At 35.7% G+C, this 72,089-nt stretch overlaps 2 protein-coding genes, 1 long non-coding RNA gene and 1 other non-coding gene across 4 annotated transcripts; 1 reads left to right on the top strand and 3 right to left on the bottom strand.

The window, feature by feature from the left end:
- Positions 1–37,043: 37,043 nt before the first annotated feature.
- Positions 37,044–37,470, bottom strand: LOC107621577 (uncharacterized). Its single transcript, XR_001615852.3, has 2 exons — positions 37,331–37,470; positions 37,044–37,256 (listed from the first exon to the last, which is right to left on the bottom strand). It is a non-coding gene; the product is annotated as an uncharacterized LOC107621577 (long non-coding RNA).
- Positions 37,471–40,224: 2,754 nt separating this feature from the next.
- On the bottom strand, positions 40,225–44,852 carry LOC107623428 (Noc2p family). Its single transcript, XM_016325678.3, has 12 exons — positions 44,618–44,852; positions 44,473–44,512; positions 44,262–44,371; positions 43,800–43,871; positions 43,120–43,665; positions 42,444–42,746; positions 41,849–42,178; positions 41,565–41,771; positions 41,379–41,465; positions 41,008–41,102; positions 40,785–40,919; positions 40,225–40,674 (listed from the first exon to the last, which is right to left on the bottom strand). The coding sequence occupies exons 2-12, from the start codon at positions 44,498–44,500 to the stop codon at positions 40,446–40,448; spliced, it is 2,142 nt and encodes a 713-aa protein (XP_016181164.1). The 5' UTR covers positions 44,501–44,512; positions 44,618–44,852; the 3' UTR covers positions 40,225–40,445.
- A 9,774-nt stretch (positions 44,853–54,626) lies between these two features.
- On the top strand, positions 54,627–54,733 carry LOC148579579 (small nucleolar RNA R71). Its single transcript, XR_015896628.1, has one exon. It is a non-coding gene; the product is annotated as a small nucleolar RNA R71 (small nucleolar RNA).
- Positions 54,734–55,085: 352 nt separating this feature from the next.
- On the bottom strand, positions 55,086–65,073 carry LOC148579578 (uncharacterized). Its single transcript, XM_088490685.1, has 6 exons — positions 64,929–65,073; positions 63,971–64,224; positions 63,471–63,900; positions 62,989–63,346; positions 62,727–62,939; positions 55,086–55,245 (listed from the first exon to the last, which is right to left on the bottom strand). Exons 1-6 carry the CDS (start codon positions 65,071–65,073, stop codon positions 55,086–55,088), a joined length of 1,560 nt encoding a protein of 519 aa, XP_088346811.1.
- Positions 65,074–72,089: the final 7,016 nt, after the last annotated feature.

Below are 72,089 nucleotides of genomic sequence, written 5' to 3'. Positions count from 1 at the left end.
AACAGTAAGTAAATCGCATTTGCTTAGCTCCATTTTCTGCTGGTATATGAATTTCGGGTTTAAGGTTTGAGGAACTTAATTCCTTGATGATTTTCATGTTTTAGGGGTCTACTAAACTTGATTTCTTGTGGGTATTGCTCAAGGATCAGTGGGTAAAGGTAAGAGATCTCAAACCCTAATGAAATTTCTGAATTTAGGCATTTGGGTATTGATTTGTTATGTTTGGATGTGGTAATTGTGGCTTAGGTAGTGTGTATGTGAATGTTGATGCTTGTTGAAGCTTGTTGGTGATTTTGGGAAGCTTGGAAGTGGAGTTGTGAGGTTGGAAATCTGAGCTTGGTAGGGTTGGAATCCCAAGGGCTTGAAGAAAAATGAAATTAAAAGTGTTCCGGGTTGAGCGGGGAATCGGCCAAGGTATGGTTTAGGTTTCGCGCGTTTAATATTTAAGGTGTTGTGAAAACTTAGGCTAGAGAACAATAGGTTAAGTTGAAAAAGTTGGATGCACTAAATGATTAGTTTCATGATGACATTGGATAGATTTATGATTGAGTTTGAATTAGGAATTATGAGCATGAATGGTTGGTATTGTTGAGTATGTGTTCTTGGACTTATTAATGATGGCTTGATGTTGGTATATGTTAATGGAATTGATGGTTATGGTATGTTTAATTGGTTGAAGTTGATTTATGATTGGCTATGTATGAATGAAGGGAATGGGTTAATGAATTTTTGAAATAGAAGATTATAGTTGAAAGAGGTGGATTGTTGAATAATATATGAGTTTTATGAAGTGATGTGGATATTTAAGTGTTGGAAGATAGTCTCAATGAGATGGAGTTTGTTGTATGCTAAATGTGCAAGTTATATTGGTAAAGAATGTAGTTTTGGTAAGAAAATGAGATTTGGCAAAATTTGGTAAAAAGTGATTTTTAATGAACTTTGACAGTCCATAACTTGCTCTTTAAATTTTGAATACAAATGAGGTTTGTTCTAAATTAAAGTGTGTTTAATAAGCTTGAGATTGATATAAAATTTGAGAAAAATGAAATTTTGTAGAGAAAGTTATGGACAACAGAAATTTGGTATATTAAACTGTGATGCAGGTGTTGAAAACTGGTTTATAGCAGCTTTCTGGGCATTCTGCCCATTTTTTTTTGAAAAACGCCCACCCACGCGTACGCATGGCTCACGCGTACGCGTGGCGTGGAATTTTGGCAATGCATGCGCGAGAGGCATGCGTACGCGTGTGTGCAAATTCACGCGTATGCATGACTCACGCATACGCGTCACTTGATGTATGCTCCACGCGTGCGTGTGGCCTACGCGGACGCGTAGATGCTGCCTGCTGCAAAAATTGGTTTTGACTATTTTAAGCCAAATTTTCACTTCTAAACCTCGATTTTCTTCCTTTTTAGGCTTAAAGTGTAGTTCTAAGTCTAGTGGATAAGCGAAGTTAGGAAAATAGGATAACTTGAGGATGAAGTAAGAGGTAAATGATGGCGTATCTGAAGAAGATAAGAGTATTTAAGGAGTTTAATGCCAAGACTTGATAAATGATGATATATTGATTATAAATATGAAATGGCTTATGAATGATATCTGAGATACGAGTTTCCCTGGGTAACAGAACCGTGGCTCGCCACCACGTATTCCAGGTTGAATCTCGACACTCTGTTGACCCTACATCGTAAGAGTGACCGGACACGTATAAATTCTCGGGTATGAATAACCCCAATTGAGTGATTATATGATAAATGAATGTGAACTCTATGCATAGACTCTTGGGATGCGCGACGGGGAACAGTCTAAGGTTTTCGGACTTGTCGGGTTGGCTAGATAACCGACAGATGGGCCCCATCAGCCACAGGACAGGCATGCATCATGTGCATTTGTTTGTTTTGATTGCTATGCATTTCCTGAGTTTGCCTAACTGTATGTATACATCCTGCTACCTGCTATACTTGCTACTTGCACTATCTGCCTATTACTTGTGCGTGAATTTGTCTGGTTGCTTATCTTTGCTGAATTTTGGATGACAGAGGAACGGAGGAAGGGTGAAATAGTTTGATATTAGGTTAGGTTTAGGATTGAGTGAGTTTAGACAAATTTAGTATACCTACCCCTATTTATGGCTTCTGTTTTAGAAAGTAAGTTTTATAATTGTATGACGGAGTTCTAGGATTGCCTCTGGCATTTTCAGGACCTTATTTATTATAGTGTGGCACATTTACCATGCTGAGAACCTTCGGTTCTCATTCCATACTGTGTTGCTATTTTCAGATGCAGGTCGAAACACTCCTCGCTAGGCATCTGGATTCCTGAAGCGGAGTAATTCCTGGAATATTTATATTTTGGTTTATCAGCTTATGTATATATATACTTAGTAACTTAGCTTTCTTTCCAAGAAACTTGATTATTTTGTTCCTCATAGAGGTTATAGGAGAGTTAGGATTTGTTATTATGTATTTTGGGTATTTGGGGTTGCTCATATATGTATATATATATATATTCTCCGGCCCGCTTTGACTTCGCGAGCTGAGTCAGGAGCTTGTTATTCTATATTATTGACCCTTTACTCATGTTATTTGTTATTAAGCTTTAGTTTTCTTCTGACGCAAGTAATCCTATTTCTTGAGCATTGCGCTTTTCGTTTTGCGATTTTTGTTTACCGTTTTTCAGGACTCCTAGTTTATTATATCCTTTCTATTAATATATGTATGCATTTTATTTTTAGAGGTCGTAATACCTTTCTATCTCAGTCTTATGACTTAAGCATAAGATTAAGTATGGTGGGGTGTTACAGTATTAATATAAAGTGTTATATTATGCCATTTCAAATCGTATGACATCTCCATTAAAATGACGTGTCTAAGATTTTATTATAATTAAATAGGTATTTCAAATTAATTAAGGGTAATATTAGAGAAACAAAAAAAATAGAAAAAAATTTACTTAATTTAATATTTATTATTTTAGTCTCTAATTAATAAAAAAACTAATTAAGCAAAATAAATATAATTAACTAATTTAAGGCATTAATTTGATCATATTAAAATATTAATCATATCATCTTTTTGTTTGCAAATGTCATGCTGACATTTTAACATTTTATATTAGCATTAGTGATGAGTTGAGATTCACAATTTATGAATTTAGGAATTAATTTAATCATTTTTAAAAGTCAACAAATTTTTATGAACGTTCACAATTTTAGAAACTAAACTTTGCATTATTTCTTTAATTACATATATCACATAACTTTTTTTATGTTATAATCTCACCATCTTTCTTACAGAAAAAAAAGGGATAAAAGCGGTCAGGGACGGACCTACATATAAGGAAGAGGGGGCATTTGCCCCCACAAAATTTAAAAAAAAAATATTAATACTTAGAGTAAAGTATCATTTTTGTCTCCAACGTTTGGGGTAAATTCTATTTGTGTCCCTAACGTTTAAATCGTTCTATTTGTATCCTTAACGTTTATAAAAATGATTCAATGTTATCCTACTATCAATTATACTAACAAATCAGATTATATATTTCAATTATTCTCACTTGGATGTATTCATTCTCAATTAGGTCTCACTTGGATGTGTTCGATTTTAATATTATACCCACTATTTGTGTTTAGATTCAATTATGTCCCTAAAAAAGTGAATTATGTAAATATTGTAGGAATTAGTTTCAACATTTGATGAGCTATTTTTCGGAGTAGATCATCGATTCTATCCCAGACATTTGTATTCTAACTTCGATAAGAGATTTTTAAAATTCAAACTAAAGCGCTCATGATGTGTAACTGACAGCAGGATAACATTGAATCACTTTTACAAACGTTAGGGATACAAATAGGACGATTTAAATGTTAGGGACACAAATAGGATTTACCCCAAACGTTGGGGACAAAAACGATACTTTACTCTAATACTTATATATATGTCTCTTCTTATATTACTTCAAAGTAATAAATATAAATGATTTTTTTTGTGTTTTATGTTAAATTTTTTTGTTAAACTTAACATATAATAATAATAATAATAATAATAATAATAATAATAATAATAATAATAATAATATTATTATTATTATTATTATTATTATTATTATTAAATTTGGGTTAGTATAATAATAAATACATAAATAAACTCAAAATTAGTGATAATTAATTTTATTATATTAATTAATTAGTTGATAATTAAATTAAAACTTAATTTTTTAATTAAATACAACTTAAATTATTAGTGATTTTTTAAAAAATTATTTAAGATAAAAAATATTATTTATATATTAATATATTGTATTAATATTTATTATTAAAATAGTCTTGATTATAGTAATTATTTTGGTTAAAAAATTTATTTATACATAAAGACTATAATAAATAGATTTAACAATTAAATATAAAATAATAAAAAATAAAATAATTTTTTAAGAACATATATAAAAAAATACTATTATTATGTTAAAAATAAAAAGAAAGCCAATATAAATTATTGTTTTTATTATTTTGAATATTATATTGTGTGTAAAATTATCTTTTTATTATTTAAAAATATTATAATAAGTGATTGTGTGTATATTTTTAGTCTTTATCAATACGTATAGATAGTTATAATTTAAAATTTTAAATATATCTAAATCAATTTGGGTTGGCCGAGTGATCAGATTAGTCGTTGTCCGCTTAAGCAAGTGTTGAGAGTTCGAATTTTATCTCGTATGTGTAGCAACTCATTGGCTAATTGCATACTCTTAAATGAAATTCATATTCATAACGGATTAGTTCTTAACTTGTTGGGTATTGTGAAAATCCAAAAAAATATATCCATTTATCTAAATTTTATTATATTTTTGCCCCTATTGCAAAATTTTTCTGGGTCCGTCACTGAAAGCGGTTAAACTTGTTCAAATAATGGTTGTTAAGAAGACCCTAGTTGTTGTTATTGTTATAAGATATTTCAACTAAAAATAAACAAAAAGAAAAATCTTGTGAATTTGGGATATGAAGATCTATGCCTGTAGAGAAAAGACGGATTACTGTAGAGAAGAGAATGATGATTAAATTTGGGGATTAAAATTTTTAATTTTGATTTAGGGACCAAATTGCACCATAAAAGTTTACTAATCCACGTCAGCTAGCCGTTACCTGGCCAGCGTGTCACGGAGGAGTCCAGATCAGCTTTCCAGTGGTGCCAGGTGGACGGAATATGCCGGAAGAATGAATCTGAGTCCCAGAATGCAACTTCAGGGATGAATATGGATAACTTTTAAGTTTAGGGAATATTATGAAGTTCTAGTGCAATTTCAGGGACCACTTTGAGACTTATCTCGAAGAAAAAGTGGTTCATTTTTTGTTGACACCAAAATATTTTCATCAAATAAGTGATGTCAAATAATGAAACCAAAGACAAAATAAAAATATGGATTTAGTTAAGAAGAAAAGTATTGCACCTATGTTAACCAAAATGTGCAAACAAAATAGCTCTTTAAAGCTATTATGAGCTATTACAATAATTCAAGAAAGAAGAAGAAAAAGTGTTTTTTTTTTTTTTTAAATCAAAGAATAAAGGATGAAACTTGGAGGTAAAGTTGAAATCAATGGTGCTGATTCAAGTAGTACAATCAGGACAAATGGCCTCCAACAAAAGAAAGAAAAAACAGGAATAAAGACAGCAGACTAAGTACTCTTTCCAAGCATGATTTTCTGTTGTAGTTACATTGTCCATCTGCAATCTCGCACCTCTACTACCTCCGCGATTTTGCTCTGATTCTAGGAGAAGAAGACAAGCTCAATGTTATCTTTGTGCTCAGGCTTTATTCTAAGGACCACTTTAAGTTTTGGAAACATTACCCTTATATAAAAAGGAGTAATTGGCCAAGAGTTGAAATCAAGGAGTGAGAATTGAAATTTTGGATTTTTCATAGCTTTCAAGCTATTTTTATTTTTTCCTTTATGTTGTTACATTGAATATTTTTCTTTTTTGATTTATCTTTCTTTGTTTTTTTTGGTAAAAAATATTAAGACATTTGAAAAAGTCATATGAGAGACAAGACAAAGAGAGTTGAATTTGGAGAAAAAACTATTAAATATATATATATCGATATCTTTTGATGTATTTTTTGTTTTGTGTCATGATCCTGAGAGATTTTTTTTTTTTGTTAAGTTGGGTGAGCATTTATTATTGAGAGTCTAAGCTAGAAAGCTTAGCTGAAAGAAGCTTGGTTAGAAGTTTGTGAGTTCCTTGATAGGATTAGAAAGAATTTTAGGGAATTGGTGTTTATAATCTTTAAAAAAGATAGTGAAAATTCTACCATGATTGTGGTGGAGACTTAATGTAGATTATAGTGCACAAAGTGGTTGAATAAGGATATATGATGATACTAACTTTTCTTCTTTGTTCTGTTTTATTCTGTTAGTTATGAGACAATTAAAAACAAGTTGAAGTTGAGTCTGATTTCGCAATTATGCATGACTCAACTGCAACTTATTTTCAAATATGTTTTGGTGTCAAAGTTAAAAGTTTAAAAGGCAACCCTAGATTAATCCGACCTTCTCTAGGCCATCGTCGAAATGAACAAGAATATTATTTCTACAAAAAATACTATTCACAAGTATTTCCATCGAAATATATAAAAAAAAAAAAAACGTTAATTGTTTGTCATGATCTTCAATCGATTGAAATGAAAATAGCATAATGAATTTATTTCATCGTTTTTTCAATTTATTTTTCTACTAACAAAAATACTTTTAAGAAAAAAAAGATTGTTTTTTCCATTAAATTATTATAAATATTTATATAAATATACTTACAAATTACCTAGTATAGTATTCCTAAATCTTGACACAGACAGTAAAAATTTATATTCTTATAAGATACGATACAAAGTTATTCCTTACCAAATGTGTCCAAATCATATTTGGCAGAAAAGTTATTTTAGATACAATTATTTGCTTTATACCTCCACATATAGTTTGTGCATTAAGGAGGTGAAATCTTTGTTTTAAATTTGTGTCTCCAATTAAAGTAAGTAGTGGGAAATTTAAAGAAAACAAACCAAACCATAAATTGAACATGGGTAAGTAAAGTAAAGAAGAAACAGGTTGATTATGGAAATTGGAAAGGCAAAATGGTGAAGAAGGTACTAGGGAAGAGAAACAGTGATTTGGTGGGGGGAAAACACAAGAAAAGTTAGCTGATCATTTCACTGCTCCTTGATTATTTAGCAGACAGATTTTGGTGTTGAATCATAGTACGTTTGACTTTATTATGAATGATTAATTGATTCCACAAATATTCACATGCGGCATGTCCACTCAAGGAGCCTTTTTCGGTGAGAAAAGTATAATCTAAACTTTGAAGGATCAGGCAATAAACAAAGATACTAAAAAATATAAGGATCGATTCGTAAATATTAAATTGTAGTAGTTAGAACAAATTTGAATATAAATTAACTTTATGGCTAATATTATCTTTCTTGTAATAATCTTTACTTTTATACTGATCTTTTTGTTTTTATCTATTATACTATTCTTTTTTATTATTGTTATAATTATTATTTCACTTATTATTTCTGTTTTTATTAGGGTCATTATTATCGTTGCTGTTATTATTATAATATCTCTATTATCATTATTATTATTATAATTAGTATTAGTATTTTTTTATTATTAAAATTATTATTACTATTATTTTTTATTATAATTATTAATGTTATTATTATTATTTTAAGAGTAATTATCCAAATCAGTCTCCAAAAATTTTTAAAGTGGACATTTTAATCTTTAAAAAAAAATAATATACAAATCAATCCCTAAAGTTCTACTTCGACAAACAAATCAGTCTCCGTTCATTTTTTGGCAAAGTAATTACTCAGATCAGTCCCATAAAATTTTAAAAGCGAACAATTTAGTCCCAAAAAATTAATATACAAATTAATTCTCAACGTTTTTCCGTTAGACATAACAATTCTGTCCAAAAAAAAGTAAAATAATAATAATAATTATTATTATTATTATTATTATTATTAAATTACACAATAATACTATACCATATATATATTCACTCATCAACAACAACAATAATAATAATAATAATAATATTTAATAAAATTATTAGAGATTATTATACAAGAAATTCAAGGTTGAAATCATTTGATATTTTTGTATTTAATATAATCAAAAGATGTCCTATTTTAAAAAACATGTTTGTATTAAAAGAAAATGTTTTAATTTGAATTTTAGAGCATCATTATTTATTTTATTTGTTTCTAATAAAAAGAGTGTATTATGCTAATGTCATTGTCCACATGCACAAAACTAAGTTAATAATAATAAAGGTTGACATATAGTAAAAGTAAAATGGACGGAGACTATTATGTCTGACAGAGAAAAACATTAGAGATTGATCCGTGTATTAATTTTTTTTAGGACTAACAACTCTGGGGACTGATTTGGGTAATTTTTCTACCAGAAAATAAACTGGGGACTGATTTGGGTAATTACTTTACCAAAAAATGAACTGGGGACTGATTTATCTGTCAGAGTAAAATTTTAAGGATTAATCTGTATATTATTTTTTTTTGGACTAAAATGTCCGCTTTTAAAATCTTCGGAGGCTGATATGGATAATTACTCAAATAATAATAATAATAATAATAGATTGTAGACCTAATAAAAATGACTCTAATAATATTAGATTGTAGGCCTAATAATATTAGTGTATATCAAAAATATTTTATATGTTATCTTATTATTTTAAGTGTGTCATATATGTAAAATAATAAATAATTAATTTAATTATTGATTATTATATTAATATTTTTATTTTATTGAAGAATAAAGAAACTACTTCTCGTGCATAGAGCATCTGCGTGTATTTTAGTCTGTTATTTTATTTTATTTTAGTCAAATAATAGTGTAAAAAAATAAAAAATTAATTTTTATTAATAAAAAAAATATGCAACAACAGAAAAAAGATGTGCTTTGTTTTAACAAAAAAGGCGATGATAATAATAATAATAATAATAAATAGAAACAAAAATGTGTACAAGTTTTGATTTCATTTTACCAAAAAAAGAAAAATAAGAATTTTATTGAAAAAAAATAACTAAAACCACACAGAAAATGATATGAAATTGTTTATGATATTGACCGGTAAATTAAGAAAGAAAAAAACGAGTTGGGTTTTTAAGAGCTATGTTTGTGTGGGTTATGGGTATGGCCTATGTGGTAAAGTCTAATAAAAAAATATTGTAAACCAATTCCTCCTGAAAAAAACGTTTATTAAATGATTGGTCTAACTAAACCATATTATACCAATCTGTAAATACATATAACTTTGAGTTAAAACTAACATTATTAACAATTATTATACAGCAGCCATCCCAATCTTTGATATAAAAGTTTTTTACGTGATCTTTTAAGCTTCTGATTATTCTTTTTTCACCAAAGACATTCCCTTCCATTAATGTTTTTTCCCTAGTACAAGTTATGGAAAGCATCTTCTATAGTGGAATTCTACGAAAGTACGAAGAATGTTATCTACTGTATATAATTTTTTTATATGTTATTTTTAATATTAAAAATAATTAATAAAAAAAGAAAACAAAAAATTTATTTTTATACTACAAAAATATTAAAAATATACATAAAAAATATAAATATTTTTTCTCTTATTTTATTTGTAGAAAAGAGAAAGAAAAACGTTGAAATGAAAGATTGAGTTCAGAGTGTTTTTTTTTTTATTTGTATTCATATATATTCAGATTTCTACAATTAAACCATTTGAATCTCATATTTAAATACTACTATAATATGTTTCTCCTGTATATAAGTTTTGTGAAAAGAAACATGGTTAGGAGACGAGTTCTTATATGGTTGAGAAAAAAAAAAAAAGACAACTTCTGTTTGGGCTTATATTTTTGTGCATTTAAAATAAAATAAGAACTTTTTTTAACAAAAATAAATACTCATTTTAATTTTGGGGGAAAAAAAGCAAAAATAGTTTACCATAAATGTTTTTCTAAATTTATCCTTATAATTTTTTGAAAAGACAAAACTAACGTAATATTTTTAAATAAATTAATTAGACTAGTATTGTTCATACCCTGGCCCAATAAATAGGACCCAGGATCCAAGCAAAGAAGCCCAACCCAAAGGGGTTGGCCCTCCCCCAATACCGGCCTTCATCCCCAGAAGTCGGTACTGAACACGACCTACTCCAAAGAAGTCGGATACGAGGGTTAGCTGGCAGATAACGCTCATTCGAATGAGTAACCGCCCCTAGAAACTCTCTAACCACTTCATAGAGCCATATCTTAACCTCCCTAAGATATGGGAACGGTTATCCACCTAAAAAGGTGGCACTACTTCAGCGGTGGTTATTGGTTCACCACTATAAATACCCTGACATCCCTCAGGTATCACTAAGTCCCAATACTTTCTCAGCTTGCTCACACTCTTGCTAACTTAGGCATTGGAGTGTCATTGCAGGTACCACCCCCCATTTTCTCTCACGTACAAGTCGGACGGAGGAACACCGAGTACCAGGTCCACTCGAAAGCCACCTCCTTCATACGTTTGGGCCAACCAACGTCATCTGGCCCATTAATCTCCGGTTACCCACCGTAACATTGGCGCCGTTGCCGGGGACCCGAGAGATTAACCAGTAATGGCGGAAAGATCCCCTGAAGAAGGTCATGTGGAGACAGATTCTGATCAAGAGAATTTGAACACTGGAAACAATGAAGCAGATCAGAACCTCCACCAGGAAGCCAATGATCAAAATAAGGAAGGCACCTCCGGAATCAAAAATCCGAAGGTGAACTCCTCGGAGGGGCGCGAATCAGAAAAAGAAGGACCCCCTCTCGCTAGTGAGCTTATGGGGTTAATCCATAGCTGCCTCGAGCAGCTAGAACAGGAGCGGGAACGACAAAGGGAAGCTGAAAAGAACCTAAAAGAGGAGATGGAGCGACGAAAAGAGTTAGAAAGAAAACTCTTAAAGTTAGAATCCTCCCTCAAAAGTCGAAATTCCCACGCCGACAGAGAAGATTCTCCCTTAGGAGAGAAAGATCCGTTTAGTGAGGACATAATGAGGGCAAAAGTTCCGAGAAACTTTAGAAGCCCCGATATGGACCTCTACGACGGAACCACCGATCCAAAGCATCATCTGAGCAACTTTAAAAGTCGGATGTATCTGACCGACGCCTCTGACGCCACGCGATGCAAAGCTTTCCCGACAACCTTGTCAAAAGCAGCGATGAAGTGGTTCGACAGCCTCCCTCCGAGGTCAATTACCAGTTTTGAAGACCTCTCAAGAAAATTCTTGATGAGGTTCTCTATCCAGAAGGACAAGGTAAAACACGCACCAAGTCTCCTGGGAATAAAACAGGAGGTCGGGGAATCCTTACGAGCCTATATGGAAAGATTCAACAAAGCATGCTTGGAGATTCAAGACCTGCCCACCGAAGCGGTCATCATGGGGCTAGTCAATGGTCTTAGAGAAGGTCCCTTCTCACAGTCCATATCAAAAAGACACCCCGTCTCTTTAAATGATGTATAGGAAAGAGCTGAAAAGTACATCAATATGGAAGAAAACGCTAGGCTAAGAGACCCGAGTTTGCGAATCAGGCACCCTCCCTCAACGAAAGAGAGGGAGAGGGAAGCGAAGAAGAAGGAAGAACTCGGCCTCGATAGGCCAAGGAAATATCACTCTTATACTCCATTGAAAGTTCCCGTAGTGGACGTATACAGAGAAATTTGCAATACTGAAAGGCTCCCTCCCCCCAGACCCATTAAAAATAAAAAAGGGGGGAGCCGCGGGGATTACTGTGAATACCATAAGATATATGGGCACTCTACAAACGACTGTTACGACCTTAAAAATGTGATAGAAAAGCTGGCCAGAGAAGGTCGGCTTGACAGATATCTCATAGAAAGGTCGGACGGCCATGGAAAAAGAAAGCGAGAAGATACGGATAGAAGAGACCCACCACCACAAACTCCGGAGAGACATATCCATATGATCTCAGGAGGATTTGCGGGAGGGGGGCTCACAAAATCCTCTCGTAAAAGACATCTCAAGAGAGTTTACCAGGTTGAAGAGGGGTCCTCCGACCTCCCAACCATTTCATTCACAAAGGAAGATGGGCGAGGAATAATCCCTGGGCACGACGACCCAGTGGTAATCACCATGATCCTGGCAAATGCCCATCTACACAGAACACTAGTAGACCAAGGAAGCTCGGCGGACATCCTCTTTAAGCCCGCTTTCGACAAACTAGGTTTAGATGAGAAAGAGTTAAGAGCCTACCCCGACACCTTGTACGGATTAGGTGACACGCCAATAAAGCCACTAGGATTTTTACCCCTCCACACCACTTTTGGAAAGGGGGAAAAATCAAAGACTCTGAGTATAGACTTCATAGTCATCGACGTGGGGTCGGCCTATAATGCTTTAATCGGCAGAGCTACCCTTAATCGACTCGGAGCGGTGGTATCGACGCCCCACCTCTGCATGAAGTTTCCGACCTCGTCGGGGATAGCAACGGTGAGGGGAGATCAGAAGCTGGCAAGGAAGTGCTACAACGAAAGCCTAAACCTGAGAGGAAAAGGCAAAGAAGTCCACACAATAGAACTCGGGGGAGCAAGGGTTAAAGAAGAGCTACGACCACAGCCCGGGGGAAAAACTGAGGAGATTCAGGTCGGCGAAGAGGAAGGAAAAAACACTCACATAGGAGCCAACCTAGGGGAAACCCTAAGACAAGGGTTGACTAAGCTCCTAAGAGATAACTCCGATCTCTTCGCCTGGAAGGCCTCCGACATGCCTGGGATAGATCCCGAGCTCATGTCTCACAAGCTCTCGGTCTACTCAGGGTCCCGACCTGTGCAACAAAGAAGACGCAAGCTTGGCCCAGAGCGAGCCCTAGTAGTAGAAGAGCAAGTGCAGGCGCTCCTAGAAGCCGGCTTCATCAGAGAAGTCAAATACCCAACATGGCTAGCCAATGTAGTGCTAGTCAAAAAACAAAATGGTAAATGGAGAATGTGCGTCGACTACACCGACTTAAATAAGGCATGTCCCAAGGACCCTTATCCACTACCAAGCATTGACGCCCTAGTGGACTCTAGCTCGGGGTATCAATACCTGTCATTCATGGACGCCTACTCAGGGTATAACCAAATCCCGATGTATGAACCAGACCAGGAAAAAACATCATTCATCACGCCCAGAGCCAACTATTGCTACGTGGTCATGCCATTTGGATTGAAAAATGCAGGGGCCACATATCAGAGGCTGATGAATAAGGTGTTTGCCCCCCACTTAGGGAGCTTAATGGAAGCATATGTCGACGATATGTTGGTAAAAACCATGGAGAAAGTCGACCTCCTATCCGACCTCTCACAAGTCTTTGATACCATAAGGTTGCACGGGATGAGATTAAATCCTGCAAAGTGCGCCTTCGCGGTGGAGGCAGGAAAATTTCTAGGATTCATGCTAACACAAAGAGGGATCGAAGCCAATCCCGACAAGTGTAGAGCTATCCTAGAGATGAAAAGCCCGACTTGTTTGAGAGAAGTCCAACAGCTGAATGGCCGACTAGCAGCTCTCTCCAGATTTTTGGCAGGATCAGCATTAAGATCCCTTCCACTGTTCTCCCTACTAAAAAAGGGGCACCAGTTTGAGTGGACTCCCGAATGCGAGGAGGCGTTCCAGGAGTTCAAAAAATTTTTGAGCCAACCTCCTATCTTGACCCGACCTATAGCCGGAAAAGACCTCATCCTATACCTCTCCGTGGCAGACAGGGCTATCTCAGCAGCCTTGATAAGAGAAGAGGAGGTCAGGCAACACCCAATCTACTTCATCAGTAAAGTTCTACAGGGCCCTGAGCTAAGGTACCACAAATTAGAAAAGTTTGCCTACTCCTTAGTAATAGCCTCTCGAAGGCTACGGCCTTACTTTCAGGCTCACACAATAAGAGTCCGCACGAACCAACCCGTGAAGCAGATCCTCCAAAAAACGGATATTGCAGGAAGAATGGTACAATGGGCAATAGAGCTCTCCGAGTTCGACTTAAAGTATGAAACTCGGACGGCGATTAAAGCCCAGTGCCTCGCCGACTTCGTTGCTGAATATGCAGGGGATCAAGAGGACAAACCGACTACCTGGGAACTCTACGTGGATGGATCCTCCAATAAAACAGGAAGCGGCGCAGGCATAATATTGGTAGATGAAAGGGGAACCCAGATAGAAGTTTCCCTCAAGTTCGAATTCCCAGCTTCAAATAATCAGGCAGAATACGAAGCCTTGATCGCAGGATTGAAGCTGGCTGAAGAAGTCGGTGCTACGAAAGTGATGGTATACAGCGACTCCCAGGTGGTGACCTCTCAAATAAGTGGGGAGTACCAGGCAAAAGACCCAACTATGAAAAGGTACTTGGAGAAAGCCTCGGAGCTCTTGGGGCGCTTTGCAGAAACCGAGGTGAAGCACATAACTCGGGATCTAAACAGCAGAGCAGACGCCCTATCCAAGCTAGCAAGTACCAAGCCAGGAGGAAATAACAGAAGCTTGATTCAAGAGACCCTCCAGGAACCCTCAGTGGTAAAAACGGAAGACACACTAGAAGTCTTTGAAGTGGTCGGATTAAACCTCGGATGGATGAACCCCTTAGTCGAATACCTAAAATTCGACATCCTCCCTAAGGAGGAAAAAGAAGCCCAGAAAATCCGAAGGGAAGCACAACATTATACTTTGGTGAAAAATGTTCTCTACAGAAGGGGGATATCAACACCATTGTTAAAGTGTGTACCGACCTTAAAAACCACCGAGGTGTTGGAGGAGGTACATAGCGGAATCTGCGGGAACCATCTCGGAGCCAGGTCATTGGCCAGGAAAGTGATCCGAGCTGGATTCTACTGGCCAACCCTACAGAAAGATGCCACAGAATTTGTGAAAAAGTGCCAGCCATGCCAAATGCATGCAAATTTCCACATGGCTCCCCCAGAAGAGCTCATTAGTATCACTTCTCCATGGCCCTTTACAAAATGGGGAATGGATTTGTTAGGTCCTTTTCCCCAAGCGCCAGGACAAGTTAAATACCTGATAGTGGGAATAGATTACTTCACAAAGTGGATAGAAGCAGAACCACTGGCCACCATCACTGCACAGAGGAGTCGGAGGTTCCTCTACAAAAATATAATTACAAGGTATGGGATACCTTATTCCATTACCACAGATAACGGAACCCAGTTCACCGACTCCACCTTTAGAAGCCTGGTAGCCAGTATGAAAATTAAACACCAGTTCACCTCGGTGGAACACCCACAAGCCAATGGGCAAGTCGAAGCAGCTAACAAAGTCATTCTGGCAGGGCTGAAGAAAAGGTTACAAGACGCGAAAGGGGCTTGGGCTGAAGAGCTCCAACAAGTACTATGGGCTTACAGAACAACTCCCCAATCCGCCACTGGAGAAACACCCTTCCGACTAGTCTATGGCGTAGAAGCCATGATCCCAATAGAGGTCAATGAGCAAAGCCCAAGAGTGATTTTCCACGATGAGATCAGGAATATACAGGGACATAAAGAAGAACTTGACTTGCTCCCTGAAGTCCGAGAAGAAGCTCAGATAAGAGAAGCAGCATTAAAACAAAGGATGACTACAAGGTACAACAAAAAAGTCATCCGAAGGAGTTTCACCCCAGATGACTTAGTCTTAATCAGAAACGACATTGGGGTCAACAAATCTGGGGAGGGAAAGCTCGCCGCCAATTGGAAAGGACCATACAAAATCAAGGAGGTCTTAGGAAAAGGCTATTATAAGGTGACCGACTTAGGCGGCACCGAGTTACCAAGGTCATGGCATGCTTGTAATATGAAAAGGTACTACAGTTAAAAGCAAACCCTACTCCCTGATGTACTCTTTTCCCAGCTTCATGATTTTTTCCCAGAATCAAAGGGTTTTTTCTGAAGAAGGGTTTTTAACGAGGCATCACAGTAGGGGCTAAGGAAAATAAATTAGCAAAAGCCCTTAGTAGCGATAAGGTACCTCCTCAATTAATAAAGAACTCTTTCATTTTAAATATCTCTTTCAAAATTCCCCTTTTAAATTTTCTTTCTACGAAACGCGCCGATTTAAGCTCGACAAAACGTAAAAATCCCATGAACCGACCTAGATGGTCGTCAGGATAAAACAACGAGGTACAAGTCGGTGTAAAGAGGCTATAGAAGTCGATCATGATAAACTCGGGATCGGTCCGACTCACAGGGCGGAATGCGAAACCGAGTACAATTAAAATGAATCGCAAAAGTAGCCTAAGTCACGAAAAACTCAATAAAACAAAATTGAGTACTAGGAATACCAAAAGAGATAAGGAAAAACTAAGAAAAAGGCTGCCTTGGGAATCAAGGAAATTCAGAAAAGCAGGCAAATCCCAAAGAAAAGATTTTTCCAGAAAAAAGAGTCAAAGGAACCACGAAAAGCATGCACGCATAAGGTAACTCAAAACCCTTATCCAAAAAGGGTATTTATCTAACGATAAATTAAACCCCTATTAAAAAGGGGCATTACTGTTTTGTTTACGGCCTTAAAAGGCCAAAAAATTGTTCAAAACACCAACAAATAAATATAAAGAGTTTAAAAAAGGGGGCACACAGGCCGGGCCCCAATAGCCAAAAGTCACTTTTTTAGAAGATCACCACCAGCAGAGTCAGGGGGAACGCCAGAAGCAGGAGTTGAAGATGAAGTCGGAGGAACGGTAGAAGAACTCGGAGCGTCCTTAGAATGAGGAGGGGACTCTATGATCCTCTGCCCCCGAGTCTTTAAATCAGACTCAGACTCCACTATGGGGACAGGAGGATCCACGATGGCACCATCAATAACAATCTTGTCAGGGTCCAAAGGAGAAAGGTCCAAGTCAGGAGCAATAACTCCGACCTGTTCCTTGAAAATCCTTCAGGCCTCATCAGCACCATCCGCAATAGAGTCCTCCAACTCGGTGTAGGCCTTCCGAGCGTTCAGTAAGTCGTTCTTTACAGACACAAGATCAGCAAATAAACTATTGTAGCTGGCTTGCGCTGCCTTCCTCAACTCCACCTCCATGTTGCATTGGGCTTGCAACTTCTGCCCCTTCTCTCGGAGGCTGTTCCTCTCCCCCTCCAGTTTGGCGACTTTCCCCTCCAACTCCTTCTCATGCTCCTGATATATACGAAGCCTACCCTCCAGCTCCTCGACCCTCGAGGTCGTCCCTAAAGAGCTGATGGGAGTCTTCTCAAATATATCCAAGAGTTTGCCACAAACCCCCGCCGTCTTGAGACTCTCCTCAACCACAGTAGTGAGGTAGTGCCGAACAGAAACATCATCCATACTCATACGAGCATGAGGATAGATGTTCTTTCGGACGAACGCAAGAGCGTCCGCCTCACCAGAAGCGCCAGACTCTAAGGTCTTGCGCTTCTTTGGCTCTGGTTCGGGAGTAGGTCGGACGGAAGGGGGTGGCAGAGAGGAAGCAGAGGAAGAAATTACAATAGGCTGAGAAGGAGTCCCAACGTTCCGAGGAGGAGGAGGAGGAGAGACAACCATCCTAACACCTCCAGACCTGGCTCGAGACTTTGCCTTGGCTTCCTGAACCCTCTGGTAAGACTCTTGAGCGTTTTTCTTTGCCATCTCTACAAAAAACAAATTGGTAGCCAAAATCAGACAAAGTCGGTAAAAGATATTGCAAGTCGGAAACAAGCAAAAAACGCAAAAAGCTACCTAATTGTGACTGGACAAAGGACGGCGACCCCTGGAGAAATTTTTTAGTATCCAAGTATGGGGCCCTCCCCCACGCTTCTCGGAGGAACCCCACAATGGCTGCTTCTACCTCAGTTAAATCATCCAGACCATATTTCTCGCAAGGGGAGGCCTCCAGCCAATATAAAGGAAATCGGGGAGAAGAATGATCATCCAGGAAAAAGGGGTGGTGACCCTCTACAGCTTGCACTTTGAAAAAGTAGTTCTTGAAGTCATGAAAGGACTCGTCAAAAAGGGTAAAAAGTCTCCGACCTTGTATGGCTCGGAACGACACCCACTGTTGTTTATTGTTTAGCCCACTGAAGGGTTTTGTCATATGGAAAAGATGGAAGAAAATCTTTAAAGAAGTCGGGAACTCTAAAGCCTGGCTGACAAATTGATAAATTTTCAAAAAACCCCAAGAGTTGGGGTGAAGCTGGGTGGGAGCGACTCGACAGTGACGCAAAACAGATATCTCAAAATTCGAAAAAGGAAGAAAAACACCCAAACGGGTGATCATGCACTCATACATAAAGAAAAAATGAGGGGCCGCCTCATCGACTCTTCCAAAACAAACCCGGTCCTCAGGACCCGGGACTACCAATTCGTATTTTGGTTCGTCATCCTCAGAAGTACAAATTCTGTGATGAGTGCGAAGGTTGGTAATGAACTCAGAATCGACTGAGGGCTCCTCCCCTAAAACCGTGACATCAACTCAGTGAGAGAGAGCATCTACAGAAGCCATTTCTTTTTATAAAAAAGGGGGGTAACAAACCTACAAGGGAAAAAGAAATGTCACCAACACGGTCTCTAAAGGGAGGAGGATGCGAAACTAAAGTCTACAAATCAAATTTATCTACAAAGGCATATTAAAGAACTAACCTTTATCCGGAAATAAGGGTTGGAAGCAAAAAGCCTTTGAGGACGCAAGAACGCAGCACGAACGAAGGCAAGGAAAATTTGAAAGATCGCAGAAACGAAACAACGAAAGAGAGGGAAAATATTTATAAGAACGTTAGGGGCATAACGGTAAAATCGGGGCAATCATTAATGAGGATGCACCGTTACCAAGGCTATTAAATCTCTACGCACACCCTTAACGGACACGACGCTTGATTAGACGTAACTGTCAGAACCAAAAGGTCACGAAAAATCACGTCGGTTCTCAAACCATCACGTCGGTCCTCTCACAAATCGGCTACGACCCCGAGTTGAATACTCGAACCCAACTCTTAAAAATAAATTGGGCTCGAGTAGGGGCACTATTCATACCCTGGCCCAATAAATAGGACCCAGGATCCAAGCAAAGAAGCCCAACCCAAAGGGGTTGGCCCTCCCCCAGTACCGGCCTTCATCCCCAGAAGTCGGTACTGAACACGACCTACTCCAAAGAAGTCGGATACGAGGGTTAGCTGGCAGATAACGCTCATTCGAATGAGTAACCACCCCTAGAAACTCTCTAACCACTTCATAGAGCCATATCTTAACCTCCCTAAGATATGGGAACGGTTATCCACCTAAAAAGGTGGCACTACTTCAGCGGTGGTTATTGGTTCACCACTATAAATACCCTGACATCCCTCAGGTATCACTAAGTCCCAATACTTTCTCAGCTTGCTCACACTCTTGCTAACTTAGGCATTGGAGTGTCATTGCAGGTACCACCCCCCATTCTCTCTCACGTACAAGTCGGACGGAGGAACACCGAGTACCAGGTCCACTCGAAAGCCACCTCCTTCATACGTTTGGGCCAACCAACGTCATCTGCCCCATTAATCTCCGGTTACCCACCGTAACAAGTATATCAATAGTTTATATATTTATATAATACGCACATACACACACTACAAAAGATTTTGTTAGCTTAAATTAAACGTTTATATCTTATTAAAAAAAGTTTATATTCAAATATTGAATATTATTTTAAAATTTTAATATTATGAGTAGTTTTTTTAATAAAAGCATTTAGAATATAAAGTTGTTAAATTTTATTTACTATTAGTTATTTAGATGATTAAATTAGTATAATAAAAAGAATATTAAATAATTACTTATGTAAAAATAATTATATAATATATTTTTAACTAAATATAAGTATGACCTTTATTGTAATTTTATTTTAAAAAATACTTCTATATTTATCATACCCAAATACCTTAATTATTTCTAATTCTGAAAATACGAACTTTTATAATTACATATAAAAACATTCTACTTCAGTTTTTAAAGAAGTACTTTTAACCGCACAATTAAACAAGCCCAATAAAATCATTCAAAACTCATTTAGAATTATGAGTTTAATACAGTAATTTTAATAAATTCATAATGTAAAAATTTGTCTAATATTTCATAATTAAATAGATTTGTTAAAATACTGTTCTCTCTATAATATAATATAACGGCATCGATATCTTTAATCACCTTTAAAAATAATTAATTTTAATTAACGATAAACATGTTAAATTTTTAACGATACACACTACAAATAGATGGTTATCGAAAATATGGGCACGTTTAAAAATGTCGCATCAAATTAACTAAGGATTTCTAGGATCATATTAGAGTGGGATTGACAATCCAATCCATAATAGCAGGATCAAGTTCGAGTGTAATCCAAGCCATAATAGCAGGATCAAGTTGGAGTGTCAGACAATTCTACATGTCCAACTCACACTTTTAATATACGATGTGCATGTTCATAAAAATATATATACCTATGATGAGAGTGGAGATTTGAACCTAAATTTATCTCTTTTGCATAAGTACTTAGTGCCACCAAATTAATAATTCAATTTGTTAATAATACATAAATAATGATTGATATTATAAAATGTAAAAAAGACTACATAAGTACATATTGTGTTTGAGCCAAAAGAAATTTGACTTTTACAAGTTTGGTTGAATAGAGTTAATGTTGAAAGATTTAAAGTAGGAGTCATTACAAGAAAAACGTTAAATACTGTCGGATTTACCGTCAGATTTAGCGTTGCAAAATAGTGACAGAATTATCGGCGATAACGGCGTGCAATTCATAAGGATAAGTAATTACCGGCGAATTTACATTTCCAATGGTAAATTCACCAGTAATATTTCAAAGAAAACAAAAAATAAATTGGCACATCCTTTAAAATCGGATTTATTATCGAAAAAATCTGACAGTAAACCCACTTAATGAAACGCTGCGTTTTGGTGACCTACAATGATTTACTGTTGAATTTTTCCAACGGTAACTGGGTCGTAAATTCAAAGCGCAAACTCTCTTCCCCCCCCCCCTTATTCGTATTTCACTCTCTCTCTAAAGCACCAGAGAAGTTGAGAAGAATAAAAGTTAAAGAGTTGTTAGTTGAAGGCCAAGGATGGGATGCTAATAAAGTTCACACCCTTTTTTCGAATTAGTTGTCTGAAAGAATACTAAGAACACATGTCAGCTTAGTTAATAAGAAGGATAGCTTAATTTGGCCTTATGAGATGGATGGAGATTACACAGTCAAAACAGGGTACTATGCAGTAAAAGAGGAGAAAAGAAAGGAAGAGGGAGAGAAGGCATCAACTAGCACAGATCTTAAAGCGCTTTGGACGGAGATTTAGAGAATGCATGTTCCACAAAAAATAAATTTTTTTTTTTCTGGAAGGCAGCACAAAACATAATAGCAGTCAATTCCAATCAGACTAAAAGAAATATTGCAAGAAACCCTAACTATAGGATATGTTTAGGGGCAAGGAGACAGTAGAGCATGCTCTTTTATTATGTCATTGGACCAGAGCAGTTTGGTTCGGCTTACAAATTCAATGCTTGCCAACACCAATCTTGGTATCCTCTTTTGGAGAATGGTTCCTAGGAATGATCAAAAATTTAGAGTTGGAGGTAAAAGGAAGGCAGAGAAAGAGATAACTAGTTTAGGTTTATGCTGGGCTATGTGAAAATCCAAAAACTATTTTGTCTTTCAAAATAATGAAGTCAATGCTAAAGCAACTATAATATGGCAAAGAGAATGGAGGCAGACTTCAGACAAACCAGAGACACACAGCAAGAAATACAACAACATGAGAATAATAGAAGAAGAAAGCAAGTTACCTGGAGGCCTCCACCGAAAGAATGGCTAAAAATAAATGTAGATGCGTCCTTTTGTAGAGAAACGAGGGAAGCAGCTTCAGCTGCAATAATTAAAGATAACATGGGAAGCATCATTACAGGATCTACATTAAGTTTCAAAGTGAAGGTTGTGGTAGGCTTAGAGAAGGGGGGTTGAATCTATGCCTTCCTTTTTAATTACTGTTGTTACCCTTTTAAAACAGATTTGCAATTCTGATTCTGTTTTAACTTAGCAGCGGAAATTTATGAGACAATTTATTTTTGTCTCATGAATATCAGAAAACAGAACACAGCAGAGAAGAGAAAAGCTAACACCAGCATGTATCCTGGTTCGGTTGCCTTGTGCTATGCAACCTACATCCAGTCTCCTCCACAACTGTGGAAGAATTTCACTATAGTAAACAGTATTACATACACCAATAACACAGGATTGACCCAATCCTTTCACACTCAAGTTCTAACCTAACTTGACATTGGCTATGCTAATACCTAACTATACCTCTTAGTGCTAACCCAACTAAGAAAGGGATACCATTCAGATACTAGATACAAGACACTTAATCAACCTAAGAAATCAGAAAATAACTCTAGGCTTTTCTCTTAAGTGTATCTCTCAGCCTTTTTCCACTCATGGCTTTTTCTCAAGCTTTCTCACAATGCCTTTTCTCTCAAGAAATTACAGAAAGATAAGCTTAGAAAAGTACATTACAATCAGTAAAACATGAAGGAGATTGACTTCATCAACAGCCTCTTTGCTATGCGAAAAACCATATTAGCAAGCCTCTGATTCAGTTCTTCATACTGGCGGAATGCACCTTTGATTAGGTTACACTGTCCAGTTAGTTGAACTTCTTCAAAGAGCTCTCTCAGAACAATATCTCTATTCACTGGTTTTCTCTCCTTAGTTTCTGAATGAACAGCAAACTTCTTATATCTCCTTGCATGTGGCTGAGTTCTTCTTCCAAGGTCAACACCTTGAGCCTTGAGCTTCACCAACCCACAAGCTTACTTTTTCTTCTCAAGCATCAAAGTAGAACATTTGCTTCTGACTTTTCCAACTTGACCGAAAGCCACAAAACAGTAACAATAGAACTCTTCTTGTGGTCAACTTGATCTTAGCCATTGAAAAACTACTTGGTCCCCAAGTATCACTTGTGACCGTAGATGTGAAGCAGAATAGGGCAGAGACCAACTTTCCCTTCAAAGCCATTTTCGGGTAGTGCAGAGAGTTGGGAAGAAGGGATGAAGATTTGATGCATGCAAGATAAGATGGATTACCTTTCTTAAGCTTGATTTAGCTTGGGATTTCTGTTTTAGCTTCTGTGCTTCAAGCTTCAACTCTCTCTCTCTTGCTTCTTTGGTTATTGGCTTATGGAGGAAGCTTTTTCTTTCTTTCTCTTTCTTACTTTTCTGAACTCTTGATGTGACTTGATTAGAAGGAAGAGGAACGTTGCTTTTGGTTGAGCAAAATGGTGGGAAAATGAAAAAACAACTGAGCTTGGATCGGGTTCTTCTCTCTTTAGCCCGTGGTGTCTTGCTATGCTTCTTTGATGAATTTGTTTGATATGAATGACTTGGGCTTTATTTATTCATACTTACCATTCAGCCCATTAGCCTTGTTTTGTCATTCATTCAACTTGGGCTGCTTAAATTGAATTATGGCCTGCAGCATAACATAAATAATTAGCAATGTATACTTATTAGTTAAACAACTCTAATTATTTATTTTGCCAAAAATAATGTTTGTCATCACTAATTAATTTAGTTAATTTCTTAACTCAACAATCTCCCCCTTGATGACAAACATGATTTAAGCAATAATCAAAAGGAAGTAAGTTTGAGTTAGGTTTAGAAAACTCCCTTTGAATGATGTTGCTTGCTAATGTGTTGCTCCCCCTTTCCTTTTCAACAGTAGCTCCCCCTGAATCTATGCTCGTTCCTTTTTGTTCCTGTTTACATTAAGCTTAGAAGGAGCTATTCAAGATGTAACTTGACTAAGGGATGCTATATAACCAGCAACACATATTCAGCCCAGTAATTCTTATCATGACAACAGCCAATCCGAAACAAAGTTCAGAAAAGAATTATCAGCATCAGCAGGCATCATTCAACTGAATTAATCAAAATCAGTCAGAGCTATTAATCAGAATCAAATCAGAGCTATTACTCCCCCTTTTGTCATCAAGGGAGGACAACAAAAACAGCACCATAAAACCTGCAAGAAAGGTTAGTGCACAGCCAAAATAGTTTAATAAATAGCTACAAGTGCATCTGTAATCATAGTTATTACAGTTATCCTTGACAACAAAGGTATATCAAACAGTAGCAAAATAAAACAGAGTTTATGAGACAAAATGAGCAGCATCAGCAGATTTCATGAGACAAATCCTAGGCATCAGAACCATTCCCCTCCGAGGTAGCTTCTTCTTCAGCATCAGTGGCAATATCTTCATCATTTTGAAGGTTATCAATGAAGGTCATTAGCACAGCCACTCTATCCTTTGATTTCTTCAGAAAGTTCTCATGCTTGCTAGCTAGTTTCCTTTGTTCCTTGCTTATGGCAATCAAGTGATTGGATTGGGAGACAAATTCTTGAGCAACATCCCTGACCACATTCAGCAGAGTGGATTTCTTCCCAGTGGAAATGGAAGTACCCTCAGTGGAAGGAGCAGAAGAATCCTCAGGGACATAGTCATCATCTTCATCATCTAGGACAACTCTTTCAGATCTAGTGGGTCCTTTGTTCTGTTTCACTGAACCACCTCCCTTTAGATATGAATGTCTATTTTCATATTTCTCATTTGTCAAGTCAACACCAAAATACTCAAAAATACAAGTTAGAAACATGCCATAAGGAAGAGCTTTGTCCTTTTCACTTCTAACAGAGTCAAACATGTATCTAACCATCAAATATGCAAATGAAATTTCAGTTTTGGTGAGAAGGGCATATAAAACAAGAGTATCAGTGTAGGAAACCCTTTGATATGAGCCGCTTTGAGGCAGAAGAATATGATTGACTATTCGGTGCAGTTGAGCACGCTCATATCCTAGGGCTTTGTGAGTGGGTGTAATGCCATCTATTAAAGAGATATGTTCACAAATACTAGCCAGGGCATCATTGTAAGAAACACCAACTCCTTCATCCCACTTAACTGACGTGTAGGCACAGGGCCCAACATCAATATACTTCAAAGCATCACTGATGGTCTCATTGTTTAAAACGATATCTCGGCCCTTGACATACGAATGAGCAGTGCCCTCATGATAAGTCATGTTTGCATAAAACTCTTTGACCAACAAAGGATAAACAGGTTTTTTGATATCAAAAAGGTGATTCCAGTCCAGAAAAATCAAGTTATCAACAAAAGGAAAACCTTTTCTTTTCAAAGATGGCAAATCAGCGAGAAAAGAGGGACATAGGGTACGATACTGGATAACCTTCTCATAAAAATCATTGTTCATGGCAGATTTGAATCTATAAGGGTTATAGTTCGAATGAGAAGTCAAAAAGTGAGCTTTGTGATCAAAAGGTCCAAAGTCTGGTTCTTTAACATTCTGGAGAGGGATTCGAGTGTTACCTCGTTGAGATCGCATTGGAACCGACCTGGATTTTGGTTGTGTTGGTTCGGTTATGGGTTCCTCTGTCGCCTGACGTTTGCCTTTGGAGGAGCCAGGCTTTGCTGAACTTGGTTTTGAGGAGCCAGGCTTGGAAGGTATGGCCTTTGGTGGTGGCGTCGGCTTGGCAGAGGCAGGGTACCTTGGTGTAGTCTTGGTTCGTGCCATGGATGCAGTGCGAGGAGGAGAGGTAGGAGGAGAAGGAGAAGGGGTAAAGGTGCGGTCTTGAGAGCGAGTGGAAGGCTTTGTGGGTAGCTTGAAGATCTTTTCACGAGGAGGTCTTTTAGGAATGGTTTTCTTCCTCATTTGGTTACTTTCAGTCTTTTGAGGGAAGAGAAGCAGTAAAGTGAGTGGGAAGAAACCGAAGAGTGTGTGGAGAAGTTATGGAGGGAAGAGAGGGAGTGTTGGTAACCGTACCCAAAAAGTGGATTTCCAAAACCATGCAACTGCATCACCATTTGAAAAGACTTGAAAAGACATGACCTCATTCAAGAAAGATTTTATTTTATTTAAAATTAAAACAGGAAATTAATTTTAAATTTTGAAAGTCAATCAGAATTAAATTGAAACATCTTTTGGGCCAAAATCAAATCCATTTGAAAACCATTTGGGCCACAAAACATTTATTGAGAACCTTTTATGAAACACACAAGTCATCAAAAATAACAAACAAGATTGTAACATTCATGTTAGGGCCTTGAGGTGATTTGGATTTAATGAAACATATAGGACAACCCAGATCCGAATTGAGGTTGGTCCAGATCAATTTTTCACTTGAAGCAAGCCCAGAACACGTTGACTAGATGGAAATGTTCATCACCTGCCCAGAATTGTCTCATGCCTGTTTATGAGACAAAAAGCTCCAGCAAATACATTAGCATTTTTCAAACAAGGAATCATAACTCAAAATTCCTAAACAAGTCCTAAGCATGCAGAATCTATCCTCAGCTAATGGTTTTGTAAAAATATCTGCTAATTGCTCCTCTGATTTAACAAATTGAATACTAATATCCCCCTTTTGGACATGTTCTCTTATTGAGTGAAATTTCACTTCAATATGTTTAGTCCTAGAGTGCAATACTGGATTTTTAGAAATATTAATGGCACTCATATTATCACACAGCAGGGGAATATTTTCAGCCTTTAATTTGTAATCAGCAAGCTGTGTTTTTAACCATAAAAGCTGAGAACAACAAGAAGAAGCAGCTATATACTCAGCCTCTGCAGTGGAAAGGGCCACTGTTGGTTGCTTCTTACTTAACCATACATTTAAGGACTTCCCAAGGAAGCAACATAAACCAGAAGTGCTCCTTCTATCAACTCTATCACCAGCAAAATCTGCATCACAATAACCAACTGCAGAAAAATCATTAATCTTAGGATACCAAAGACCAAAATTGGATGTGCCATGAACATATCTAATGATCCTTTTAACTGCAGAAAGATGTGACTCTTTTGGTTTGGATTGGAACCTAGAACACAATCCAACGCTTTGCACAATGTCGGGTCTAGAGGAAGTTAAGTACATAAGAGAGCCAATCATTCCTCTATACCTAGTCTCATCAACATCTTTCTCAGTTTCTCCCTTATCTAATTTAGAATTAGGATGCATGGGAGTTCCCATGAGTTTGGCATTTTCCATACCAAATTTCTTAACTAATTCCTTGGCATACTTCTCTTGATGAATAAAAATACCTTTTTCAGTTTGTTTAATTTGCAGCCCAAGGAAGAAATTAAGTTCACCCATCATACTCATGTCAAATTCACTTGTCATGAGTTTTCCAAATTCAGAACAAAGGGATTCATTTGCTGATCCAAAAATAATGTCATCAACATATATTTGGACTAGGATAAAAGAATCATTAGAATTCTTGATAAATAGAGTTGTATCAGTGGTGCCTCTTTGAAAACCATTTTTCAAAAGAAAAGAGCTAAGTCTCTCATACCAAGCTCTAGGAGCTTGTCTTAAACCATAGAGAGCTTTAGATAGTTTGAAAACATGATCAAAATGCTCTTTATTTTCAAAACCAGGAGGCTGCTCCACATACACTTCTCTATCTATCACTCCATTCAAAAATGCACATTTCACATCCATTTGGTATAATTTAAAACCACAAAATGCAGCATAAGCTAAGAGAAGTCTTATGGCTTCCATTCGGGCAACAGGGGCAAAGGATTCATCAAAGTCGATTCCTTCTTCTTGGTCATATCCTTGTGCCACAAGCCTTGCCTTGTTCCTTGCAATGCTACCATCTTCTCCCAACTTGTTCCGGAATATCCACTTGGTGCCGGTCACTTTCTTTCCACTTGGCCTTGGAACCAACGTCCACACTTGGTTCTTTTCAAACTCAAGAAGCTCATCCTCCATAGCTTTAACCCAAGAAGGGTCACTAAGTGCTTCCTTGACATTTTGAGGCTCTATTTGTGAAAGAAGGGCAATGTTTGAACCTTCATTTGCCTTTCTAGTGGAGGACCTTGTTTGCACTCCATGAGAGACGTCCCCAATGACAAATTCCTCAGGATAATTCTTCAAGAATCTCCATTCACGAGGTCTGGTGGACTTGGAGGCAGATTCAGTCACCAAGGGATTCTGTGTGCTGCTGTCTGCAGAATTTCCTTCAGATTCATGAGACAAAATGGAATTGTCTCTTGAATTTTCAGCGTTTGCTGTTTCTGGTTCAGATTGTCCAGAATTTTCTTTTCCATGATTCTGAGCAGTTTCATCCTCATTTTGAGCTTGATTTCCTGCATCACCATCTTCCAAAATGCTTTGCACCAAGTTAGTATCACAGAATGTAACATGTATGGACTCTTCAATAATTCTAGCATCTTGATGATAAACCCTATATGCTTTACTAGTTGTGGAATATCCTACAAACAAACATTCATAAGCCTTTGGATCAAATTTTCCCAAATTTTCTTTGTTATTTAAAACAAAACATTTGCATCCAAAGATGTGCAAGTAATCTAAGTTTGGTGGGTAGCCTTTCCAAAGTTCATAAGGGGTTTTCTTCAAAAATTTCCTTATGATTGTTCTATTTAAAATGTGGCAAGCTGTGTTAACCGCTTCAGCCCAAAGGAATTTTGGAACATTGCTCTCACAAAGCATAGCTCTTGTCATCTCTTGTATGCTTCTGTTTCTTCTTTCCACAACACCATTTTGTTGTGGTGTTCTCGGACAAGAGAAGTTGTGAGATATTCCAAATTCTTCACAAAAGGATTCAAACAAATTATTTTCAAATTCAGTTCCATGATCATTCCTTATAGAAGAGATTTTCAAATCCTTTTCATTTTGAATTTTCTTGCAAAAAGGTTCAAAGGCCGAAAAGGCTTCATTTTTGTGTGCAAGAAATAAAACCCAACCAAACCTAGTGTAGTTATCCACAATTACTAAACCATAATGTTTACCACCTAGGCTTTGAGTTCTTGTTGGACCAAATAAATCAATGTGTAGCAACTCAAGTGGTCTTTTAGTAGAGATGTCTTCCTTTGGTTTAAAAGAACTTTTTGTTTGTTTTCCCATTTGGCAAGCATCACAAGTGATGTCTTTGTCAAACTTTATCAAAGGAAGACCTCTTACTAATTCTTTCTTTACAAGTTTGTTTATTTGAAACATACTTGCATGGCCCAATCTCTTGTGCCATAACCACTTTTCAGATTCTTTAGAGTGAAGACAAGCTACATTTTGATTCTTTAGTTCATCAAGAGTAAGTCCATACATATTATTGAAACGCTTGGCAACAAACATCACTTCATTTGTCTTTTCATTAACAACACAGCATTCAAACCTTTTGAAAACAACTAAATATCCCAAATCACACAGCTGACTTATACTTAAAAGATTGTGCTTTAAACCACATACTAAAAGTACATCATCAATGAAAGTAGATTGCTCATTACCTACTTTTCCAACAGCAATGATTTTACCTTTACCATCATCTCCAAAGGTCACAAAATCTCCATCATACTTATTTAGTTTGATGAAGTAGGTTGACCTTCCAGTCATGTGCCTTGAACATCCACTATCCATGTACCACATGTCCTTTTTGTTCTTGGATGCTAGGCAAATCTGCATGATGAGTTTCAAGTAGCCTTAGGTATCCAAATTAATTTGGATCCTTTGAAGTTAATCCATCTTGGTTGCCCAAGTGCATTGAAATCGCAAACAACATTGTAGACTTTGTTTCCTACAACTCTCTTTTCAATGAAGCATTGTGCATATGAGTGACCAAATTTCTTGCAATTAACACAATGATTTTCTGGTGTGTGTTGCTGAAACTGATGTGAGTTATATTGCTTGAAATGATTAAAGCTTTGAAATTTTCTGGTTCTTGGAGGAGATGCATTTCTTTTGACAAACTGATTTTTAGTAAAGTTATTCCTCTTTACAAAAGCATTTTCACCAGAATTTTTTTGAATATTTTTGCCTTTCGAGAATGAGGTTTTGTTGTAAAAAATTGGTTTCTTGAAAGCAGCCTCATTTTTCGAAATATAACCCAAACCAGGCCAGTTTGAACTCGGTTCAGTTTTTGGTGAAGGGTCAGTTTCACTTGTGTATACTTCATCAAATTTTTCTTTAATTGTTTGAGCATTTTCAATACCAGATTTATTTGGTATGTTTTTGGTATTTGATGAAGAAGCCACACACTTTATAGAGGAAATATTTGAAAATGCATCTTCCTTGGCTATGTAGCCTAAACCAGATTTTTCAAACAGTGGTCTTTGACTTGCAAGTAATTTGTCCAAGTTACTAGAACCTTGAGTAAATTTTGCTAAGTCACCATTCAGCCTTTTAACCATATCATTTAATCTTTTATTTTCAGCAATTAACTCATGTGAGGGATCCATAATGTGCTTTCCTTTTAATTTTTCAAGTTCAGATTTTAGAAATCTGTTTTCTTCAATGATGTCCAAAGCACATTCAGTTTCCTTCACTTTTTCTTTTAAAAAATCATTTTCAGCTCTTAACACATTTCTTTCAGATCTGCATTCATTGTATTTATCAAGCAGTTTTGATGTGTTTAAAGTGAGATCATCAATAATAACATGCAAATCATCAATGGTCAAATCATAATAGTTTACCTCATCAAGATTGTTGTTTCCAGCCATGAAGCAGTCTTTGTCATCTCCTTCAGATTCTTCTTCTTCATTTGAGTCATTCTCAAGATCCTCCCAAGCTGCCATGAGTACTCTCTTCCTTTCCCTCTTGCCTTTGTCCTCCTTTTTGAGCTTTGGACAGTTTGACTTGAAGTGTCCAGCCTCCTTGCAATGATGGCATGTCACCTTGCTCAAGTCCATCTTTTGCTCCTTTGAACTTGAACCCTTGTATTTGCCCTTGCTTTTCATCATCCTTCTAAATTTCCTAGCAAAAAATAAAAGTTCGTCATCTGAAATACCATCACTAGACTCACTCTCTTTTGGTTCTATTTGTGACTTGAGGGCTATTCCCTTTTTCTTTGAGTCTGTGTTTGAGTGTGTGGTTTCATAGGCAAGGAGTTTTCCTCTCAGCTCATCATAGGTTATGGGACATATGTTGTTACTCTCGGTTAGGACAGTGGCAGTGTTTTCCCACTCTTTTGTGAGGCTTCTAAGGAGTTTTCTCACCAAGGTTTGTTCTGCATAGTTTGTACCCATAGCATCAAGGTTGTTGATTATGATTGAGAATCTCTCAAATGCTTCATCAATGCTTTCTCCATCCTTCATGCTAAACATCTCATACTCTTTTCGCAGCATATCAATCCTCGTTTCTTTGACTTGTTTAGTGCCTTCGTGTGTAACCTGGAGTTTTTCCCAGATTTCTTTGGCTGTCTTGCATCTAGACACCTTCCGGTACTCTTCAAAGCTGATAGCACAGTGAAGAAGGTTGATTGCTTTAGCGTTCAGCTCTATCTTCTTCTTATCATCTTCATTCCATTCAGCTTCTTCTTTCGGAGTCACCACTCCATCAGCACTTGTTTTTGTTGGGATCTTGGGACCACTCACAACGATCTTCCATAAGTTGTAGTCAATGGATTGGATGAAGATCCTTATCCTTTCTTTCCAGTAGGAATAGTTCTTTCCGTTAAAGAAAGGTGGCCGGTTGTTTGACTGGCCTTCAGTGAGGGTGTAGGCAATTGTGGTTGTGCCCAGATTGTTCGCCATTGGATCTTTGCTCCAAGCGGTTAAGCTTGATTCTTGAGACCTTAGCTCTGATACCAATTGAAGGTTGTGGTAGGCTTAGAGAAGGGGGGTTGAATCTATGCCTTCCTTTTTAATTACTGTTGTTACCCTTTTAAAACAGATTTGCAATTCTGATTCTGTTTTAACTTAGCAGCGGAAATTTATGAGACAATTTATTTTTGTCTCATGAATATCAGAAAACAGAACACAGCAGAGAAGAGAAAAGCTAACACCAGCATGTATCCTGGTTCGGTTGCCTTGTGCTATGCAACCTACATCCAGTCTCCTCCACAACTGTGGAAGAATTTCACTATAGTAAACAGTATTACATACACCAATAACACAGGATTGACCCAATCCTTTCACACTCAAGTTCTAACCTAACTTGACATTGGCTATGCTAATACCTAACTATACCTCTTAGTGCTAACCCAACTAAGAAAGGGATACCATTCAGATACTAGATACAAGACACTTAATCAACCTAAGAAATCAGAAAATAACTCTAGGCTTTTCTCTTAAGTGTATCTCTCAGCCTTTTTCCACTCATGGCTTTTTCTCAAGCTTTCTCACAATGCCTTTTCTCTCAAGAAATTACAGAAAGATAAGCTTAGAAAAGTACATTACAATCAGTAAAACATGAAGGAGATTGACTTCATCAACAGCCTCTTTGCTATGCGAAAAACCATATTAGCAAGCCTCTGATTCAGTTCTTCATACTGGCGGAATGCACCTTTGATTAGGTTACACTGTCCAGTTAGTTGAACTTCTTCAAAGAGCTCTCTCAGAACAATATCTCTATTCACTGGTTTTCTCTCCTTAGTTTCTGAATGAACAGCAAACTTCTTATATCTCCTTGCATGTGGCTGAGTTCTTCTTCCAAGGTCAACACCTTGAGCCTTGAGCTTCACCAACCCACAAGCTTACTTTTTCTTCTCAAGCATCAAAGTAGAACATTTGCTTCTGACTTTTCCAACTTGACCGAAAGCCACAAAACAGTAACAATAGAACTCTTCTTGTGGTCAACTTGATCTTAGCCATTGAAAAACTACTTGGTCCCCAAGTATCACTTGTGACCGTAGATGTGAAGCAGAATAGGGCAGAGACCAACTTTCCCTTCAAAGCCATTTTCGGGTAGTGCAGAGAGTTGGGAAGAAGGGATGAAGATTTGATGCATGCAAGATAAGATGGATTACCTTTCTTAAGCTTGATTTAGCTTGGGATTTCTGTTTTAGCTTCTGTGCTTCAAGCTTCAACTCTCTCTCTCTTGCTTCTTTGGTTATTGGCTTATGGAGGAAGCTTTTTCTTTCTTTCTCTTTCTTACTTTTCTGAACTCTTGATGTGACTTGATTAGAAGGAAGAGGAACGTTGCTTTTGGTTGAGCAAAATGGTGGGAAAATGAAAAAACAACTGAGCTTGGATCGGGTTCTTCTCTCTTTAGCCCGTGGTGTCTTGCTATGCTTCTTTGATGAATTTGTTTGATATGAATGACTTGGGCTTTATTTATTCATACTTACCATTCAGCCCATTAGCCTTGTTTTGTCATTCATTCAACTTGGGCTGCTTAAATTGAATTATGGCCTGCAGCATAACATAAATAATTAGCAATGTATACTTATTAGTTAAACAACTCTAATTATTTATTTTGCCAAAAATAATGTTTGTCATCACTAATTAATTTAGTTAATTTCTTAACTCAACACAAAGTCAAATCAAACCTAATAGCAGAGGCCACTGCACTCAGAGAAGCTATCATTATGGCAAAAAACTTAATGCTTTGAAAGGCTATTATAGAATCAGATAGCCTAATTCTTGTTCAAGCAGTAAAATCAAAAGGAAAATTTTGGGAAATTGATGCAATTCTCAAATATATTTTCATGCTTTTGAATGATTTGCAAGACACAGGGTTCACCTGGACGTCGAGAGAGCAAAACAGACTAGCTCATGAGATCGCGGCCAGGTCATCGATGGGAAGCTTAGGAAACCAATGGAGATTTAACCCCCCTTTCCTCCCCCGACTGGAAATTGGAAGCATTGTAAGAAGTGAAGCCAGAGTGAGAACATGTTGAGCGAGTTATAAGCCTATCAAACCAAAACAGACTTGGTTGTACTGCTCCTTTTACCAAATTAGAGGAGTAGCCTGTGAAACCAAGGAGAGGATTTAATGTCAAGAACAGTAAAGGCGTAAAGACAAACTAAAGAGTAGTGAAGTCCCACAAATTGGATCACCAACCTGAGGAGCCCCAACCATTATTACCAAAATTCCTTCTTCATCAACAAACTCACATACAGAACGGTTGTACTAGCGAGGCGAAGGCATGGCCACCATTGTCATGGAAGCAATAACGGTACAAGGCCGCAGCGACGGTGAAGCAGCGTTGCGACACAGTTTCAAGCGGCTAACTATCTCCGGCAACTGTCTCTCCAGCGGTTTTGTTGACAACGTTCTCTATTATTATAGCAGCGAGGTCCAAGGGGAGAATCTGCTCCGAAACCCGATGCCAGATTGACTTCAACAGGCGTCGCCGGCGAGGAAAGTGACGGTTGTGTCCTTGATTCGATTTCATCATCGCCGAGCAGCAAGGAGCCAATCAAAGGTGCAAGAGCCTTGTAGAAGATCGTCCAAGCAGATTAGGCGACAGTGGAGCGCAGAAGGGGTCGGTGGAGATGCAGGCGTCGGCGGTGACACGCACGAACAAGGAGAGACGAAGCAGGCGCATCTGGGTTCGAAGATCTGATTACCTGCAGAGCTCTGTGTCCCTTGATTCAGGGAATCGAGTGATGATAATGATGCCGTCCACCTCACCAGAGCTCTCCCGGCCATCTCGTCGTGGTAGTAGAGGGAGTTAACGCAATGAAGGGTGCATATTTAGTCTCCTGCGCAAGGAGAAGAGGGAATCGCATGTTTAAATGTTGGGTCGGGACTGCAGGTCGGGTTGGGGCTTGGTTTTTATGTTGTGGGTCTGGGCTAATTTCGGCCCAGAAACCTGACCCAAAAAAAAAACTAAGAAATATAGCTTAGTCTATTGATCCTCCAATTCCTCCTACCAAATTATTATTGTTCTCTATTCTCTTTTATTTATCCTTGTATTTTTAGTCTATTGCGCACAACACTAGTGAATCATTTTCTTGAGAAAAGTTCCTATGCAAGAGTATACTTTTCAAAGTCATTATAAATATAATTTATTCAACAATTATGAAAATATTGAAATAAGGGTGGTTGTTTATATTAATTTTTAAATTTTTACCTATACATGTAAATGATCTTTTTCATTAGTTTCAATGGGACTACTAATACTCCAATTCTATTATTATAAGAAAAAGTCTAAACACTTTTATTAAAATCTAACCAGCATTTAATCAACAACAGAAAAAGAGTATATAATTCTACATTATTAAATGTAGCGGTGGCAAAATGGGTCGAACCCACCAAGTCAAACTGTCAAAACCGCCAAAAAAGACAGGTCGGGACGAGATTTTGAACTCGCTAAATTTTAAAAATCCGCCTAAACCGCACCGCCAAAATCACGAGGCGGGCTACCATCTTTTTTTAAGGGTACTTTTGTAAAGTATAAATAGTTACTTGAATAAAAAATTAGGTTTTCCTTCTCAAAAACACACTCCACAGCCGGCACTAACCCTTCCCTGAGAGACCCAGACCCTTGGCTTCAGCAGCTCAACTCCCTCGTCTGTCCTCGCTCCTCGTTGTTCAGGTGTTCCCTGAGCTCCCTGCGCCTGTGGCCTTGCCTCAGTCTCGCGGTCCTCACTTCAGTCTCGCAGCATCAAGCCATCGTGGTTCGCGACGGCACGCTCCAATTCCTCTTCTTTGCGAGCTGCCTCTCGTCGATCTCCCACGTTGCCGATCCTTGTCTCATCTCGTCAGTCGTCACCAAATCGAAGTCCCGGCGGTGCTGTCTCATCTTGCCTCTACTCTGCCCTTTGCTCCTCTCTCCTCCTTTGCCTCTCGGCGGTTCTGTGTCTCGTGGATTCCCGGCGGTGCTGTCTCGTCTTGCCTCTACTCTGCCCTTTGCTCCTTTCTCCTCCTTTGCCTCTCGGCGGTTGTGTGTCTCGCGGATTCCCGGCAGCGCTCCTATAAATTTTATGTATATCTTCTACTCTAGTGATTTATTGGGATTTGGATTTCTTGGTCTGGATGGGTGGTAGTGTCCCATGCAGTTTGTTATGTGATCTTTAGGCAATTTTTATATGTTCCTAAATCCTTATGGTTTCTTTTGCAGGGTGTGTGCTAGTTGATATGCATTCTTTGATTTTGAATGGGTACTAGGAAGGTATTTCGGAGGCTCTCATCAGTGCTAAAATAAATACTGCAATGTACATGTTGTGCTGGTTCCAACAGTATATGACTACGAGGGTGGGGTTGATGTTTATGCGTCGTTGTTCAACTATTGGTATCCTCATTTTGGGAGGATATCAATTAACTTTATTATGTTTGAGACCTTAAGACTTATTATTTATCAAGTTATTTTTAAAAGTGTGTTATTTTTATTTTAAGTATGGCTAAACAAATAAGTTAGCCTTTGAAACAAAAGATATTCATGAGAAGCATTATTTACATCTTCATTGAAGTAGGTGCCTTTTAGTTATTGTTGGATGAATTGAGGACGCAACCTTTGCCATTTCATTAAGTGATAACATTAGTTTAGACTTTAGAGGATCTCATCGGGGGTTAATGAGAGAGCCAGAAACAAAACTAGAGTAATGAATATGAATTTTTTGTCCTTTTTTATTATCAAAGCTCCGGAGATCTCTCCATTCTACAATCACTCGCTTTGAGTATAATAATGGGAACATGCAAATTAAATTCTAATTCTACCCTCACAAAAAGTAGAGTAGTTCCTTGGAGAAAGTTCTAATTCAGACGAACAGGAACTCCTAAAATTCATAAACTAGACTACAATTCTTTTCTTGTGAAACATTTGGGTATTTAAACTTTGTATTAACCCTAAAATAAAAAATTAAAACAACGTAATTTAGATGTTGCTATAAGTTACAACTTATATTTAAAATCTTGCATTTTCAATCTATCCAGTCTCTATGGTATCATATCTTCACAACTAGAGCACAAGCAATCATGAAAAGAATGGTTTCACAGTTCATTCCAGCTTCAACCACTACCCCAGTCACCTTAATGCTAAAGAACAAACCCCATAACACTCAAATTTACTGTTTGCGGGCTCAGGGGTAAGTTGATTTGCAAAATTGGTATTTGGACAATTATACACTAATTATTCTTAATAAAAATCTAAAACTAATAATAGCTATGATTACACTTAAAAACAATTAATCAATATAAACAGTTAAAAGAAAAACTAGATCGGTAAACGACACCAGATACATAAAGCGCTAAACCCTAGTGTATAATCAATAATCCAAACCGCATAAAAAGACACACATTTTAGAAATTAACAAGCATACTTGAGCTAAAATAAGATCCATAAAATCCATAACATTAAGAAAAATAAAACGAGTTAAGTACTAGAACACGATGTTTCTGGGAACAAAGAAAAAAACATTGAGAAAGGAAACAAAACTAGTCTCGATTACTTGGATCTCTGTCTCATCTTTCTGCGCTTCCTCTTGAGTCTCCTCATACGCTTCTTCTTCCACTGCACAAACACACCACAAATCAGAACGGAAATTTGAAAATACAAGAAAGAATGATTTAAGAAGGAGGTTCTACCTTGGCCCTCATGGTGGTTAAAAACTGAACCTCAGATACCGAACACGATCTGGCGGCGGCGGTGTTCCGATTAGAGAGCGCAGGCTGCGACTGGGAAATAATGCAAGATAGGGTTCAGGAATTTATAGGGAAGACGAAACCCTAACTGGTGGATGGCCCATTGGGCATTGGGCTCTTTTTTACACCTCAATCCAACACTCAACAAATATCCAACCTATTTTTTTCTTTTTATAAAAAATTTAATTTTAAATCTGTGTTTTGAATGACCATTCACGCCGTCAATAAAAATAGTAGTTATTTTTTACAATGATTAGATACACATGTAAACTTATTTTACACACTCAGTACATCAAAATTAAATTCATAACTACGGGTAGCAAACGGGCCTAAACCCGTCGAGTCGACTCGTGTAACCCGCCATAAAAGACGGACCGAGCTGGAAAATTAGAACCGCCAAATAGCAAAAGCCCGCCTAACCCGCACCGCTTAAACCGTGGACTTTGGCGGAGCGGAACGGACTTTCCCGCCGGACTTAGTTTTTTTAGTGAGGGAGCATTTTTGCAATTTTTTTGCCAAAACCTAACTTCCTCCAACCTAACTTACAAGAGTATGAAGTTCAAAATTGAGTGGTTTGGATTATGTTTATGTTACTTTGGAGACAATATTTATAAGAATAAAGTATCGTTTTTGTCCCCAATATTTGGGATAAGTCTCAAAGTTGTCCCTAACGTTTGAATCGTCCTATTTCAGCCTTAACGTTTCAAAATTGACTCAATGTTGTCCTGCCGTTAGAAATCTGTTAATAGAATTGACGGTGGGACAAAATTGAGATGATTTTGAAACGTTGGGGACTTAAATAGGACGAAAACGTTGGGGATAAAAACGATACATAGAAATAAATTTTAACTTTATCCTTTACGATACATAGTTATTCAATTATTTTTTAATCATATTTAAGTATTGTTTTTGTCCCAACGTGTTCGTCCTATTTAAGTCCCTAACGTTTCAAAATCGTCTCAATTTTGTCCTGCCGTCAATTCCGTTAACAGATTTTTAACGGCAGGACAACATTGAGTCAATTTTGAAACGTTAGGGACTTAAATAGGACGATTCAAATGTTAGGGACAACTTTGAGACTTACTCCAAACATTGGGGACAAAAACGATACTTTACTCTATTTATAATTATGTTTTAGATTATGTTTATTTTGCTTTTGGAGAAAATATTTATACTTATGTTTTGGATGAAAACTTGGTTTATAATTATGTTTATTAGATATTTATAATTACAAAAATTTTAATGTTTATGAATATAAAAAATATAATTTTTTATGCTTTTAAAAATTATAAATTTATTAATATGGTTGTGAAATTATAAATTTATTAATACGGTTGTCTCATTAGGCGGAGCGGGACGGACAGACTTCTCCGCTTGCCGCCTCTATTCATAACAATATATAATTGATTATTTATATAAATTTCTTTTATATTAATGATATATGAAAATTAAGTTCGTTTTTAATACCATAATATGTTTCCGGATTAATTGGTGGCTCTTTATGATTTAGGAATTTAAATGTCCTGAATCATTATATCCATAATTGGCACTTAGGCAACTGTCTCTAACGAGAACCTTTACCGTCCATGGGTCGTTGCCTAGTTGGTGAGTCTTTTGGTGGGTCTTGAAACCCGTTCAAAGCCGTAAGAATGTGGCAAGGTTCTGTACCGATGGCCTATTTGTTGGCCTCATATAGCTCCATCTCAGATTCGATTTCAGCTGTAGCTGAATTGAATTGTGTATGTGAGTGTGGTGTGGTGTGCGTGAGTGGGTAATACTTAAAATTAGAGGTTATCTAATCTATCTACTGAAAAAAAAAAAAAAAAAAAAAACCGTAAAAATTAGTGAATTACCAATTTACCATGAACAAAACAAAATTAAGTATGCTATATCTATATTAAAATTAATTATTAAATCAATAAATAAAATATATATTAAAATATAAAATACATATTAAAAATAAATTAAATATTATATATATTTATATAAAAATATATAATAACTAATTTAATAATAATTTTAAGAGTTTAATTTTGATACACTAAAAATGTAAAGTATTTTATACAGTCGTGCAATTACATCAATTTTTTTGGATTATCATTCACGCAATCAATATAAAAAGTAGTTATTTTTACTGATGTAGCATTACATAATTTGGATGCACGTGTAAAACTATTTTATACTATGGTACATCAAAATTAAATTCTAGTTTTAAACCACAATAAATACCCTCTGCCTCTATTGACAGTTGAATAATGATTCAACTATTAATTTATCATTTTAATATATTTTTAAAAACATCAAAAAATACAAAATTTAAAAATCAAGAAGGTAATTAGAAAAATGAGTTAGGATTTGAATTATTTTTCTTCTATAAAATTTCAGTTTTCTCTGTTAAAGTTATTTACAGCCAGCCTTTTTCTCCCTTCCTGAATTTACCTTTGTAACTGAGGTACCTATGTTCAAAGTTCAAATTCTCTTTCAATTGTTACACATAGTGATGGACGGATGACACGTTCAAAGGCTTAGTCGGAAAGCAGGCCACGTAAAACTGATTTAAGGTAAAAGTAAATTTTATAATGCCTATAACTTAATTTAATTTTTGTCTAACTTATTTTATATGACAAATTTAAATATTTAATAATAATTTATTTTTATATTTTAAAAACTAAATATTAATTTTTAAGGCTTTTTGATGAATTAGACAAACACTTTTAAGCACTGTAACTATAAGAGTATAAGACTCACCTAAACAATATATACAACCACGTTCAAAAGTTACATGATGCGACCAAAATTGAAAAGTACATGATATCCATTCTCAATTGCATGATCTATTAAAAATATAAAAATATAGCCCGTATTTGTATTAATTCAAAAATTAATATTACAACGATATAACTTAATAATTGCAGTGCCATTGCTTTCAAATAAACATCTTTCCTTGGAAAGTAAAAATGTAAACTAAATAATTAATATCATAAAACTACAAAAATTTTTCCATTTTCACCATATAAGGAGAAATAGAGACAGGGAATGCTAACTAGACATCTGCGATTTATTTTGTTTTAAACCTTTTTGGTTTGTGCTTGTGCTTGTGCTTGTTCTTGTTCTTGTTCTTCTGCTTTAGTTTTGGAGGCCCATTATCAACATTATCATCTTCCCTGGTAGAAGGTTCATCCTCATCAGAACTTAGTACCAAGTCCTCCACGACATCATCATCAATCGCTCTCTCTTTCCGCTGTTGCTTTCTCTTCTTCCCTTTTGTTTCTTTGGGGTGATTTATCCTGAAAAAGAAAATTTCGCTAAGAAAAATGTACAAGTAACTCTGCCAATACACATGCATGAGTTTGTCAGTCGGGTAAAAAAAAAAGACCAGAAAGAGAGTTTGTCATACTTAGAGTCATTTCCAGTTCCAGGTAACCATGATGAACTAAAGATGGCAGCTCCCTCCTCGTTCTTTTTAGCATCCTCTTCATCGCTATCTGATATTTCTTTCCCAAAAACAGAGGCTTCCTCTCCCACAAGAACACTGGAAATTTTTATGTTATGTTAGAATCTGTGTCATGAGTCATGACCATGATTGCATCAGGGATAACAAACTCTGCAATATTTCAAACCTGGATTCCATTAATGAAGTATTCTTTTGCTCTGCTCTCTGGCGGAGTGTTACAACATACTTTGATAATGCACTTGAGGCTGACTTCTTTTCATCCTAACAACATTTGATTAACGTTTTTAATTCTCAAGGATAAATACATGCTTGAATGTGGTAGGATAATCTAGAAAAAAACACGAGGGACAAAAAGAAAAAGGAAAGGAAAGGAAAATCATCCTCATAATCATAAATGAAACATCAGTCCATCATAGCAGTAGCGAGTGTGAAGTGTAATAATGGCTTAGAAACACCCAGTTTATGTGCAGGTAAGGGAAAATGGGGAGAAAACTGAAACACTTATTCCATCAAAGTAAAAACATATTATAAACAAACCTCAAGAAAAGATGATGCAGCCAGATCACTAGGTAAAAAGGAAACTGACATGCGCCTTTCATTCACGAAGTCACAGTTGGCCTCAATCTGGACGAGGAAAGAAGAAATATATTAAGAGAAAAAAGCCACTGCAGAGAAATGGGGTAACTAAACGAAAATCCAACTTTCACCATCACAATTTAATACCTGGCGTATAAGCTGCCTCATTTCCTTCCGAAACCTATCAACTTTGGTCGATTTACAAAAGCTACGCAACCTCACAAGTGGAATAAAAGACAACTCCATGAATGCAACGGAATAACTCCACTGTGCCAAGTGCTCAGCAAGCTCTTCAACCACATAAAAAATGCACGCCTCTTGAAATGCTCTAGTCTTTAGTGTTGGCTTGCTAACCTAATACAGAATAACGTTTCCTCTTATGTTAGACGACATCAAAAAAGAACGCTGACATTGATTCAAGTTATAAGTACCTTCAATATACTGCGTAAGTCAACAGCTTTACCAACACCTCCTGTAGGGGGCTTATTCAGCTCTTTCATCTCCAGCATGTCCAAAAGGAGCATAGATACTGGTACAAAAGAGTGAGTAGAAGCTGCGATCCGGTTCAGCATTCTGACACATCTCAACCTAAGGGGGAAATATTTAGCTGTTGGAACTAGACGGGCTACCCCAGAAATTATTTGGGTCAGAGGATATGCAAGTTGTTTAAAGTCCGATGTTGAACTGTAGGCACAGATGGCACCAGTCCAAAGTTCAAGACAGTTCATGTATTTCCATTCGCAAACCTTCCGGAAAGATTCCTAAAGAATACATCCAATTAGAGATTAAAAAACACATTAAGTTATGTTCAAATAAGCAGTGTCTAAAGCACAAACAATTACTTTCAACATGGGAAAGGAATACATCAGCAGGCAATAATAGAAAATTATTCAAGTAGTATGAAGTGACTTTAATTAAAACACAAATACGATCAGTTTGGCAGAACATTTCCATAAATTCAAAATATGATGAAGTACTTCATATGATACCTAAGAATAAAGAAAATTTACAAGGCTAATAAAGCACCTTAGTTTTTGTGTTAAGTGCGTCCCTTAAAATCATAGCCAACTGCCGGATGAAAATAAATGCATGTTGATACGCAGCCTGAAGATTCACGCCAACAAGTTCAATGATGCAATTGCCAAGGAATTGGATATGTTGAAGTTTCACCGCATTTACAAAGTGGCAATTCAAAACATAGGCTTTATATATTCCTCTGAAGCATTCATCAATGCAGAGAGATCCAATGCGTACACATAAATCTCTGATGAATAGAAATGAGAAAACTGGAAGGGCACCTCCCCCAGTACCCCAGAAATGAAGGACCACCTGATAAATTCAGCAATATTAGTTTGCTAAATCAATGGACAAGACATATTAAGCCACATTGCCAGAATGTTAGAAAGGCCCAAACCACAGTCTCAGCAAAATGTTCTATATTGCCATTTTCCATTTTGTAAGAAAGCAATAGAAAGTTAATTTTGAAATTTTGTTCTATATTGCCTTTAATCATGTTTATTCACAGGAACAATCTATCATCAAATTCAAGATTCTTGAAGTTTTTACTTGATTGATGTTTATCCATCAATTATAGAATTATAAAATGCGAGGAAGGATATCCCAACCAATTACCAAGGGGAGACATATGCAATATAAACTCCAAAATACTACTGTGAGTCAATGACCAATTGCTTATTCATACCTTAATATACTTCCTTAGGAGTGACGGAAAAGCAGCCAGAAACAGTGAAGAGTATTTAATCCGACGTAAAGTAAATGATATCATATCAGTGTCAGTCATTTGGTTCAAAACATGAAGAGCATTTCCAAGGTATGACTTCACTAAATGGCTATGACTCTTCCATTGCATCGTGGTCATCAAATTTTTTATGGTCTCATGATTTCCACCAGAAGCCGGGAGCTTCAACAATTTCTTTAGTATTCCATCCATTTCATTAAGTACAGACAACATTATTTTGTTGAAAACAGCGCTTGACATTACACTAAACTTTGTTGTAGACTCATTCCCCCCATCATCGCCATAGTGGCATGCTGTCCTAAAAGCCTTCATCAGAGAATGGACTGCATTTACACTCCCTTTTTCATGAATGGATTTGCACCATGATTCAACCATAGAGGTAGTTATAACTTTCTTAGACAATTGTTTTTCCTTCTCTTGAATTTCTTGGTCACTAGTCTCCTCATCTGGCTGTACATCTCCATCTTCCATGTCAGAACCCACATTTTCCTGGACAAACAAACAAGCAAGTTTAGATAGTTTCTAATACTGAGAGAGCAACATAATAGTAGCAAATCAGTAACCACACGTAAATAAATAACTAGAAAAAAAAACAAATAGTAGTAAGTATATAGCACACTCACATCAATATCCTCATCACTGAACTGAAGCAACTCCTGGTCATGCTCTTTCAAGAACTCGTAAAATTCTGGGTCCTGAGATGGAAAAGTTGTTAACACAACCAGTAGAATAAATCCGAATAGATAAAGAAGAAGGAATAATAAGATAGTCCATCCATCAAGCATCATCCAATTTAAATTCCGAACCTGCATACTTTTACATCAATGGATTACTTTATCAAAACCTTCCATTGTTCTCTCTATTTAAATTTTGAGCATCTACATTCATTTTCAAGACAATGAATACAGATGTACAATACCATTCAGTTAAACCGCAGGAAACCTTTGAAATAAGAACAAGTAATGTCATGGACCTTAATCCCAACTAAGATCACCATTTAACTATAGATACAAGTTAACCACGAATTTATAATGGTAAAAAGGTACTCAGTAAACACCAACGCAACAAGCAATAAAGCATTTAACCTTCTGTTTAAGTTTCTCTAATTGCTCTTTATGTTCTCTTGCTCCACTCTCAGCCACGGCTTTTTTCCTGCTCCTTCTTCTTACATGACCATCTCCACCCAAACTCATCTCTGCCATTACCAATAACAAAAATAAAAAATGAATATAAATAATTGCGACGATTTAGAGAGAGCGGGGATCAAAGAAAAATGAACAACAATGTTCAAGGAACCTGAATCATTGGCAGTCTCCATGCTCATTGAAACAAAAGCCTGTTAAAATTTACGGCCAAAGTCGAAATTCTAATATGTAAGGAATGACAAGGAATTAACAGCGGAAAGAATAAACTACAACGGATCAGAGGACAGAGGACCTACCGGAACTGAGGCAGCGGCGGAAGAAAACCACAGCAGAAGCAACGGACACGAGAGCAAGCGCTGAAGGCGACGACGGAAGCAAGAGAGGCGGCGGTGGAGTGAAAGACGCCGGCTCAGAGAGACAGAGAAGAAAGGCGCTGTGCAAACGAGAAGGGCCTAAACCCTAAACTAAACCCTCGACGCCCAAACCATTCTCCTCTTCTCCCTCCTTTGCACTTTGCACTTTGCACTTTGCACAGCGCTTTAGTTTGGGGTTAGGCCGTTTTCCGGTTTGAAACCGCTTCTCGAAAGGGGTTCAACCCGAAAAAGAAAACTGATTTTCGGTTTTTTTTTATTGAACCGGTTGATTGGTCCAATTTCTAGAAAAATGCTTCGGATTTGGGAATTACGAATTAGGATAACTTAGTCAAAAGTTATTATGTGAAAACTCACGTGTAGTCGACTTTACGTGAATTTGAAAATTTAGTTAAATCAGTTAAATCATTTAAAGACTCTCGGTTATCAACTTCACGTGAAGTCGACTGCACTTGAGTTTCCACCAAGTTATTGACAAAAAAATTTTCATGATAGTAAAAACTTACATACAGTAGTTAATAATTGAGACTTATTGATTGTGTACTAAAAATATAAATATTTTTTGTACATAATCTATTTTTATAATGACCTACAAACATGGTCAAAAAAGAGTTAAGTTCCTCCTAAAGGTATTGGGCTAAAAGGATGGAACCCAAAAGAACACCTTGAGGAGTTAAATTTCTCTTCAATGGGAACTATATTGGTGGAAGTAGATTGGTTGGATTTAGAGTGTAAAGGTGTCATCTAGTTGAAAGAAAACCAAACTAGATGTCCCTTCACTAATGTTACATGTCAGGAGCTTTAGTTTAACGTGTGGGAATCAACTTCCTACCTTTTCAGTTGACAAGACTTGAGGTGACAGGAGTACCTAAAGATATTTTGGAAATAGCAGTAAACCAAATGTCAGACTAAAACCATTGGCCAAGGGGTGTCCTCTTCATCATGGTTTTACACTATAAAAAGGACTCCAAGCCACCTCTGTAAGCAACCATTTCATCTTCGATCCTTCATTTTCACTTTTCACCTTCACCTTCAACTAGACTCTCACTTTTCACTTTCACCTTGATCATCTTCTTCTTCACAGACCTTGAACCTCTTTTCATCCTTCATTTTCACTTTTCACCTTCACCTTCAACCAGACTTTCACTTTTCACTTTCACCTTGATCATCTTTTTCTTCACAGACCTTGAACCCCTTTTCATCCTTCACTTTCACTTTTTCACCTTCACCTTCATCCTCTTCTGAGAGCTTCTCTTCTCTGTAAACCATTCCTGTCCACTTTAAACAAAGCTCATTCATCCTCTTGTGACATTAGTGGAGGTCTCAACACTTGTTCTCTACCTCTCTTCCTCATTATTAGTTCTTGTATTGCTTATTTGCCATTAATAGAAGTGTCTTCCTCACAAGTTTACTTACCCCTAATCTCTCATCTTAACTATTATTTTTCACTTAATCTATTTTTCACGAAACCCACCCGAATCATCTGGCGACTCCACTGGGGAGGAACACTTCGACGTGATGGCTAGAGATCAAACGAGGTATAGAACCCCCTTACCACCTCTGTTCGCGAATCTGGAGAACATGGAGGAAGACGAGAACACCCCAGTTACTTGTAGGAAGTTGACGCGTATTTTAAAAGTCAAGGGATCGTGAAGCTGAGTTGCAAGAGTTGGAAGGAAAAAGAGAAGTCGTGGGAAGCAAGATGGAAGAATATCACCGGAGACTGGCATTAGCTTATGACAAGCACATTCGGCCCAGGATGTTTCTAGAAGGAGATCTGGTACTAAAAATCAGTAGACGCGGTAATAAGAAAGATGTCTTTGCCAAAATGGGATCCCAAATGGGAGGGTCCTTACATTGTTTCTGAGGTACACCCCAACGGACACCGCATCTTGCTGGACCCGGATCATGGAACAACCATCGGCCCCATCAATTTCAAGTACGTTAAACAGTACTATGTCTAATTTCAGTTTTAGAAGTTAGAATTTTAATTCCAAAAGGCTTCTTTATCAAGAGCCAATGTTTATGTTATATTATTCTGCAAGCATCCTGCAATACATGAGAAAACTGCTTTAGTAATTATACACTCAAAAAATGTGAGTGATGCATCTTAAGAAATTTGTAGTACAAAATAGTTCCAAAAAAGTGAAGTGTCCCACCCTCCAAGCTCCTAAAAAGAGTTGAGCATAAATAGGGCAAGAAAGTTATGGGTACCTTTCTTCTTTTTTTTTTTTGGAACTATTTCAAAAGTGAAGTGTCCCACCCTCCAAGCTCCTAAAAAGAGTCGAGCATAAATAGGGCAAGAAAGTTATGGGTACCTTCCTTTTTCTTGCCTAAAAAAAGGGCAAAAAAAAATGGCTACTACTTTTCTTAAAATCATACACTCCCCTGCAAAAAAAAAATTAATTAAAATAAATTATTTTTATTTTTAAATATCTATTTATGGTTACAAACGAACATTGCTCATAATTTTAATTCAATTTATTTTTTTTATTTGTGGTTTCATTGGAAATGTATACAAATGAGGATATAACATCCAAAGTTGTAAGGTGAAAGATCTTTATCAAAGAATCTCTATAGCTAATTCCAAAATTAGCAACCCAATATACATGGGGCTGAGAGGGGTTAAGACAAAAACAAAGAAAGAAGAAAAAGGGTCTTACCAAGTAAGAAAATAGAGTAAAAAGACAGAGCAAAGTTGAATGTGGGAGCGTCCTTTGCCCTAAGAAAAACTCCCAATTGTTGAAGAAGACAGAGGATTTGGATGGTGGTGGTGATAGCAGTGATGATACTGCGTGTGTAAAAAATACCCCAGCAGAGATGATGAGGAACACTTCTCCCCTACCCTTCCAGGTGTTCTCTCTCCTTATGTATCTGTCCAAATTCAGGTACTCAAATTTACAACGTGACCAATTAAAAGGATAAGAGTTTCTCTCCTTCTTATTTCTTTATATATTAAATTATTATATTAAATCAAATCATCCCTCTTTTTTTCATACAAGTAAATTATGAATATTTATTTATTAATCTTATTTATTTATTTATTTATTTTATTAATATTTAAAATATTTACGCAATAACATTCTTTTATTCATTTTTTTATGAGTACATAATTATATTCATATTATACAGAAATATTTATAAATAAAAGAGGGAGATTTGATTCTTTAGAGTTATGATATGTTACCCAAAAAAAAAATTAATTATTCTTGTTCTGTTGAGTACAAAAAAGTTTAATGCAGCTTGAGGGAATACTTTGTACCCTCAAAGACTGCATGGGGCCTTATGATTTGTACTAAAAATATAAACCTTTTTTGTACATAATCTATTTTTATAATGACCTACAAACATGGGCAAAAAAGAGTTAAGTTCCTCCTAAAGGTATTGGGCTAAAAGGATGGAACCCAAAAGAACACCTTGAGGAGTTGAATTTCTCTTCGGTGGGAACTATATTGGTGGAAGTGGATTAGTTGGATTTAGAGTGTAAAGGTGTCATCTAGTTAAAAGAAAACCAAACTAGATATCCCTTCACTAATGTCACATGTCAGGAACTTTAGTTTAACGTGTGGGAATCAACTTCCTACCTTTTCAGTTGACAAGACTTGGAAAGAGCAGTAAACCAAATGTCTGACTAAAACTATTGGCCAAGGGTGTCCTCTTCATCATGGTTTTACACTATAAAAAGGACCCCAAGCCACCTCTATAAGCAACCTTTTCATCTTCGACCAGACTCTCACTTTTCACTTTCACCTTGATCATCTTCTTCTTCACAGACCTTGAACCCTTTTCATCCTTCACTTTCACTTTTTCACCTTCACCTTCATCCTCTTCTGAGAGCTTCTCTTCTCTGTAAACCATTCCTGTCCACTTTAAACAAAACTCATTCATCCTCTTGTGACATTAGTGGAGGTCTCAACACTTGTTCTTCACTTCTCTTCCTCATTATTAGTTCTTATATTGCTTATTTGCCATTAATAGAAGTATCTTCCTCACAAGTTTACTTACCCCTAATCTCTCATCTTAACTATTATTTTTCACTTAATCTATTTTTCACGAAACCCACCCGAATCACTTATTAAATAATTTGATATGTATAATTAAATTATTATGTAACAACTTTTAATTATCAATTTTACCTGTAATTAAATTTTCACCATCCACAATATTACAAATGAATTTCACCTAAATTTGACTATATATCCTTATCATTGTCACATCAACGAAGAGAAACATTCATTTCGAGAGATTTAGCGCTTATTCTTTAGTAATTAGAGAGACTACATTCAACAAAATTAAATTTTGTCACCTCATATAACAGTTACCCTTTTACCATATGATACTTTAACAAATTCACGTACCAACTAAGTACGTCATTAACGAAGATTATCTCAAAAACAAATGTAAGCTATAATTAAATATTTAAGGATTGAATTGAGTAAATTAAAATTTGAAAATTCAAATAGCAGTGGTGCAGAATTTATAACCACAAATTAATTAGTAAGTGCACCGGGTTATACCAAGTAATATTTTAGGTGAGTAAAAGTCGATTCCATCAGGATTGAGGGACTAAGCAACAATGATTGATTAATTTACTTTGTTAGACAAGCAGAAAATAGTGTTTGAGAGTTCAAAAGCATTAAACAGTAAACTCAGAATATCAGAAGACAGGCAAGTAAATAAGTTGGAAAAACAATATGGAGAATGTAGTTAAGGCTTCAAAGTTATCTATTTTGCAGATTGACTTTTCTTATTAATTTATTTTAATCATGCAAGATTTAATTTTTGGCAAACTATATGTGACTAGACCCTAATTCCTTAGATCTTTCTAGTATCTTCTAACTTTCGTCAACCACCAATTTCTTGGTCAATTAATTCCAATTAGGGGGGTGAAGTTTAATTCTAGTTATTATGCCACAAAAATCCTAATTATCCAAATATAAGAGGATTATATGTCACGTATCCCGTTAAGTCCAGATAATTATAATTTAGGAGAAATTGTTTTCAAGCTGTTGTTCAAGTAAAGAGCTTTTCCAAGTTATACAAGAACTCAATTAGAAAGAGGATCATACTTCCGTTCCACCCAAATTCATAAGATAAAGAACGAAAACAATTCTTGAATTATAAATCAGTACATGAATTAAAATAGAAAAATAATAGAATTAATCCATACAATAGACAGAGCTCCTAACCTTAACAGTGGAGGTTTAGTTGCTCATGGAAAAAAGTGAAAACTAGGATTCTGATAAACTATAAATTGGGCTGAGGTGGAATGAAAAGTGGAATAATGTTGGAATCCCCTGAAGAGAAGTTTCTTTTTTCTTTTATATCTAATCCTCGTTAATTTAAAATCTATTTTCTAAAACTAAAATAATATCTTTTCTTATTTTAAAATAAAAATAAAGTTTAAATCAGAATTAATTAAATAATCAGCGTTTTCTGCACGTGGCGCATGTCACGCGTACACGTCAGTCACGCATACGCGTCGATGGTCTTCTTCGCGTGTCACGCGTATGCGTCAGGTACGCGCACGCGTCGCTGTGCAAATCTCCAAATCACGTGCACGCGTCGCTCCTCGCTGGTCATCTCCTTTAATTCTTGTGCTTCTTCCATTTGTGCAAGCTTCCTCTCCATCCTCTAAGCCATTCCTGCCCTATATAGCCTTCTTCTCATTTTCTGTGAAAGCTCCATCAAATCCAACCAAATGCTACCTAAATTAAACAGAATTGCACACAACTCAAAGTAGCATTCATAGTGGTTAAAAGATAATTAATTTTTGATTAAACTCAACAAATTGAATGCAAATTCACTAGAAAAAGATAGGAAAGATGCTCACGCATCATAACACCAAACTTGAATTGTTGCTTGTCCTCAAGCAACCAAAACTAATACAAGATTAAGACGTGAATTTGCATGAAAAATGAGAGTTCAGTTATGCTTGTGTCTCTTCTTAAAGTAGGATTTATCTATTACAATTCTGAACAATTTTGGCATATCACTCTCCTTTGAATCAGAGGAATGTCAATGTCATGCGAAATTAGAATCCGGATCATATTATGAGTTCTATGATCTTTATGCCTCAGCTAAATCCTTGAACATAGTATATATCCCTTAATTCTCAATTAACTGGTGCTTTACACCTTGAGCCTAGCCGTGACTTTAAATGTTCTGTCTCAAGGGTTAATTGACATAAGAACACCACAAGCACTTAACTGGGGAACTCTTTTGAAGTTCTGATTTTTCTTTTAGCTATTCCCAGAGAGTGGTGCTCAAAGCCTTTGGCATACTCTACTAATTGCAGTTGATCTCGACTCTAAATGTTCTGTCTCAAGGATTACTTGACACAAGAACAACACAAGCATATGACTAGGGAAACAACTCTTTCAGCTTTTAATCATGTCTGACCTCCCTAGTCATTGATGCTCAGAGCCTTGGACCTTGCTTTTATATCCTTTTTTTTTCTTTGCTGTTTCTTTTGCTTCAAGGATCAACTTTTACAAATTTTAGAAAATTCATAATAGTTCTCTAAATTCCTTTTCCTTATACATCAACATTCTTTGATTCAAATTCAACATGCATGGTTTATGTCATGCATTCAGAATCATAAAGAATACCACCACATTTGATTAAATGAGACTACTCTAAAAAATAAACTCAATTTCTCATGCATTACATCTTTTTCTTCTTTTTCTTTTGGATTCAAGCTCAGTAAGCAATACATGAGACACTTTTCAGAATTAAAAATGAATAATAGAATAAAAATAACTAATTTAACTAGAACCTAGGAATTGAAATAACAAAGGATCATGCAGAAACCAAGTAAAATAGCAGAAAATAGGAATATAACATAATAAGAACGGGAGCAAATATAGAATGAAAGGAACTCAACCACCTCAGTTATCCTAGTGGCCGTCTCATTCTTCAGGCTGTGCTCCTCTGTGAAGATGATTCGCCTCCCTTTGGTGCCATTAAAATAAACAGAAAAGCCACAACACCAAACTTAAAGGTTTGCTTGTCCTCAAGCAAAGAAGAACTGAAAACAAAAACGAATAGTATGATGAAAGAAGAATAAAAGGATAAAAGAACAAGAGAGAATTAGGATTTGGGAGGGAGAGAGAATGAAAATCAAAACTAGGCGGCGCACTAGTGGAGTTGTGCGACGCATGCGACGCGTACGCGTACAGTACAGCACCCGTACGTGTGGGTCGCTCGATTTTGAAAGTGATGCATATGCGTGCCCTTGGTTTGTGCGAATCACGCGAAGGCGGTCGCGTGCACGCAGAACTCTCTGTTCGCGTGGTCTGGAAACCAAAATTCTCATATGACGCGTACGCGTCATGAATGCACACGCGTGGATGGCCATTTATGCAAAGTACGCGCACGCGTCGGGTTCACGTACGCGTGATCAAGTTTGTGCCTCTAGCACAGTACCAGCCCCAAGCCAGCACAACTCTCTGCCCAAACACTCGTTGACGCCGATTTTCAAGGTCTCGCGTACGCGTCAGGTACGCGCACGCGTGGGTGGCAAAAAGCACAAACGACGCGCACGCGTGAATGATGCGTACACGTGGGCTCGCTTGTGCGCAAGGCATGCCACCAGCACCACTCCTGCCTAACTCTCTGTTCAATTTTTATTTTTCTCGCACTTACATATGACGTGTACGCGTCAGCGACACTTGCACGTCGTGTGCTCTTTTTTTTTAAAGTGTTCGGTTCCTGTTCCAAAATAGTTGCATGATCAGAACACACTTAAAACGAAAGAAAAACAGTAAAAACTCAATAAAAATCAAATAAATAAGAAAATCACTACTACGAAAAATAACTAAGGATACGAAATTATCGGGTTGCCTCCCGACAAGCGCTTCTTTACCGTCACTAGCTTGACGGTCAGCTCCTCTAAGGAGGAGGATCATAGGGGCTCAGCTCTTCACCCCTTACTTTGAACTTCTTTCCTGTGTCTCCATAAATTAGCTCAATATGCTCCAAAGAGAGGATTCTGTTTACTGTATAAATCCATACTGGATTGTTAGTCAACACCACTTTCATTCCTGGGGAAAAATCTTCAGTGGGGATCTTTTTGTTTCTCCATCCTCTGGGTACTTTCTTTTTAGGACCCTCTCCCTTGGTGGATGCTGTATTCCCAACACCAAACTTAGGTTTGATGTCAGGGAGAAGTTTGTTGATTGTCACCAAGGGAGGTTTGAGCTGCAGATTCTGTGGTGCATCATCAGGGGGATCTTGAAGGTTTGGATCAATAAGCTCAGTCTGCATCATGCACCTCTCTTCTTTACCTGCTGAATGTATATCTTTGAAGACATGAAAGACCAGTTGCTCATTATGCACTCTGAGCACTAATTCACCCACTTCTACATTAATTAGAGCTCTCTCAGTGGCTAGGAATGGCCTTCCTAGAATTATAGAGGCATTCTCATCCTTCCCTGTGTCAAGAATCACAAAATCTGCTGGGAGGAAGAACTTACCCACTTTGACCAAGATATTTTCCACTAATCCGTATGCAGACTTTATAGATTTGTCTGCCATCTGTAATGCTATCCGTGTGGGTTGTGCCTCTTGGATTTGGAGCTTCTTCATCACAGACAAGGGCATTAAATTGATGCTTGCTCCCAGATTACATAACGCTTTCTCAAAGGTTGTGTTCCCAATGGTGCATGGAATTTGAAAGCTCCCTGGATCTGGCATCTTCCTTGGTAAGTTATTCTGAATTATGGCACTGCATTCCTTAGTCAGGACCACTATCTCATCTCCCTTTAAAGGCTTCTTCTTTGACAACAACTCTTTCATGAATTTGACATAGAGAGGCATTTGCTCCAAAACCTTAGCAAAAGGAATATTGATTTGCAACTTTCTGAAGACTTCCAAGAACTTTGAAAACTGCTTGTCCTTGGTCTCCTGTTGAAGTCTCTGAGGATATGGCATTTTAGGCTTGTACTCAGGAGCCTTTGGCAATGTAGGATAAGTGTCAAGAGAGTCTGGAAATGGGTTGTCTGCACGCTTTGGAGGGACGTGCTCTACTTCTTCCTTCTTCTCTTCTAGAGCTTCTTTTTCAACTGGCTCCTCATTAACTTGTGCTTCCGTACTTGCCATTTGTCCACTTATCAAGGTGATAGCCTTGCATTCCTCTCTTGGAATTGGAATGGTGTTACCAGGAAGGCTATTAGTGGTCCTCTTATCAATTTCATTAACTTTTGTGGCTATTTGACCCATCTGAATCTCCAAATTCTTGATTGATGCTCTGGTTTCCTACATAAAACTCCTATTAATCTCCCAATTAGAATCTTCTTGGGATTTAGAATTTGCTTGCGGAGGTGGTTGTTGTTGATGAGATTGAAATTGGCGGTTATTGTGATTGTTCTGTTGGAAGCCGCCTTGAGAATTATTGTTGAAATTCTTAAGTTTTTGAGGTTGGTCCCTCCATTCAAAATTTGGGTGATTTCTCCGTCCCTGATTATATGTCTTAGAATATGGATCATTGTTGGGATTTCTAGGACCACTCCCCATGTAATTGATCTGTTCAGAAGAGGATTGAGCATAATCATAATTATCATTTTGCACAAAATTACCTGTCATGTCATAAGAGACCTATTGAGGTGGATTTTGGGTGTTGATAGTCGAGACTTGCATTCCACCCATCTGCTGAGTAAGTAGATTTATTTGCTGAGACATAAGCTTGTTCTGAGCAAGAATAGCATTAAGAGCTTCTACTTCCATAACACCCTTCTTCTGAGGAGCCTCAGAGTTCACAGGATTCCTGTTAGATGAGTATAAATATTGGTTGCTAGCAACCAATTCAATAAGCTCAATAGTCTCCTCTGGTGTCTTCTTCTTATGCAATGAACCACCTGCGGAATTATCTAAGCACATTTTGGACATTTCACCCAAACCCTCATAAAAGATATCTAGTTGGGTCCATTTGGAGAACATGTCTGGAGGACATTGCCTAGTCAGTAGCTTGTATCTCTCCCAAGCTTCATAAAGAGTTTCACCATCCTTCTGCCTGAAGGTCTGAACCTCCACCCTAATCTTAGTCAGCTTCTTTAGTGGGAAGAATTTTGTAAGAAACTCAGTTACAACCTTGTCCCAAGTATCCAAACTCTCCATGGATTGGGAATCTAGGCATAGCTTTGCTCCATCTCTCAGAGCAAACGGGAAGAGCATGAGTTTGTACAACTCAGGGTTCACTCCATTTGTCTTCACAGTATCACAAATCTGTAGAAAATTAGAAATAAATTGATTTGGGTCTTCATGGAGAAGACCATGATACTGGCAGTTTTGTTGCACCAGGGTGACCAATTGTGGCTTCAATAGGAGGCACCACAATGCTTATCCCATAAAGTTCTGCAGTAGGAGCAGAGTAAGACCCAAGTACTCTCCTTTGTTATTCATTCCCATTCGGATTTGCCACATTGGCATTAGCAGCATTGTTAGGATCCATAGTAGATTCTGCAGCCTTGTAAAGTCTTGCTTGTTGCAAACGTTGCCTAAAAGTCCTTTCAGATTCAGGATCAAAGTCTAAGAGAGGTTCCTTATCTCTGTTCCTACGCATAAACAGACAGAATATAAGAAAAGATGGGAATCTCTACGTCAGAGTGTAGAGAATTCCCAGTGAGGTAACCTGTGTAAAAGAAATAAAATAAAAGATACTAAAAAAAGTTAATTCTAAAATTCGAAAATTACTTATAAAAATAGAACAAAAAATTTTGAAATTATTAGGCAAATTAAATAAGAAAAATTAAAATAAGACTAATTAGAAAACACTAAACTTAATTTCAGAAATTAAGAAAAATATTAGTGCTATTTATTTATTTATTTATTTATTTATTTATTTATTTTTTTCAAAATACTAAAGTAAAATTTAAATAAAATTAAAACTAAAACGCCCAATCTAAGCAATCAAATAACTAGTAGTTGTTAATCACTATCAATCCCCGGCAACGGCGCCAAAAACTTGGTGCAAAATTTATAACTACAAACTAACCGGCAAGTGCACCGGGTCGTACCAAGTAATACCTCAGGTAAGTGAGGGTCGATCCCACGAGGATTGAGGGACTAAGCAACAATGGTTGATTAATTTACTTAGTTAGACAAGTAGAAAATAGTGTCTGAGAGTTTAAAAGTATTAAACAGTAAATTCAGAATATCAGAAGACAGGCAAGTAAATAAGTTGGAAAAACAATATAGAGAAGGTAGTTAAGGCTTCAGAGTTATCTATTTTTTGGATTGACTTTTCTTATTAATTTATTTTAATCATGTAATATTTAATTCATGGCAAACTATATGTGACTTGACTATAATTCCTTAGACCTTTCTAGTCTCCTCTAACTTTTGTCAACCGCCAATTCCTTGGTCAATTAATTCCAATTAGGGGGTGAAGTTCAATTCTAGTTATTATGCCAGAAAAATCCTAATTATCCAAATATAAGAGGATTATATGTCATGTATCCCGTTAAGTCCAGATAATTAGAATTTAGGAGAAATTGTTTTCAAACTGTAGTTCAAGTAAAGAGTTTTTCCAAGTTATACAAGAACTCAATTAGAAAGAGGGTCATACTTCCGTTCCACCCAAATTCATAAGATAAAGAACGAAAATAATTCTTAAATTATAATTCAGTACATGAATTAAAATAGAAAAATAATAGAATTAATCCATACAATAGACAGAGCTCCTAACCTTAACAGTGGAGGTTTAGTTGCTCATGAAAAAAAGTGAAAACTAGGATTCTGATAAACTGTAAATTGGGCTGAGGTGGAATGAAAAGTGGAATAATGTTGGAATCCCTTGAAGAGAAGTTTCTTTTTTCTTTTATATCTAATCCTCATTAATTTAAAATCTATTTTCTAAAACTAAAATAATATCTTTTCCTATTTTAAAATAAAAATAAAGTTTAAATTAGAATTAATTAAATAATCAGCATTTTCTGCGTTTTCTACACGTGGCGCATGTCACGCGTACGCGTCAGTCACGCGAACGTGTTGTTGTGCAAATCTCCAAATCACGCGCACGCGTCAGGTACGCACACGCATCGCTCCTCGCTGGTCATCTCCTTTAATTCTTGTGTTTCTTCCATTTGTGTAAGCTTCATCTCCATCCTCTAAGCCATTCCTGCCCTATATAGCCTTCTTCTCTTTTTCTATGGAAGCTCCATCAAATCCAACCAAATGCTACCTAAAATAAATAGAATTGCACACGACTCAAAGTAGCATTCATAGTGGTTAAAAGATAATTAATTCTTGATTAAACTCAACAAATTGAAAGCAAATTCACTAGGAAAATATAGAAAAGATACTCACGCATCAAGCAGTAGAACGCTAATTTTAGGAGACTAAAATAAAGAGTGAATACTCAATTAAGTTCTTGAATTTACATACGAGTTTTAATTTAGTCTTTGAAATTTCAATTGTCTTTCTTTAGTCTCCAAACTTTGTAAATGTGACTCACAATAGTCCCTGAAACAATTTTTGACACAAAAACGTTAATGAAACGTTGACATGGACAACTAAATAGTAAATACCATGCTAAAATTTGTAAAATATTGTCATGTTAGTTTTGGCGCTCAAATAACCCAAAAACGGCAACGGATCACTTGCTTTATGAGAAAAAAGTTTTAATAAAAATCACTTATAATATTTTTTTGGGCTATTTGAGTGACAAAATAAAAATGACATCGTTTTACAGAGTTCAACATGACATAAATCACATTCGCAAAATTTGGTGACTAAATTGAGACAATTGAAATTTCAGAAACCAAATTGAGACTCGCATGCAAGTTGAAGGACCAAATTGAGTATTATCTCCCAAAATAAAGACTTGTGTGCAAGTTGAGGAACCAAATTGAGTATTATCTCCCTCTGAGCTCCATTTAAGGGTATGCCGCTGGCAAATAGGTTGTTACATGCATAAGGCGAGATTCAAACCCTCGACACTTGCTTAAATGGACGAGTGAGCTGACCACTCGATCAACCCAAGTTGGTTACTATCTATCACTCTATAATTGTAAGAGTTAATGCTCATTTTAGCCATTGAATTTTGAGGTCAGATTTAATTTGACCTTTAAAGTTTCAATGGACCCAAATTAGACATCGAAATTTATAACTGTAACTCGGATTAACCCTTGAACTGGTCTTCGTTAATGGCATGTTGATTTAGTACATTAACTTGTTGCGATTTGATTTTTCACGCAGGTTTCATCTCATCGATTTGATTTCTCGCTAGGATTTCACCCACTCAGATACCAAAGAGTATAGTGAGATGAGTCTATTTGTTCCCCTACTCATGAACACATCCATTTCAGCCCCACTCAACTCGTGAAAACCATCTGTTTGTACACCATAGCAAGTATCCGTTTGTACACCATATCAAGTACCACTTAGTCCACACGAACAACTTCATCAACCTAACAAAATTCCAGCACAGTAGAAAATCACCAGGGTAAAGAGTGCTAGCAATAACTCAAAATGTCAACTAGAAGACCTGAAAAGGGAGAAATTTTGTCAGCAAATCAAATGATAATAAATACAGAACAACTAAGATATGAAGAGGAGGAGGAAACTTTAGTAATATACGATGAAGGAGATATTACAGAGGGCCTACATATGTGTGAATATAGCATTATAGGGAAGCTAATAACAGAGAAAGACATCAATCAAAGCTGGGTATAGAGTGATATGTTCAACATCTGGAGAAAATCAGAGGGATTCCAAATGAAAGAAATACAAAGTAAGCTCTACCAGTTCTTTTTCAAGAAGAAGGATGATATGAAGAAAGTAATTACAGGCAACCCATGGACATTTAGAAATTCCTAGATATTATTGAAGAAATGGGAGAAAAATACAGACCCAACAGAAAATGGAATTCACTACTGCAAAAGTAAAAGTTTAGATCTGGAATTTACCTGAACATTGTAAAACTATCAAACTCAGGAGGAAATTAGCAATTGTTATAGGAGAAGTGATGGAATACGACCTCTTCGAAGGATGGAATGGACTTGGAAGATTCATCAAAGATAAAGTGAGAAGGAGGATTGACCAACCAATCAAGGAAGGCACAAACATTGGCAGCAAGAGTGATGGAATAACATGGGTTGATCTAAAGTACGAAAAGCTACCCACCTTCTGTTATTTTTGTGGTATACTGGGTCATGATGAAGGAATATGTGAAACAGCCAAAGAATAGGAAGAAGGATACCAAAATAAATCTAAAAATCTGGATACATGGCTAAGGGAGAAAGTCCCAGGAATAAAAATAGGAGACAGGGGAAAAGGAAAACAAAGAGGATGAAAGCACTAATGATATACAAAAAAAGGAAACACTAAAGAAAATCAAGAGAAACTGCTGAAAAAATTAGATAGATTAACAATGGCAGATCCAAAGACAACAAAAAAAAGAGAAAGTCAATGTCAATACCCATGAAGCAGCAAAAGCAGCAATGAGGGGAAGTGAAAGACAAAAAGAAAAGAGACCAGCAGAAACATAAATGGTAGAAGACAACTTAATCCAAACGAAAATAGCACACAACCAAATTGAACAAAGAGCAAAACAAAAAGAAACAAATGAAGGAGGAAAAACAGAAGCTAAGAAACTAGAAAAAGGGGAGAAAGAAGTCAAAAAGTCCAAAAGATGAAAGAAACCTAAAGAAGTGAAAGAGAAGAGCCAAGAGCACCAAAACAAGAGAAGAAAAAATACAAAATGGAGCAAGCTTTAAAGGGAAAAGAAAAGTTGAGGAAATAATAGCAATGGAGATCGAGGAGGAAGGAATTCAAATGAAGAAGCAATAAACAACACAAGGAGTGGCAGAGGCTGTAAAACAACACTATCGAAATAATAGGGCTGATAAGTTGGAACTGTTGTGGGCTTGAAAACCCATAAGCAATTAGAGTTATAAACAAGCTCTTAAGACAAAAATCTCCCAACCTGGTCTTTCTCATAGAGACTATGAAAAAAGCAGATAAAATTAGTAGAGTGAGGAGAAGAGAAAGATTGGAGAACGTGATAGGAGTAGATTGTGTGGGGCAAGGGAGAAGCAGATCTTGGGGACTAACAATGATGTGGGAAAGCAATCTGGTGGTAGAAGTTGCATCAATGTCCCTTAGCATATTGACATGATCATTAGCACCGGAGAGAACAATAACAGGTGAAGAGCTACGGGTTTCTACGGATGACCAGAGGCTGCCAATAAACATAGATCTTGAAAACTCTTAAGCTCTCTTGGGCAGATTAACAGTACGCCATGGATGATGTTTGAGAACTTTAACCAAGTTCTACAAGAAGGAGACAAACAAGGAGGCCTACCCATCACATACACATAAACGAGAGGATTCCAAAAAGCTTTACAAACTAACAAACTTTTGGATCTTGGTTTTATGATCATGCATTCACGTGATCAAACAATCAGAAGGAGACAATAATGTTCAAAAAAATTGGATAGAGAAATCGCAAATATACATTGAAATGAGTCTTTTTCTAATGTAATTGTCCAATATTTACAAAGGTATAAATCTGATCACTGTCCAATCCTAGTGGATATGCAAGAAAAAATAGATAAAAGAAGAAGGAGCGAGCACAGGTTTAGATTTGAAGAAATCTAGTTGGACAATAGTGAATGTGAAGAGGTAGTCCAGAGAGCTTGGAATCTAGGCAGTAACTCTATGGAAAAAAAATTAAGAAACTGTGGCAGAATGTTAAAGAAATGGGCAAAAGAGAATTTTAGGAACATCTCAAGGATAATTAGAGCAAATCAGAAGAAGCTAGAAGAACATCAAGCACTCTCTCAATCCAAAAATGTGCTGAAAAATACAAATGAACTCTTGAAGCATGAAGAAGTATGGTGGACACCAAGATCAAGAGCATCTTGGCTAAAGGCGAGGACCGTAACACAAATTTTTTTACCAAAAGACATCTCAAAGAAAAAGAAAAAACTCAATAGAGAAAATAACAAACGATGCGATGGTGGTTTTTAAAGAGGAAGAAAAAATAGAAGTCATGACCAACTATTTCAAAAAACTTTTTGGAGTAGAAAGCACCGATGGTATAAAAGAAATAACAAAGGTGGTACAAGGAAGAATCACATGAGAGATTGGAGATAATCCAACCTGATTTCATAGCTGAAGAAGTGAAGATAACCCTCACCCAAATGCAGCCAAACAAAGTACCAGTCTCATATGGTTTACCGGCACTATTTTACCAAAGTATGTGCAGAATGGTTGGTTATGGAGTCACAAATTGGGCACACAAGGTGCTAAACAATGACGGAGACCCATCGAAAATGAATAAAACATACTTTTGTCTCATCCCAAAGACAAAGGACTCGGCATACACAAAAAATTACAGGCCAATTTCTTTGTGCAACATCCTTTTCAAGCTAGTGACAAAGACAATCGCAAACAGGCTAAAGAAGATCTTACTGGAGATTATCGAAGATATTCAAAGCGTTTTTGTACCAGAGAGACTCATAACGGACAATAGAATAGTTGTCGTCGAAATACTTATGTGGTTGAGATATGTGTCACAGTGACAAATATATTTGTCCTTAAACAGTCACCACCAAGTTCGATAACTAACTATATACTCGGTTGTAGTTGAGAAAAAGTTATTTAGTGTGTGTGAGTAAGAGGTGGTGTGTCTGTATAAAAAAAATACTTGTTAACATTCTATATTTTAGAAATAGAGTAATTATTCAAATTAGTTCCTGAGATTTTTAAAATTGGACACTTTAGTCCTTCAAGTTTTAAAATACATAAAATAGTCCCCAATGTTTACTTTCGTTAGATAATATAGTCCCCTTCCATTAGTTACTAACTCACATGGAACATTAACTCGCACACATAACTGATGTCTACGTATGTAATCTGGACAAATCAGTCCCTAAGGTGAAGTACAAAACAATCATCAAAAAATTTAAAAAATTTTTAAACAGTCTCTAAAAATTTTAAAAAGATTTAAAATAGCCTTTTTTCAAATTATTTATATTAATTATTTTTAAATTAATAAATTTTAATTTCTAAAATTTTTAGCCTATTTATTTCAAATTTGATTATGGGTATACAAATTTTTTTATGCATTTTTAAAATAAATTATAAATTAATTTTGAAAAGCATTATTATTCAAAAAATAAAATAAATAAATCTATATTTATTTTTAACCATATTTAATTTAATTCAATTTACAGGTACCATATTCTATGATCATTCTTTAATGATGAAAAGGATAATAAGTTAGTGTTGTTTAAAGAGGTAGGAGAACTTTCATTTAACATAAAAAATTTTATATAAATAATTGAAAATATTTGTGCAAATGCTTGTGAAGGCAATACTTTTTATAAAATTCTAATGTGAAACTCCTAAAATATATTTGCAACACATGAAGAAGAATTGTCTTGCAATTAAGGCTGTTTATGCTACCACAGTTAGTAATTATGGCAAGAAAATATATATTTTTTATTTAGAAATATTTTTTAAAATTAATTTGGTATCAATATCTTAGGAGTCTAAGTTAATGACCTCTTACATTTAATTATTATTATAGTTTCTACATTACTTCGATATAGATATCATACGTTAATTATTAAATATTGTTATTTTTTATAATATTTTACTGTTAATATAATTACTTTTTAGTATGTACTAGTGTATGAACCCGTGTTCAGCACGAAAAAATTTGTAAAAGTAAACAAAAAATTATATGTTTGGATACTTTAAAAAAAAAATACAAAATAATTATTATATTAAGAAATTTATAAAATTATTATCAAAATCAAAGTTTAACTTAAAAATAGTGAATAATAATTATTTTACATTTTTTTAAGTAAAATAATTATACATTGATACAGAATTTAAAATAAAATTAAAATATTTATATTAGAATCCTATTTTTTCAAAGACTTTTCTATAAACAACATTGATGGTTGAATTTGCAGACATTCCTACATGATTTATAAGTAAAACTTTTAAATGTCTCTTACTCTTAGCTCTTGAAAATGCCACATATAGTTGGCCATGTATAAAAACCGGTTTGGACAAGTACAATCTAACATGAAATAAAGTTTGTTCATGAGACTTATTAATTGTCATGGCAAACGATACTATTATGGGAAACTGTCTTCGTTGGAATCTAACTGGGACGGTTTTATTTGTTGGTACCATATTCATTCTTGGAGTCAAAGCAATATGACCAACATTGTTATCTGTTAAGACTTCACATTCTATGACATGATTTCCAAGCTTCCTAACTTGTAGCCTTATACCATTACAAAGACCATCAGGATTGGTCAATATTTTTCAGTAACATCACCGGATCACCAACCTTGAGTATTAATTTATGTGGAGGCAAACCAGAGCAATTTATGCTATTCAGTAATTCAGGACCATAGAGATCTAGTTGACTCTCCATATTCCCTTCATCCATAAAAATCGAATCCGAACTAAGATATAATTTTTTTCCTCCAGGAATGATAGCCATCAGATGGTTGTTGACCTCTTCAACGATGTCCAGTGTGGGAGCCAGTATAGTTCTTGCTTTGAAAAAATCCTTTGTGGACATGTTATCAAAAATATTTGGATAAGAAAAATGAACCAACTCATCAAATGCCTGGTTCGAAGAAGGAATAACAATATCTCCTGGAAGACATATCTCAGATTCACCATCTATATTGTCACATATTAGACCATCACCAACTTTCAATAACCACTCACCAAATTGCTCTGTCTCATCTTGATCTGAAGCAGTCGTCCCTACAGAAAGTCTCATGTTTTTTGTTAGTTTGAGCACCTGACAAAACTTCTAAAGGTAAGATGAATTCACGGTTGAATGAACAATATCTTGTCTCGATCCTCATGAAATGACAGGAAGAATGTCTAAAGTCTCCACCTAGTACAACCACTTTTCTTTCAAAGGACAAATCTTTGTTATATGTTGGAGAAAACCTCATGATATCACCTAAACATTTATCAAGCACTTCATAGCAGTACCTACTAACCATTGGAGCCCCATCCCAAATTATAAGTTTGGCTTTCAACAGCAGCATTGCTTGAGGGAAACCAGGTTTGATGTTACATACAGAATCCTCAGTTATATTCAGTAGTATTTTGAACCTTGAGTGTGTCGTTCTTCCATTGGGAAGAAGTAAAGATGCAATACCACTTGAAGCAATGTTTAACACAATATCACCCCTTGAGCGAATCTCAGCAGACATAAGGTTCTAGAGAAATGTTTTTCCAGTACCCCCATAACCATACACAAAGAAAAAACCCTTCATCACAATACACAACTGTAACAATTTTATCGAATGCATATTTCTGCTCAGGTGTTGCGATGGCTAACATGTTTGAGGCATTTTTCTTTAAATCATCCCTGTTAAAGTGTAGCTCTTCCCTGATAACCCTTTCGGTTAACAAAGAACTATCAAATTCAATTGCTAAAGGCATAGGAGGATAGTCTTTCAAGGTTTTACCATAGGAATGTAAGATCTTGTCTATATCCATTAAGCACAACTGATTAATCTCATCATCTGATATGGTTAACTCTGCATATTATACGATATTGTAAAAAATTAATCAAACTAAAAATGATCAATAATGAAGAACTTTTATAATTGCAATTATAAAAACTCACCCCTTATATTCATCACGATTCTCTGTCGATACAAAATATCATCTGAGAGTTCATGCCAACATCTATCCCAGACATGTTCTGGTCTTGAGATATTGTTGGATGTTAATAGAATGACAAATAACCTTCTAACATATGATCCTGAGGCCCACGATCTTGCTTCCTTAATTGCATCCATGAATTCTCTGTCATCTTGCAAGAGTCCAAAGACAAAGCATGCATCTCTATACGTAAGATAAATTGTTCCTCCTACTGTTCTTATATCTCAAAAATTTATACATCCTCTTTGAGTATTCAAGAGAAGTCGTTGGTAATATTCTTCGGTATTTGCTGCAAAAAACTTGTTTAAAATCCCACTTTTAAATTGCTAAATGGATTAGGCTACATGATTTCAATTATTATGTAGCTACACATCCGCATAAGATTAATTTTTCTAAAAAATATAGAACAATTCTAAAATTGTGTAATTTGCAGATTATAACTGCTGAAAGTTATTTGAACATTTTTTTTCTAGTATAGATAAATCGAATAAAATGGGCGTGGGGTACATGCTGTTAAGATTTTAAATTTAAATCATCAAATAAATAAGATCAAAATTGAATATAAACTCGTCATTACCTGCAGGTACATGAGTCAACCTTCCAATTGCGAAGCCTTGCTTTCGAGAAAACCACTTTGAAGCATCGTCCTTCCAAACAAACTTGGTTGGAAACTCAGCATAAGTCAGACTTCGAGCATAGGGATATGACATGTTCGCCGCCATCCATCCCAAAAACATGGACTTGAGATATTGCTCTTTCAACGATATCATTCACATTAGAAGTTTCACCATAAACCACAGGTTTCTCATTCTCCAAATGGAATGGAAGTCTAATCACAAATGGTTTTTTCTCTTGGATTTCGTATCCAAATAAACCAGACTGCCTCACATGCCGAAATGTACCTACAATTGTAGTAATTCCTAATTTTGTCAACAACTTGTGTGGCTTCTGATAGATCACCAGCGTTGTATAGGGTAGTTGTTATGTGGCCATTGCCCTTATGTACTTACTTAAACAGATACTTAATAGAACTTGTTTGGCATGTGTATTCCACATTTATGTGACACCCGAACTTGAGCAACAATTCTGGATTATAAGCAATAATGAACTTATTGTCTAGTACACATTCCCTTTTTTTCACTGTTCGACCGTTATCAGTACGCCTATATTTGGAAAACCCGGCTTCATCAATGAGTGCTCGCTGTCTAAACTCTTTGGGATAAAACTTTGAACAAGATCCATTCTTCATGCAAGGTGAATTCTTGTTGTACGGACCACATGGACCATGTATCATGTAATTTTGAACAGCTCCATGTAGATTTGGCCTTTCATTTTCATCAAGAATCTTAGCTGTTATATGTTTGTCTATGTCATCTGGTGTTTGTGGCTTGAACTCGATACTCATGAATTAAAGGATATGTGCATGCGGAAGCCCTCTCTTTTGAAACTCTATAGTGCAAACATCTGAAAATTGAAAAAGACAAATGAATATAAACATATTAAGTGCTGAGTAAGGGCATCGAAAAAACGCACCCGTCATTCTCAATATGAATGACCAACATGTCAATAAGTTTGCCATCCTTTATATATTTTCTCTCACCCTCTACACCGGTCATAACTCTAGCAACGTCTAAAATAAATATCAAACAGAAGATTGTGCACAAATCACCCGTCTTAGTGATATTTTGTCATAAAAACAAAAGAAAAATCAACTTATGTACTTGCCATAAATCATACACTTACCAACCAGAAAAGGATGTTGAGGAGAGTATCCCATAATTTTCCTAAAAGGGACTAACTTAATACCATATAACGGTATTGTATCACAGAAAGAGGATAAGACAGTAGTTCTTTTTTGAAAAAATAATAAAAAATAATGTGATGTTGTGCGGTACAATCCGAAGTTGTTGCTAACTCTAAAGTATGTAAAAACATACACAGCTCCCTCCGATATCAATGATTCGAATACAGATATCAGATCCTTATCTACAGAAGTATGCATAGTTGTTCCCTATTTTTTTCACAAAGCAAAATATTTTATTATTCACTTTCTACACACAGTACCAATAAGGTCCAACTAAATAAACAAATAAAATTTATATAAAATATTTCTTTCAACAAAAATAACTAAATAAATTAAAAATATGATTTAATTCTAAAATATTAAGTATTAAGTATTAACTAACAGATTTATATTCACCCAAAAGGAAGAATATACATATAATGGATTCAAATATTTAATACTTTAATGTATACTATCATTATATTTTACACAAAAATTTAATTATATATTAACACAATAATTAAAATATTTAATTTAAAACGACTAATTTTATTGTTTAGTGACTTTCACTTGAGTATAAAATTTTTGTACTTGACTTTTTTTTTTCACACAACTCATGAAAAACAGGTTGAGAAAACTTTTGATTTATTTTTTTAACCATAGGTATTAAAAAGAAAAAATTTGTGATGACAATCATGCATGAGAATTAAGTGTTATGTAAAAGAGGGTTAAGATTAACGACAATCATGCATATGCGTTAGTCATGCTCTTATTATTTTTCTCTCTTTTTTTTCCTCCATATACATCTTTGTTTAATGTGATTGATTTAGTCTAGAATTTTGAATGTTAAATCAGTGGAGGCTATACTGCTTATTTCCCAACTGTCAACACTATCTAGAGATGCTTGGCACAAACTTTTCTAATACAAACCTCTCTTGTTAGTTGTCACCCATACGGGAGGAGAAAATTTAAGTCTTCAAGATGAGAATAATAAACAAAGAAGTAAGGAGTAATCTGATTCTCAATTTTGTTATGATGTGCTTATTATTTCTTATCAAAGATATACATTATGCTTTTTTAGGATGTGAAAGCAAGAGTGACTCAAATTTTGTTGTTTTTAGTCGGCATAAACTCTTATATCCAATCTGCATTATTTAGTGATTATGTATCTTGGCATTAGTGCATGTCTTTACAAGCTAAAATTTATAATTTTATATAACTGTTTATGAAAATCTTGCTAAAAGTCTCCCAATCCCTCTCTTTATTGGCCGAATACAACATGAGCTACATATTAAATCTATTTTTTACTGTAGAATCTTTTTTTTATGATGAAAAGCTTATGTTTTCTTGCAGGAAAGTACAGAACTGGGTTATATTCTTATTCTATTTTTGAATGAATAGTCCCAAGAAAAGCAGAAACTGCTGAGGTTGAAATTATGACAATTATGATGTGAGAATCATACAAATATGGGACTAAGTGTATGAAAACAGAGAAACAATTGTGTGCATGAATAAAATTAGAAGTACCTGCTCATCCATCAACACCATTTCAATATAGCTAATGGATTTGGGGTCTTTGAATCTCGGTAAAGACCAAAGTCTGATTATTCTAACATGAATCTTCTAACATTTATTTGGCGGTGCAATCATCTCCAACAAATTATATCGCCTAATAATTTTTTATTTAGTGAAAAAATAAGAGAAAACGTAAATTCTAGCAAGTACGTATGGTAAGATTGTAGGATCACACCTCTTAGGTTTTTATAGCAACTAAGAAGAGGTATATTTTCGAGTGAACCATTTTAAAATTGGAGTGCATCCAAAATCACATATCCTCCATAATCCAAAAGAAGAAAAAATATATCTTGATGATTTAAAAAACGAAAAAAAATTTGAATTGAAAATAAAACACTTATTCTACATCATAAATACTGGCAAATCAAAATGTACTGAGTGAAAAAGGGGTATGAAAATAAGATCTGAATCCATGCCTTCCTTGCAGCAGCTTACCTCCATCAGTTACAGATAGGGAGCATCCCAGTGCGACGGCGATCTAAACGACAACAATATCAGTGAAAGTCTCTTGCCAGTCCACTATCTAACCTCTCTGGTCATATTAGCATCTCTGGTCGTCGTCGACCTCCTCGCCGGCACAACCCCGTCATCATCCCGTCGCTGTATGAGCAACCAGTCTTCTCATCTTTGCCGTTCTGAAGTTGTCAGTGCCAAGACGCCATTCTCTATTGTTGGCGTATATGCTTGCTTGCTGAGAGAGAGAAGACCCAAAAAGACTAAAAGAGGACTTTGGGTGCGGGTTGAAATAAATTTTATGAGATCCGAATAGGTTTTTTATCTACCTAGATTGGAATCGGGATTAGTCTCCATAGGCTCATGTTTTGTTAAGATGCAATGGAGGCAAGCAAGCCAACATGGTGTGGGCCCTACTTTTTCATTCCCTTTTTATTACAATTCACAAGTTTTATTCTTGTTTGATTGTTGTATAAATCATGAATCTACATTGGGCCGCCTAGGAAATTAATTTATTTTGCTTACGTTTTAGAACGAGTTTAATTAATAATTTGTTATATAAAATTATTTTATATTTTTAACAAATCAAATCTAATGATATTAGTTAATAATACACAGAATAGTTCCGTTTAGAATGAAGAAAGTTTTGCCTTATATTACTTTTGCTTACGGAAATATAAAACTTAAAACTTAACAATCCACGGAATATAAAAGGCTAAGGAAATAAGGTGATTTATAAATTATCTTTAATTTATATATAATATAATTAAATTTAATGAATTCAATTAGAATATACAACAAATTATTTATTTTATTTCAGACTTTATAAATGAATAAACCAATTAACTAATATAATGAATTACAATTAATGTAGTAAAATTAATCAAGTATTATATACTATAATAAATTACATTGATATTTAAATATCTAATCAAATCAATTAGTTGATATAATTAAGTCATATCAAAACACTTAAAAATGCACCATACTTAATTAAATACTATCTATACTATATAAACCACATTTAAATCCATTTTTCTGTGCGTATATAATTTAAAGTAATTTACAATTTATTTTATTGAATATTATAATATAAAATAATTTATAAATTAACATTAATTCATATATAATATATAATTAAATTTAATAAATTTAATTAGAATAAACAATAAATTATTAATTTTATTTTAGACTTCATAAATAAAAAAACTAATTTACTAATATAACGAATTATAATTAATGTAGTATAATTAATTAAGTAATATAAATTATATTAAATTATATTGATATTTAAATATTTAATCAAATCAAGTAGTTGAAATCATTAAGTCATTGCAATAAATTGTATTGAATGAGTTAAAATAATTAAATCGGGAAACACTCTCCGGAGCATGCCACGTCAGCTCCATCATTAAGTGCAGAAATTCGATTTTTATATAATAGAATAGATTATGTTATTTTTTGTATTTTTTATTTATTATGTAATTTTTAATAATATTTTATTATTTTAATAAATAAAAATATTATAAGACACTAATATTTGTAAAAGATTAAAAATATTTGAAGGTATTGTTTTTAAATTTTTAAAATTTTTTAAGGACTATTTTGAGATTTTTTTTAAATTCTTCGATGACTATTTTATACTTCACTTTTGGAACTGATTTGTCCAACTCGCATTTATAGACGCTTAATGGCCACATGTGCGAGTTACCATTAGTGACCTACGGAGGAGATAGACTATATTGTCTAACAAAATAAATGTTGAAGATTATTTTGTGCATTTTAAATACTTTGAGAGACTAAAGTGTCCAAATTTAAAAATCTCAAGAATCGATTTGGGTAATTATCCTTATAAATAAATAGAGGTAATACATAAAATGGTCCCTGAAATTCTCAACTCGCTTCAGATTAGTCTCCCACTTTTAAAATAATCAAATAAGTCTCTCACTCTCAAAATTGTGAATCTCCATTAGTCCAAAAGTAACCAGACGTTTTAACATCGTTGATGTGTATAGTTAAGTACCAAGTTGACACTTAACTGCATGCTGATGTGGACACACAAGGAGTTTGACTCAGATTGGTGTCCAAAATTTAGTTAAAACACCCAAATTGATCTATTCACACTAATAAAACTCTAACCCCTAAATATTCATCTTTGTCATATAATCTTCGTCTCCACTCTTTCTCGTTGCTGTTGTTCATAGTATCCTCTTGTAAAATTCTAAAAAATCATGGCTTCTAAATAATATTAGTAACATAAATTATCTTAGCAGTACTTTGAGTAACAACACCTTAAATAACAGTGCCTTAAACAGCAGCAGCACCTTCTACAACAGTACTTTAAGCAGCAGCAACTTAGACTTTGGCAACATTTTCAGCTTGAGTAGCAACATGTCCACCTTGTTAGACACTAGTTTCATTATCAACTTATTCATCAACTTGATCGGTTTGTGGGGTTTCTTCACCAGCTTCATCATCAGCTTGTTTTGTAGCTGCTATTATTGTCTCTTCTGTTCTTAACTTTTTTGCAACTTCGCACCCTTTGTAGTGTGACCAACATCGCCACATGCTCAACAAATGAATTTGTTGTCTCTTTAAGTTTGTGGATTTTCTCTCTTGACGGCCTCCAACAGGGAGCTTCATGTGCATCCTTCTTTCTTGTAGAGCTTTGGTCTTCCACGGAGTTTCGGTCTTGTCGGAGTTAAGTAGTGAGAGTACTCAGATTTGTCCCACATCTCCTCCTCTAACTGGGTTGATATAAAACTAATATGTCATATTGTAAGATCCTATTGTCAATCATGCATGAATATAGTTCTTAGACTGATTGTTCAAACATGCAATAGCTGCGATGGCATGACGACAAGGTAATCCTTGATTTTTATCACCGCCGCGCATCATGCCTCACTCAAAAGAACGATTTTTCAGAGTTTTACAAGAGCATAAACTATGAACAACAGTAGCGAAGAGGAGTGGAAACGAAGAAGATTATATGACAAAGATGAACATTTGGGATTAGGGTTTTACAAGTGTAAATGGATCAATTTGGATGTTTTAACCAAATTTCAGACACCAATCTAAGTCGAACTCCTTGTGTGTTCATATTAGTGTGTAGTTAAGTACGAACTTGTTACTTAACTGTACACATCAGCGACGTTAAAACGCCTTGTTACTTTTGGACTAGCGAAAATTCACGATTTTAAGAGTAAAAGACTTATTTAGTCATTTTAAAAAGTGAATGACTAATAATCTAAAAGCGAACTAAAAATTTTAAAAACTATTTTAAATATTATCTCTAAATAAATATATTGTTTATATATTATCTCACTATATGTGTTTATGTTAAACTTAAAAAAAATTAAGCAACACAAGCAAACACATCCCAAGTTGTATCTCTAACTAAAAATTTTGTCATCCTCTCTTCCTAATCTGGTACTAATGTTTTTTATTATATTTTTTGAAATATTTCATTGAATAAAAAATTCAATGTGTATTATAATTTATTAATTTTTAATATTTTCTAACTATAACTATTTTAATTTTTTGTAGATTATACAAATACATTCTAGATCTTTATATTTCTATTTTCTTCACATATGAATGATTTTCTTTGAAAATATTATATTTATCGTCTAGTTAGTTATAATTTCATATATCATTAAATTTACATGTTAAAATTCTTGCTCCCAAAAGATTTCTTTCGAACTGAGATCCGTCACTTCATATGGGTGGTGCCAAGGAATTTAGGAAGCCCCTAGGTTGCCGTACGGAATTTTCTTTCTATTTGTTTGGAACTTGGAAGTTATTACGATGGTCGAAAAAAAATTTTAATGAAAAAATCTTTATATATTTTTTTAGCACATTTGATAAATTTTTAAATTCTAATAATAAAAATAAAAATATTAAAAAATATTTTTTTTAAAAAACTAA

Source organism: Arachis ipaensis, chromosome B10 (assembly GCF_059453495.1).
Source record: "Arachis ipaensis isolate K30076 ecotype BB chromosome B10, ASM5945349v1, whole genome shotgun sequence".
In the NCBI taxonomy this organism is placed as follows: Eukaryota; Viridiplantae; Streptophyta; class Magnoliopsida; order Fabales; family Fabaceae; genus Arachis; species Arachis ipaensis.
This window is presented reverse-complemented; position numbering and strand designations above follow the sequence as displayed.

Excerpts from the sequence above, each read along its gene's own strand:
- LOC107623428 (XM_016325678.3), bottom strand. The coding sequence starts at position 44,500 with ATGAGCATGGAGACTGCCAATGATTCAG. Across the intron at positions 42,179-42,443 it reads CACTTAACACAAAAACTAAG|GAATCTTTCCGGAAGGTTTG; the intron begins GTGCTTTATTAG and ends TGTATTCTTTAG. Across the intron at positions 41,772-41,848 it reads ACTTACGCAGTATATTGAAG|GTTAGCAAGCCAACACTAAA; the intron begins GTACTTATAACT and ends ATTCTGTATTAG.
- LOC148579578 (XM_088490685.1), bottom strand. The coding sequence starts at position 65,073 with ATGGCGGCGAACATGTCATATCCCTATGCTCGAAGTCTGACTTATGCT. Across the intron at positions 63,901-63,970 it reads CATTCGATAAAATTGTTACA|AACCTTATGTCTGCTGAGAT; the intron begins GTTGTGTATTGT and ends ACATTTCTCTAG. Across the intron at positions 62,940-62,988 it reads AAGGTTGGTGATCCGGTGAT|GCTACAAGTTAGGAAGCTTG; the intron begins GTTACTGAAAAA and ends TAATGGTATAAG.